Source organism: Rattus norvegicus, chromosome 6 (assembly GCF_036323735.1).
Source record: "Rattus norvegicus strain BN/NHsdMcwi chromosome 6, GRCr8, whole genome shotgun sequence".
Taxonomy (NCBI): Eukaryota; Metazoa; Chordata; class Mammalia; order Rodentia; family Muridae; genus Rattus; species Rattus norvegicus.
The window spans coordinates 39,131,314-39,203,402 of NC_086024.1; the positions used below are offsets into that span (position 1 = coordinate 39,131,314).

At 38.7% G+C, this 72,089-nt stretch overlaps 1 long non-coding RNA gene across 4 annotated transcripts; it reads right to left on the reverse strand.

Moving 5' to 3' along the window:
* Nucleotides 1–21,651: 21,651 nt before the first annotated feature.
* Nucleotides 21,652–38,976, reverse strand: LOC120103513 (uncharacterized). Of its 4 annotated transcripts, XR_005505799.2 has the most exons (7): nt 38,653–38,976; nt 36,562–36,635; nt 36,378–36,463; nt 35,432–35,814; nt 35,176–35,324; nt 33,948–34,043; nt 21,652–31,356 (listed from the first exon to the last, which is right to left on the reverse strand). It is a non-coding gene; the product is annotated as an uncharacterized LOC120103513 (long non-coding RNA). The 4 variants fall into 4 exon arrangements; XR_010052525.1 differs by having other exon boundaries at nt 35,176–35,814; XR_005505800.2 differs by lacking the exon at nt 36,378–36,463 and having other exon boundaries at nt 35,176–35,814; nt 36,536–36,635.
* Between the last annotated feature and the right edge of the window lie 33,113 nt (nt 38,977–72,089).

Here is a 72,089-nt window from a genome sequence, read left to right on the forward strand (position 1 = left end):
TCTGCCTGAGAATCTAATCAGCCCACAAGGAAGTTTAGCCAAAAGATGAAAGAGTTCTATCGACCAAATCTACTTATGACATTGTTTATCTTCTGAATCTAACCAGACAAAAGCCATACCATGCTTGAGTCATAAAACAAATATATTATTTCTCTCTCTTTTTCTCCTTTTTATTTTGCTTGAGTTATATTTCTGTCCCCTGAAAATCTGGTCTCAAGAACTAAAATTCTGGCCAGGTCATTGAGCTAGGGATTCAGCAAATTTAATAACAAGCAAACAATATAAAACACAAAGCCAGACACTTCTTCTTGGTCACTACCTGAATGATTTTAGCTCTTCAGTTTCTGACTCTTCCCACTACAAATTCTACAACTGTAACTTTAGGAGCATTGGTAGAGCTGGAAATGAGGTGTGCTGGTAGAACATTCTCCTACTGTGTTCAAGACTCAGTCAGATCTCAGAACAACAACATATACGATTAGCACTGCACAGTTGAGGCATCCTTAATTAATATTGTGCAACTCATTCACATGAGTGATCTTTATCAGAGTTCTGGCAAATTTTAATTACTCTCCTTAGAGATGAGGAAACTAATATCTGAGCAGTAGTCAAATCACAACAATATGCATTTAAATCTTTGCTGAATGATTCTGTAATTCCTACTACTGAAAATATACTGGCTTTTCTATAGGAATGGCTACCCCATCTTTTCCTGCTAAATGACAGAAAGGGCCTGATTCACACCGTTGCTGATCTCATAACACCTCTATATAATCTGTTCTGTCACTTCTCTATGATCGCTTGAATAAGAAATATGAATCCTTATCAAGAAATAAATTCACAGCATTTGGTTCATGAATCAAGATCTCTAGCACCTGTGTAAGCATAGGGTGAGTACATTTTTGTCTGTAACCCCAGATATTCAGAAAACAAGAATCATGAGATCTCAAAAGCTGGTTAGGTTAGCCAACTCAGTAAACTGTATTGTACTCAGAGTGACTACTTCATAATGTGTGAGCAAAAGTAATCAAGGAAGATGCTTACCAACAATCTCTGGCTTCCATACACATGTGTGCACATGAGAACACATATATACATTCATATTCTCTCTCTCTCACCAAAAATTAATGCAAGAAAATAATAAGAACAAGAATAGAGGGGAAGGAGCAAGAGTGTCCAAAGTCAATTCCAAAGCAATTCATTTTTGAGGAGAAATAATGAAGATGAAAAAATGATAGAGGGCAGTAGTCAATAGAGAAAGGAAAGCTAAATAGATTCATAAACAGAAGCAGAATTATTAGATAGAGAAAGAATAGGGGACGGTGGCTGGCCTTTGAAGCTGGTGTAGTTTTTCATGATTGATGACTTCCTAGAGTACAATATTATTTTTACACCTTGGGCTATTTGAAGACCTTTGTTTTTTTCAAATCTAACCAACCTTATTATGATTTGAAGTTACATGGTGGATACTGTATTCAGGCAAAGTAAAATAGTGACATAGATAAAGGTGTTGCCTTAGTGCTGACTGAAAGCTAATCAGAGGTGACGGTACTGGTTGTGGACCATTCCTTGAGCTCAGAAGGCACATGTTAGGAAAGGAATATTAATTCTTGGAGACAGGAAAGGTATTCAAGTAAGTGGTGCATGAATTGTTTTATACTTCCAAAATCTGTCTGCTGTTGTCTTATGTGATAAGAATTGTTTACAACAAGACTGGCCCAAGACTTAACCTGAAAATTATACGCCAGACTTGCTATAAAGTATAAATGAGCATTAAAATACTTTAATAAAACAGGTGTGGAGAGCTAGCCCATCAACAATTCAGAAATACTAGACATCTCTGTAAGACTCCCAAGTGCTTTCTTTCCATGGATTTCCTGGATGCACATCAAGCATGAGGCTGTGCCAAAAGAAAAAAATTGAAGCCACTCAGGGTCACATTTCGGAAGGACAGAGCAGACCTTTCCAAGGGGACACCACCTCCAGCTGGGATCAGTTCCTGGAGCTATTAACCTCAGCTGAATCATTTATATGCCAGGGGTTCTGTTCAAATTTCTATAACGGGAAAGCTATATCTATTGATGTTTATATCTTCCATTGCTTTCTTCTTTCCTCTTTCCCAGGAAGAGCTGATTAGAAATGTCCTTGTTCCCTTGGGGGAAACATTCTACAGTTGACACAGCACAGAGATGGTCTGGTTGAAATGTCGATTGATTATCTTGAGCCTATCTAATAGCGGAACAGGGTTTCGCTATTTAAATGCGCAATGCATTCTCCTGTGACAGTCTAGACCAGGCATGGTTGCCTGTTGTCATGGTATCAAATATACTAGAAAAAGGAAGGAAGGAATGTTCTATGATAGCCACAGTATTTACTTGTCAAACTAATGTTGCTAAATTCTTTGTGTAGCTTGAGCATCAAATTATATAAGATGAGCAAGAATAATTGAAGAAGTGCTGTATGATATATTATTCTTTGTCTTTTCACATGTACTTTTTTCAGCAAAATGTTTATGTATAATCCATTTTATGCCTTTCTCTTTATATATACATATTCTTTGAGTAGTTAAGTTCTTAAATATGTGCATTCTTAAATAAAACAGAAGGCGAAAAGTTTCATCAGTACTACCTTTTCTGAAACATTCGAGCTGAATCAAATTGAGTTGCAAACACACAGCTCTTAGTATGCATCTTTTATGCCATGGTTATTTTGATCCACACCTAAGTTTCAAAACTCAGAGAAAAAATAGTCCCATAAAAAACTTCAGCAATGTTGGGGATTTAGCTCAGTGGTATTGCCTAGGAAGTGCAAGGCCCTGGGTTCGGTCCCCAGCTCAAAAAAAAAAAAAAACCTTCAGCAACATCTGGTAGGAAGTAAGAGGCCCTATGGTGTCAGTATCTCTAAGGCTGGGTTAACTAGAAGTGGTACTCAACCACTGGTTCAGTATTTCATTCTTTCTACTGGTCATCATTGCCCTACTCAAAAAGTAACACAAGGAAGATTTGAATACACAAAAGATTCAAATCAGTGTATTGGGGGGAACTCTTTCAGACAAAGTGAACTAAAAGCCTTTAGTCCTGAATTTGATAAAACTGATGCATAAAGCATTTAAGAGAAAGAGAAACATTAAAAAAATGTTAGTAGGGGTGTTTGCCTCTTAGTTTCCCTCACCTTATACCTCTTTGGTTGCTCCATCATTAAGCTAATAAAGATAATGAACTGAAGAGACTAAATCATAAGTAGGTAGTCAGCTTATTAATAATTATGTCACAATAATACTATTTTATGTCCTGAGCTTTCTGGGTCATTTAAACCTCAAAATTATAATCCAATGTAGCAGTCATTATATATTTTATGTAAATTTTATCTAATTTTTACTATGTTAAAGTATAAAAAATGAAAACTGTTCACATACTCCCTGTGTCAATGCATATATGCCATAATAATGTATCAATGGTACATAAGAGAAAATTAAAAAGTAAAAACAAGAATGTGTTTCTGAAGCATACAGCATAAAGAGGGCAATAAATATGAATATTCTGCTGAGGTTCATTCATTTCTGAGTCAGCAAAATCCATCCCAGACTTGTCAAAGAAGATATGTCTGCTCAATAGTGCTGACCAACCAATTCATCCTCTCCACATCTCATTAGTGATGGTTAATGAACCGGAATGTCCCTTCTCAGCATCTTGGATCATTTCTTTTTGAAGCATATATCATCTGCATTTCATTATACATCTATCAGATGGCCAAGACTTTTTTCCCTGTTAATATTGTTGGTGACTTTAAAGTCACTCCAAAAAAGTCATTACGTTTTCTCTCCTCATTAAAAGACTAATCAAAGGAAAAATTGTTGGTTCTCCCTGATATTCTGTCACTTGCTTGCCTTTAATGATATTCAGCCGAGGAAATTCCACATAACTTTCCCCTCAAAGATTTTTCAGATGTGTCTATCTTGAGGTACTAATAACAATATGAATATTGAGCTGTACATCTACAAATGTGTGGGGCAGAGCCATGGTCTTTGGTTGGTGGTTCAGTCTCTGAGATCTTCAATGGTCCAGATTAGTTGATTCTCTTGATATTCCTGTAGAGTTTCTATCCTCTCTGGGGCCCTCAGTCCTTCCCACACCTCTTCCATAAGTGTTCCCAAGCTCCATCCATGTTTGGCTGTGGGTGTCTGCATCTGTTTCAACTAGAGCTTGGGCTATCTCTAAAGCTGTTGCCTGTCTTTGGAATATGTTCCCCTAATTCAGCTGCCTTCTCCCTCACTTGGAAAAGTGTGCTTGATGTGCCAGGGTAAGGGGATATCTGTGTGTGGGGGCAGGTACGGGGAAGTTCCACTCTCTCAGAGGAGAAGGGAGGGTATTTTAGAAGGACTGTGGAGGGAGATACTGGGAGGGACTGTAATTGGGATTTAAAATTAATAAAAATAATAATTGAGGATCTCAAAAAAGTTCCTTTTGAATTAAAAATAATAATAAAATAAATGAGTGCAAAAAGGAACTCTTGATTTTTATTATTTTATTTTATACATTTAAAAATACAAGACAACCTAACAAAACCCTCTACTATGACTCCAAGATTATTATTTCAGCCTCGGTTCAACTAACATTTCTCATTTACTGACTTTATGCTGGATGCTGTGCCAAAGACTAAAAATACAGTGGTGGTCAGCCCTGCATTATCCCTGCATCAGGGTTCCTATGGTCGAAGGGGAAACATGGATACAGTCTGAACACTATCTACATATATTAGCCATATTGATCTCGATAATATGGCAGTGAGTTTTCAAATAATAAGACACATTACTCAATGAATGTGTTAATATTTCAGATTGAATGGCCTTAGGCTCTCTCTATCCAGACTAATTCTGATAATGGCCATGTGAAATATTTCTATTGTCCTCCTTAGAACCTGAGACTCAGAAGGACATACAATTTGCTAATGGTTAAGGAGATAACTATGGTACTGATGTATCTTTCTACCGTGCTGCATAGTGCAAGCTTTCTATTGTACTTGCTTCTGGGATGTTTTCATAATACCTTATTTCCAATCTTTCTATGATTTGTCAATGTTAAATCATAAGCTAGGTGTATATTTAAAAATGAAGACTTCCATCTCTAGCAGTTTTAAGACCGCTCATTAAAGCCTCCTGACATGTTGAGTCATTTGGATAATTTTCAAAAGAACGTATCTTTATGAGTTGAGGTTGAATAGTGTGCAAGTAATAACCTCAGTGTGTGCTAAGAGTGAAAAACATCCTCATATACATCATGGAAATAAAAAGGCTGTGGTAACCACAATGGTCCGGTTTTAAAGCTCAGTTTTGTACTCTCTCAACCATCTCAGCCATGGGCCTTATATGTTCACTGTTCTTGGATATAGCTATATAGCTTATACGTCATATATACGAAGATGCAGTGGGAACTGAATTAGGTTAGGACTGTGTCATGCCTAAAACAATGCCTGGTGTAGTGGCCATCTAATAATGGTTCATCCCCTGAACTTGGCAGTTAGCAAAATAAAGAGAGTAATGAAGACAATTAACTTCAGAAGTAACACAGCAAGGTGGTAGAAGAAACACCTGTGAAAAATGGTCTATCTCTTACAGCCATGGACATACTGAGTACAAATTGGGCCAACATCCTTCATTAGACGGGATTAGATGGAGCCATTACATCATTCTCTCTTGCTGGGGAAATAAAAATCTGTTCTTCCTTTAAAAGTGATTGGATGGCATTGAAGGCAATGGAGAGAACAGCTAGGGTAGTATTAAAGGTGTCAGAGGTCCTTCCCTATGTCTGAAATCATGTTTCTACACTTCTCTATCTTGAGGCTGGACTTGGTCAGGGTATGGAATTAGGAGACTGTGTGTTTTAGCTGTCCAGCGGCTGGAAAGAGGCCATGTTGATCCCTTTAGCCCAGGACTGCTCTTTGTGCTACATCCTCTCTTGAAGGCAAGAGTAAGCTTCCTTAATAGACTGAAATACATATAACTGTGCATGATAAAAATTGCTTGAAATCTCGATGCCCCAGTGTAGGGGAATGCCAGGGTGGTGAAGTGGTAGGGAGTAGGTGTGAAGGAGAGCACCCTCATAGAAGCAGGGGAAGAGGGTTGGGATAAGTGGTTTGCAGAGGGAAAACAGGGAAAGGGGATAACATTTGAAATGTAAATAAATAAAATATCCAAAAATACTTGCTATCATCTGCAGGACACTGTATTGCCATGTTGCTAGATGCAAGCTGGGCATTATATTTAAAAACAAAAACTAAATTAATGTGAAAGCCAAACTAAAATTATTTTCCACATTCTCCTAGACGCTCCTTGTTCCCTGATCCTCAGTTTTACACAAGCCAGTGACATTTCAAGGGTATGAATTTGACAAGGACCTTTTGATGAACTAGACATGAATTGGCAGTGGTGGATGCATCAACCCTGCAGAGTATCATATTTTAGATAAGAAGATTAAGTCTCGGGATTTAAACAAATGCTTCAGCTGGAAAAGCTAATAGGTGGTAGAGGTGAATTTGGAGCCCAAGTCTGTTGAGCCTACAAGTGACCCAGGATCCCCCAACAATATAGAAGCAAAAACATTTAGTCAATCCTATTCACTGATATAAGAGTTAACTTTATCATTTGGGAGAGTAAGAAATGTCACACAATAGAGGGCCAGGTTAAACAGAAGCATAAAGCTGAGGCAGGAGCTCTTCCAATGTTATTACTAAGTGTTAAATACCAGAGTATTTGGCTCTTGTATTCACTCCAGTAGTAGCTGGGACTTTTCATGAGCACAACAACATAGAATTTATTTATACCTCTGATGGATTTCAAAAGCAAAACTGGAAGGTGAAAGTCTGTTTTCTCAACTAAAAATGGGGTTTTACATCCGTCTATTAGTTAAAAAAAAAGTGTATTTTCTCAAAAGAAAATCCTATGCAGACATGCTTGCTATGATAGAAGGAAGGTTAAAGAACAAAAGCAACAGCTTTAAATATTTGAATGATAAAAATAAAAATTAAAAATAGATTTACTTTCAATGAAGGATTTTTAATTGAATCCATAAACCATGTTTGATTTGTAAAGTGAGCAGGAATGTGTGTTAAGTATTAAAGATGTTTGACATGAAAACATGCATTTGATAAAAAATAGATGACTCACATGTGTATTTGCTTTTCTATTTGTTTTGTTGAACTCACGCTGCTGTTGGAAACACAAGCAAACTGTTCCAAGTTTACAAAATCAATAAGTAATAGCAACTTCTATCAATTTCAGAAGCCAAAAGAACATTTTCCCATATATTATCTGTCTAGGTACAATCAGTCTTTAGAACCAGTCAATAAATAATTTCTAGCTGTTACTTTGTATTTAGTTCCATGCCAGATATTGTAATTAATACCGAAGGGAATGCATGAGTTTGCCTATAGTTAAGCAGTGAAGACTCATATTAAGATTTGCTCCTGACATACAGTATATATGAGTAAGAGTCAAAAAAAGATAATCTATTTAAAAGGTTGGATACAAGACACACAGAAACCAAGCTGGAACTGAGCTGGAAGCTCCCTCCCTCTCTGCTGGCTAATTAATATTCACAGTGCTAAAAGATGCTGTTCAGGTTAATGGGGGAGATAATTCATCAACAAGCATATCCATCTGTGTGCTCTATATGCTACAATACCTCATTGCCTAGCACGTTCTACCCACTAGAACAATAGTGGCATCAGTGTTGTAGACTTCACCAGCCACTTCCTGATTGTATCTGAAGCTGGCTCTCAGAAGCTAGATCTAAAGGGGTAAAAAGTATATGCTGGCATGGTAGAACTGTTTGAAAGTATTTGAATAGGGAGGGCACAGGCTTTATGAAAAATATAATATTAATGTGGTAGCAAATGAAAAAGTGCTGATTATGTGAGAATTCAAGAGAAGTGAGGCTCTAGATTTGTCTACTCTTTTGACTCTGTGATACAATATTATCATGTGCAATACTTATGTTCATGCTTAAGAATTGCACAACTGAGTCACAAACACACAAACAAGCACATACACACATGCAGACCTGTGTGCATGCACAATAATGTCTAATACTTTTAAGTGATGGTACAATACTGTGTTGATCAACTATTCTTAGTTCTAGGCAAACAGACCAAAATATGGTCACACCTGGAACCTCAAATATCTAACAGTTTTCCTTTAAAATATATTTTATGCACTTTTTTTGTTGCTACAGGAACACTATCATAGACTGTGTACATTGAACTGAAAATAGGTTTCTTGCGAACTAGGACTTTGACATCCCCAAATCATGATGCTGCCATTACTCTGGTTCAAGAATAAGGGGCAATAGCCTTCTTGCTGGTAGTGTCTACTGTCCTGAGGTAGCATAGGTCATTGCATGAGACACAGGGAGCTCATGTGAGACCATGTCTAGCAATTATTATAGCAGATAGCAGATTACTCTTTAGCTCCCTAATGTACCTGTCCAGTCATTCCATAAGTAGGTAAGTTCATTCATGCGGCAGTATTAGTCAACTCTTAGCACCTGATAGTGGGAAATAAATTCCTGTGTGAGTTTTAGAAAGGACAAATTACATTCAAACCAGAGGCTTAGTTCTGCCTCCTTGAAAGTCATGCCCTTCTCACAGACAAAATGTAATTAATCCATAAAAACAAGTCCCAGAGCTCTAGAATTAATTCAAAAATACAAACTCTAAAGTCTCATCTGAAACTCAAGGCAAACTTCATATTCTGTGAGCATATATGGTTAAAAATCCAGGACTCATCTAAAGTGCATAGTGTCTACAAGAATTGGGACTTTTTGACTTCTGAGAGTTGGGGTAGGAACAACCAAGAGCAACATCAATGGCCTGTAATGTTTGGAAGATTCCAGAACAGCCCTGCCCAATGACTCAAAAGAGAGCTTCTACTGCTTGGTGTTGGAGATTTTTAGAGATGGTCTTTGACTCTTGGAGGGAGCATTGTCAGTGCAGATGAGAAAACTTCGTACACAGACTTATGCATACTAGAGGGTTTTTTCAGTAGAATAGTCATAATCTAATTATGACTTTCTCTGATATACTTACTGTTATTTTACCCTCCTTTCTCCTCATCCTGTATTTATCTCTGCTGTAGCTCTGTAACCACAGGCTGTTCCCATTTTTCCATTTTCTCAATCAGATAAATCTAGCATACAAGACGTATGTAAAGCACAGGACCACTGTAAAAGGAATACATGGCAAGTGTGGAGCAGAGACTGAAGGAAAGGTCAGCCAGAGACTGCCCCGCCTGGGAATGCATCCCATATACAGTCACCAAACCAAGACACAATCGCGGATGCCAAGAAGTGCTTGCTGACAAGCCTGTTATAGCTGTCTCTTGAGAGGCTCTGCCAGAGTCTGACAAATACAGAGGCGGATGCTCACAGCTAACCATTGGACTGAGCACAGGGTCTCCAATGGAAAAGTTAGAGAAATGACTGAAGGAGATGAAAGGGTTTATAACCCCATAGGAAGAACAGTGATATCAACCAACCAGACCCTCCAGAGCTTCCAGGGACTAAACCACCAACCGAAGAGTACACATGGAGGGATCCGTGGCTCCAGTCGCATGTAAAGCAGAGGATGGCATTGTCTGGCATTAATAGGAGGAGAGGCCCTTGGTCCTGTGAATGTTCGATTCCCCAGTGTAGAGGAAATTCAGGACAGTGAGGTGGGAGTGGGTGGTTGGGAGGGGGAACACCCTCATAGAAGCAGGGGGAGGGGGATAGGATAGGAGGGTTCTGGAAAGGAAACTGGATATTATTTGAAATGTAAATACATACAATATCCAAAAAATTTCTCTGAAGCAATTTAAAACTTATTATATAGACACTTAAATCTTTCTGGTATTTTCAGACATTTTCTCACATAACCTAAACTGGCCTTGAACTTACTGAGTAGCTAAGAATGACCCTGAACACCAAGGTCCTCTTGGCTTGGCCTCTCAAGTGCTACAGATATGACCTACCATGAAAATCTTAGACACTTAAGCCTCAAAATTCCACATTTAGAATCTCATGCAAACTGAGGTAGCAGTGAAGCTCCCTAATCATCAAGCAGATCCACACCTGTAGCTCTTCATGGCTCAGACTATATTTAAGTTTTCTTGGCTAATATTTAAGTTCTCTTGCCTTAGAATCTCCTGAATCTGGGATCTTTGGACTAGCTCTATTTCCCGTTGTTTTAGTATTGCTCCTGCCCATGGGGAAGAAAAGGCTAGAATAAAAATCTGAGTTATTTCTAGTTCATTTCTAAGCCACATGTACTTATGTGTGAGCACACACACAATCCATTCACACGTATATATTCCCAGATATACACCCATGAGGTAAAATATTTCTCCATGAAATCTCTGACATTTTCCCATAAACTTCTGGAAAATGTAGTTCTGAAAAAATAGTTTAACATTAAACTATTAAAATACATACTTGAACATTCCTGGTCCAATAGTTGGAGACCAAAAAAAAAAAGTTCGGAAAACTAAACTTTTTATTAAAGCTCTTGCATACAGCAAAGTTTAGGAGCAGCTGTTCTCTGGCTTCCTCAGTAAATAATGATTAGCCTTTGTGTGAGCAGACATTAGTGGTAAAATTCCTGCAAACATGGAGTTCTGTTGCTCTCTTCTGAATGCAACATGCAAGCCAATGCAGAAACCTTTGCAACAACTTCACTGTGGCTTCACTTAAGACCGATGAAGGAGGGCAGTTGGTATTCTGCAAGCATACATACATAGTTTTTATAATTATTCAAAAATCTCTACAATCATCTAGCTTCTCTCTCTTAATAAGTTTAACAGCTCAAATTAGTTTATAAAATTCCTTACTTGTATGACTAGCTAAAGCTTTATTGGTATTTATTCCATACATTCTCTCTCCCAAGGTAATTCTAGCACTCAAATGGGTTACCTCTCATTTGTGGATTCATGATTAGGAAACATTTAACTCCAGGCCTCTTCTCCCTCACATGCTTACAGAGCATCATCTCAAATGTTTCAAATACATGTCTAAAGTTTCACTCATTATTTCCTATTAGGTCTCCCTCTGCACATGTTCCTCTTCCCATTCTTTTTGTCCCTTTTCTTCTTCCCAATTCACATGTTCCATGGATTGGTGGTTTGTCTCATTGTTTCTAGGGAATTAACATTACTGAGAATGTAGTGGCACTATGGCATATGCTGAGATGCTGCAGTAAGTAAAAAGGAAACAGTGAAGTTGATACCAGCAGGCACTTCTTCTCTCTGCCTAATGTGACCCTCCATTCACATTCCTGCTACCCCAGTGGGAGTCACTCTCACCACCATAATTTCTGAGGCGTGAAGAACTGTACCAGCAAACCTTGAGCCAAAATAAACTCTTCCTCTATTAAACAGCTTTTTAAATGTATTTTGTCACAATAATGAATAATAACCAATGTAAACAAATATTAGTTTTCAAAAGACAAGATCTTTTGGCTTCTAGCCAGTGCTACTTGCTGAGTTCTGGTGGGGAGGGAGGCCAGTCCCTGGTAGGATGCTGCTTGAGCTACAAATGCTGTAAGAAGTTGCCATGGATATTTAAGCTGGACTCTGAATGGGCAGCAGCTGTCCACTAATGGGACTAGTGCGGGGAACATCCCACCACACACAGGTGAGGATGTATGCCCCAGCAGAATGGGAGGTTTTTCAAGTTGACAGATGGCTCAGCAGAAGCACCACAAATGCTTGCCACAGGCTTTTCACCCTGTAAGATTAATTAAAATACACTTTTGACAAATTCCATAGTGATAATTTAAGACAATTCATTTAATTTTTAACTTGCTTATATAGAATAACAGATGGCAAATTTAAAAGGCGACTAAATGTTTTTTGTGACGAAGTTTTGTGCTAAGTCTAAAGCACGTGGGCACTGAATGAACTTGTTCTTTCTTTATTCCTCATTCTTAACAAATATCAGGAATATATTACAGAATAAAACTAGTTCTATAATAGATGTTTCTCATGGTGTACTCTATATTAGTGTACCATCTTTAAGTAAGTCACTTCACTTTTTTCTGCCTTAATTCTCTCATTTGTGATGTGGGAAGCATCAACTGCAGTAATTTCTCTCTCTCTCTCTCTCTCTCTCTCTCTCTCTCTCTCTCTCACACACACACACACACACACACACACACGCGTGCACACACACACATGCACACACACACACTTCCTTTAAAGTGATCTTGATTATAATAGTAACATTTATTGAATAAGCTGTTCTCAGTGCTTAAACTCATCATCTCTATTAGTCTCCTTAGCATGCATCCATTTCACAGTGAAGTAAACTGAGGTAGCTATGTTAATCTTTGGCAAGAAATCTTTTTAAGCAGAGAGAGATGCTGTGCTTTAGACAAGTCCTCTTCCCACACTCTTATCCTTGCTAACTATATAAAACAAATGGGCATAGGGTCATCTCTTATTGGTGCTTTTGCTAATAGTCTTGTTCGATAGCACATTACTCTGGACTCAGAGCCAAGAACAGCAGAAGCAACATTCTAAGCTGCTGGGAATGGCTGTGCCTATCATTTATCCATGTATATATTTATATCATGAAGTTGACAGAAAAGGTACCTAACTGTTTGTAGGTATGCCTTTGCTTCATATGTGTGCCTTGTGCTCACGTAGGTCACAGGAGAGTGTTGGATCTGCTGAAATGGGAGTTAAAGTTGTAAGCCACAGTGTGGGTGCTAGGAACCACACCCAGATATTCTGCAGGAGTAACAAGTGGTCTTAACCACTGAGCAATCTCTGGACACTTTCTTTTCAATGGTCTTATTTAAACTTCGGTTTACCCTTACCAGGGGCTGGAGAGATGGTGGCTCAGCAGTTAAGAGCACTGGCTGCTCTTCCGGAGGCCCTGAGCTCAATTCCCATCACCCACACCACATGGTGGCTCACAACCATCTGTCATGGAATCTGTTCCTCTTTTGGTGTGCACAAAACCAGAACATTCATACACATAAAATAAATAAATAAAATTATAAACTTGGTTTATCTTTCCTTTAGAAGGTTTATGACAGTGCTTATTTATAAGACCTAACCAAACTTATCATGATTTGAGGGGAGAGTGATGGCTAAATTGTTGGAATGTTCCTGGGAGAATCCATGCACCATTTTTTAAAAAACCAGAGATAATAATTACAAAATGGAAGAACAGGCAGTTTGGGTGCAGATATGTTCTTTCTTCACCCTTTGCCCTAAGTCAGAGCTAAATAAGGATGCTCAGCCTCAACAAAAGCTGGCAAAAGGTGGGATGAAGTTTCAAATTTATAGATGTATTAAACTCAGCAATGCTGTTATCCTGTAATTAGACTGGGAAACCTCAATTTTTGCCATTCATTAATAGCTCTTGAACTCCAGGCATCATATACATCTGTCCTCTGTCCGATTTTCAGTATTATTTTCTCATTACAGTGCTCTAGAACAGTTGGGAAAAATCCTATGAAACATAGGTCTCACGACATCCAAGGGAAGTCTGAGTTAGATTATCACCTCCCTCTGGCATGTGCGTTAGCCCGCTGTGCATAATCCTGCCTGAACAACCACTACGGTATTTTATGTGCCTTTTAATTTATCTCCCTCTTTCAAAAAAGTCTTCAAGTTGCTCAGGGGCAGAGACTACATCTGACTTTTTCCTCTATCCATGTTTCCAAATTAATTAAGCCTGACACTAAAGGCTCCAAAAATGCTTGATATGTGAATGAACAGGAAATGTTCATCATATACAGAAAAGGAATGTTCACTGAACGTCTTCCAGTCAGTCCCTTCAGAGACCAGGATCTTTTTAACCAACACACAGTTGTAATGAAGTGCTTAACGGGTATCTTTCCTACCCTCCCTTACATTCCTATACCTTCTAACTTTTAGTGGAAAAACGGGCTGAATTGGTTATTTTTGATTTCTCTGATAAACACCCTGGCCAAAGCAACACAGGCACGAAAGCATTCACTTAGTGCAGTACATCAGAACTAAAGCAGGAACCTGGATGCAGGAATTGATGCAGAGGACATAGAAGTGTGCTGCCTACTACCCTGCTTACATGGCTTGTTTTCGAATGTAATACCAGACCATTGCCCAGGGATGGCACAACTCACCCAGGCTTGGGCCCTTCCATGTCGATCTTTAATCAATAAAATGCCCCATAGACTAGTCTGATGGAGGGAATTCATCGGCTGCCTCTCTCTCTTCCCAGGTGAACTCTAGCTCATATCAAGTTGACACAAGTCACCAGCCCATAGGAGGAAAGGCATGACCTCACTGCTGATGGGATGTGGAAAAGAAGGGTAGGAAAAATAAGGAGAGAATTGCCTGCTACTTTTGGGCTACTCAGGAGTTCAGTACAAAACACAGCAATGGAAAGATAATTGGTGTAGGAACAACCCAGCATTTCCTTGAGCATTTGCCTCTCAGGAGCTGGGGAAATGACCATCCTGATCCTAGGGATCCTGGGCCTCCCTAGGGTTCTAGAAATAACCTGACTTCAAGAGAAAGGCTCTTTATAAAGATGAAAAGCAGCACTTACCTAGGAAGCTCAAGGCCCTGGGTTTGGTCCCCAACTCCGAAAAAAAGAACCAAAAAAAAAAAAAAAGATGAAAAGCAACCCTAGTATAAAATGGAAATAGTAACTCAATTACTTCTAATTAATAGTAGTATGGTATTCCAGAAGAAACCGTCATCTGCAAACCAACTATAATATACCAAGAATATGCCAGATAACATAACCATCCCATCTTACTGAATTGTATCACAGTTCTCTAGAGCAATGGCTCTCAACTTCCTTAAGGTTGCAAACCTTTAATACAATTCTTCATGTTATGGTGACCCCCCAACAATAAAATTATTTCATCCTACTTATAGCTAATTTTGCTACTGTTAAAAATTGTATATAAATTTAATATTAGGATATCTGATATATGACTCCCAAAGGTGTTGTCACCCATAGGTTAAGAACCACTCTTCTAGCCAGATGTTATGACCTTACTGGACAAGTGAAGACATAAGCTTAGGAAGATTTGCTATTTGCTAAAATCTCACTACAAGCCCAAGGCTGTCTACTTCCAGTGCATGACACCCCCCTTTCTTCTTACAGCAAATGCTCTGCCAAGACATCTGTGAAAATGAACATCAAGACAGAAAGACATAATGACAAGAGCCTATAAGAAGCAACTGTGGTTAGAGTGAGCACTGTCATTGAATGGGGATTGAAACAACAGCCAAGGAATAAAAACTGTCCTGAGTTCATGGTTTCACATGAACATGGCTTTGTTCTTTCAGTTCCCTGCTGTAACATCCATGCCTGAGTAGATTTCAGACTAGGGCACAGGGAGAGATGATTTAACCCATTACCATGATCTCTGATGGATAAGGATAGTCAACAGAAAGCGAGGAAGCAATTTGACCAGTTTCTCATGCTAACACACCCACATTGGTTGAATTGCCATGAGTTTCTTGTTCCTGGAGTTTTATATGATCACAAATCTGACATGTTACATGGGTATACTGCACAGTTAGTACCATATGGCAAGATGTGTCATTTCTACTTGCTATTAGAATGGTCCACTAGTGTAGACCCAAAATAGTAACAGAGAAACCAAAAACATGAATGGGCAATTCATGTCCAAACCCCCAAATGTAGCCTACACTGTATGGGCTAGGTAGAGCAGGGGCATCTGGTCACTTCTTCAAATGATGCAGTGAAAGTGAAAACTGCTTACACTTTGGAAGCTAACATTTGATTATATCAGGTTGTGGTGGTTTGAATTAAAATGTCCCCATAGACTCATAGGGAGTGGCACTATTAGGATGTGTGGCCTTGTTAGAGAAGGTGTGGTCTTATTGGAAGGAGTCTGATACTGGTGGAGTGGGGCTGAACTTTGAAGTTTCAGAAGCTCAATCCAGGCCCAATGACTAGTGCTGAGACCTGAATTGTAATAGAGGTGGGTCACATTTCAATTCTGTTTCATCCTCAGAATCTTCTTTCTACCATATAAATGTGAGTGGTACCGGTGGCTGCCTGACTAAGTAAATATTTCTCCAGAAAAGCATATGTTTATTCTCCTCCATTTCATCCTCTGTTTACTTATTCATAGCCTATAAAAAGCTCTTAGCTGCAAACATTCAAGTTTCTTCATTACATTCTCCAAAGTGGGAGGTTGTTTTCCCTCTCATGTAGCACCTTTTTCAGTGTGTAAAAAAAATTCTAGAAAACACTTGTAGACGTTTGTCACCCAGGGCCAGTGAGACAGTTCAATGAGGAAAGAATTTGCAGTCATGTCTGAAAATCCAAGCTTCATTCTCAGGACCCACATGGGTGGAGGAAGAGAACCAACTACTATGATGTGTCCTCTGACCTCCACACACCTACTGTGTCATGAGCTCCCTCCTTCCATGCAAACATGCAAAGTGAATAGAGAGATGTTTTGAAAAATGAAAGGTACAAGAGAGTCTGGAATATTCCAACAGCAGCAGAATTATCCTACAGCCCTTGAAAACCTCAGACGTCAATGGTTTTCACAGAATCTTAGCAGAAATTGGCATCTGTATAAAAACTATTACCATGAAATCTATGAGCCAAATGGTCCAGTATCCCTACCCAGCTAGGGAAGAAGGAAAAGAGCCACCCTTCTCTACCTACTGACCAATTCTACGGATGCACTTTACTTGCATGACTTCTGTTTTCATTGTCTACCCCTATCTTCAACATTACCTGTTTACTCTGACTCCACTTATATTTCCTTCAAGATTGGTCCAGAGACCTGAAGTCTTACCATTCCACTCCTCTTCATCCTCCACTCACACTTCATCATCCCAAATTGATTATTGTGCCTCACTGACTATCACTGGCCATGCCTTCCTTTTCCTGACTCTTGTATCTTCTATAAATATATAACCTATGACACTCTACCACATCCATGAATTAATGATATGGCCAATTCTTTCACTTGAGGCATTTCTTTTGGTAGGCTATTGAAACATTCTTCAATTTGACCTCTCTGACACCCATTTTTCTTCTTCTAATCTTGCCTCATGTTGATCCTGACATTATCTTCCTTCTAAAATGAATTGAACACTAATGCCTTAATATTCCCTACAGTTAATCCTCAAACTTCCTAACATGACGCCTAGCACTCCTTTAAACCTCATCATAACCCTTCCACTGTTTACCTATTACCACTTCCACCTATAGTTCTATACCATTTTTTTTATTCTCTATACCTGCCTTACCCTGTTTTCTGTTGATATACTGTTGAAGACTCGGTAATTTATAGAGCAAGAGGGTTATTTCTGGTGATTTTATGGCTGGCATGTTTGGGAACATAATTTCTGACTCAAAACCAGTCCATAGAGAAGACTTTCCTGTTGGATCATGATACATCAGAAGGTCTTCTGAAACAGTAGGAGTTTAACTAACTTCTGTGGTTGTTTGAGTAAGATGCGCTTGGGCCTTTGAATGTTTGGATGTAAGTTGGTGGCACTCTCTAGGGAGGCTTAGGCCTTAATGGAGAAAGTCTGTCACTGACAGTGAGCTTTGAGAATTTAAAGATTCATAGCATTTCTAATTTGATCTCTATGTTTCACGTTTGCAATTCAAGATATGAATTGGACTCTCAGCTGATGCTTCAGTTGCTATGCCTGTCACAACTGCCTCTGCTCCACCATCATGGACTCCAATCTTCTAGGACTATAACCCAAAATAACTTTTATTCCATAAATTGCTTTGGTCATGGCATGTTACCACAGCAATAGAAAAGTCATTAATACCCTTTCACAAAAAAGCAATCTCTTAATAACCCATTAATCTATTAATCCATGACTATGCTAATCCATTCATAAGGGAAGAATCTTCATGATGAAATCGTCATTCCTGGAAGGTCTCACAAATCATAATTTGAGGATTAAGTTTAAAACACATGAAAGTTAGGGGACGCACAAGCCATAGCAGAATTTTTACAGACTGCTCTTTCTTCCACTGTCTTAGGCCCAACATTAACATCCCTTTCCATTTCATTTCATTTAGAAGCTGCATATAGCTTCCAAATTCGTAGGACATTATGTGACTACAGGAACTTTTGAGCTCTACAAAAGTTTGCTAGACAGCTATTTTATTACCTTTAAGCAACAGTTTTGACTTTTAAAAAGTGGACTTCAGTAACTAAAGTCGAGCTCTTTGAAAAATACATTTACTGAAAAAAATGTTGCTCAGCTTAGCAGATGACACATTGGGATCAAGTTCTTCTACTGGGAGAGAGGTACTTATTACTATTCAGTAAGTACTGTGTTAAAAAATGGAGCAAAGCATGGGAAGATAGAACTTCATTTAATATGTAGTATTTCAATTCAAATTAGGCTAATCTGCTTCCTTATTAGAAAGTGCAAGACAAGGATCCCTGAAAGAACTGAACCCAAGGGCTTCTGACTCTATGGGAAGAATATTTCTTGCTCCTGAGGTCCAAGAAGGATGTGTCCAGGGAGAGACCAGTTCCTATACCACAAGTTGCTCTGTTTTGTTGTTGTTGTTGTTTTGTTTTGTTTTTGTTTGTTTGTTTTAGTGACACTTACGAGTCATGGAGACTTGGGTGGCATTGACATTCACTGCTGAATAAAGTATGGCCAAGTTAGGTTGGAAAATTCCTAAGACTCTAGTGAAATTCCAACAAGTCACAATATTTAAAAATTCTTAGAGAAAGAAGAAAGTCCTTCAGTCCTTAAAATCAGAGAGAGGACATGCCAAATATTTAAAGACTATTAATCATACATAGTACCTAAAAGCCATATGAATGTTTATTCTCTCTATAGTTGTATTTATATCAAGCTTAAAATTCAGTTTTTATTATTCTAATTCTTGCTTGGAACATATGCCACTGCTCATAAAATATTTACTCAAAGGACATAGAGCACTCTTGGTGGATGAATAAATATTGAGATAAGAATCCAGTTATTCTAAGTAGCCCTCACCCAGAAGGTTACTTTTATTGGTACTGATTTTTATTTCTATGCTTCAGTATCTCCCAGGGAAGGTGACTGTCTAGGTTTATAATACTGATGAGTTCTTTCGGAAGAATGGAGGTCTGGGGGTTTTGAAGTCAGTTGCCACAGCCAAAAGGCTATGGTCAATATACAATATATGGTAATTATGTTGTATTGAGGTCACATTTCTTGTTATAGCATCACTGTTTAGCAGAATGACCCTTTACTGATGGACATGACAGAATTCCCAAGGAAAGGTTCTTTTCTAGGGTGCTTTAAATATCTGGCAGAAAAGGTCATTCTGGTTTGAGTTCTTCAGGATTCTTATCATTATTGATAAGATATTTATAGCAAAAATAACTTTGATCATTTTTCTTATTATTAACAAATATATTGGGGCTGAAGAGATGGTTCAGTGGTTAAGAGCACTGTCTGCTTTTGCAGAGGTCATGCCACTGCTGGTGGCTTACAATCATGTGTAATTGGATCCAATGCCCTCTTCTTGTGTGTCAGTGACAGGATGTTCATAAACATTAAATAAATACATCTTCTTAAAAAAAACAACTATATTAACTCTTGACTTTCATGGTGATGAATGAAGTTTAATTTCCTTTCCCAGAAGGGACAGGACTTAGTGTCTCATATCTAATATACAAAGTATAGAAAAGGACAAGCTATAGTGTACCTGCACTTACTGAAAAAAACAGGTAAATACCAATCTTTTTTTTTTTACATTTTATTTTTTTTTATTAACTTGAGTATTTCTTATATACATTTCAAGTGTTATTCCCTTTCCCGGTATCCGGGCAAACATCCCCCTCCCCCCTCCCCTTCCTTATGGGTGTTCCCCTCCCAACCCTCCCCCCATTGCCGCCCTCCCCCCACCAGTCTAGTTCACTGGGGGTTCAGTCTTAGCAGGACCCAGGGCTTCCCCTTCCACTGGTGCTCTTACTAGGATATTCATTGCTACCTATGAGGTCAGAGTCCAGGGTCAGTCCATGTATAGTCTTTAGGTAGTGGCTTAGTCCCTGGAAGCTCTGGTTGCTTGGCATTGTTGTACTTTTGGGGTCTCGAGCCCCTTCAAGCTCTTCCAGTTCTTTCTCTAATTCCTTCAACTGGGGTCCTATTCTCAGTTCAGTGGTTTGCTGCTGGCATTCGCCTCTGTATTTGCTGTATTCTGGCTGTGTCTCTCAGGAGAGATCTACATCCGGCTCCTGTCGGTCTGCACTTCTTTGCTTCATCCATCTTGTCTAATTGGGTGGCTGTATATGTATGGGCCACCTGTGGGGCAGGCTCTGAATGGGTGTTCCTTCAGTCTCTGTTTTAATCTTTGCCTCTCTCTTCCCTGCCAAGGGTATTCTTGTTCCCCTTTTAAAGAAGGAGTGAAGCATTCACATTTTGATCATCCGTCTTGAGTTTCATTTGTTCTAGGCATCTAGGGTAATTCAAGCATTTGGGCTAATAGCCACTTATCAATGAGTGCATACCATGTATGTCTTTCTGTGATTGGGTTAGCTCACTCAGGATGATATTTTCCAGTTCCAACCATTTGCCTACGAATTTCATAAAGCCGTTGTTTTTGATAGCTGAGTAATATTCCATTGTGTAGATGTACCACATTTTCTGTATCCATTCCTCTGTTGAAGGGCATCTGGGTTCTTTCCAGCTTCTGGCTATTATAAATAAGGCTGCAATGAACATAGTGGAGCACGTGTCTTTTTTATATGTTGGGGCATCTTTTGGGTATATGCCCAAGAGAGGTATAGCTGGATCCTCAGGCAGTTCAACGTCCAATTTTCTGAGGATCCTCCAGACTGATTTCCAGAATGGTTGTACCAGTATGCAATCCCACCAACAATGGAGGAGTGTTCCTCTTTCTCCACATCCTCGCCAGCATCTGTTGTCCCCTGAGTTTTTGATCTTAACCATTCTCACTGGTGTGAGGTGAAATCTCAGGGTTGTTTTGATTTGCAGGTAAATACCAATCTAACCCGGAGGTTGCAGTCACTATCCTGGCACTGGATCCTCATAAATTCTTCATTTAGCATACTACCAAGGCACGCCAAACCCTAGTCTCTTTATAATTTTTCTGTAAATCCAAACTTACTCCAAACTTAAAAGTCTAAATCAGTCTTGCTAGGTAATTAGGATTATTCTTCCAACTGTTGTTTGTTCAAGAAATTATTGGAAAATTACTGATAAAGATTGGAAAGAAATATTTGTAATAGATCTAACAGGAAAGTGTTACCTAAAACATACAAAGAACTTTAAAAAAAGCAAAAACAATTAGATTTCACAATAGGCAAAACAAATCCACACAGACATTTAACCAATGACTATATTGACATGCATATAACAAAGAAACATGTGAAAAGATGCTCAGGTACAAATTAGAGCAACACCAAGACAATACCTGGTACCTATATAAATGGCCTAAATTCAGAAAAATATCAAAAGAGATGTAGAATTCTCATTCATTGGTGGCAGGAGTGTATAGTGGTACACTTGTCATTGAAGGCAATTTAACATTTCCTTACAAAATTAAACATATTCTTATGATGTGATCCAGTAATCATGGCTTTTAATTTTTACCTAAATGAATGAGATCTGTAAGTATACCTGAAAACACACAAAACCACATTTTCGTTGTTTTATTCATAACATATAAAATGTGAAAAGATCCATCATATCAGACAATGAAAAATTACACAGCACTGAAACAAATGAGTTATCAAGCCACAAAAAATACAGTGAAACAACAAATTGATACTACTAAATGAAAGAAGCTAATCATAAATGGGTTACAGTCATCTGATTACAACTAACATTCTCCAACAAAAACACATGGACATTAAAAATGGTGGCCAATGATTAAGAGTGAAGGAAGGATGAATAGGCAGAGCATCAAGGACTTGGGGGACAGTGACCACTATTATATGACCGTGGTTGATATATATTGTATGCTTGTCCACAAGGAAACCCTAGTATGAACTATAAAGTTTAAATGCCAATTTGGTACTGTCGATTCCTCCATTCTACAATGTGTGGAATGTGAAGAAAATTGGGAGGCTTTGAAAGGGGGAAAAAGGAACTCCACATTATTTTGACTATATTTTGTCATAAACCAAATAGTTCTGTAAAAAAATTAAGTATAATTAAAAATAAAAATTTAAGTGCTGACTTGGTCCCTCTGAATCATTTGCTTATCCCCAAGTTCCACAGTGACTGCAACATGCCATACTATACATTGAAATTCTTCCTAGCATGCCTCTATCACCTTTGAATTTATATTCTGCACTAATGACCAAATAATCTAGCCAAGTCTAAACCCAATTCTTCCTCCTTCTTTTTTTTTAAGACTTTCCAGTCTTAATCTGATGGAATTTAATTTTGTTTATTTCCTTCACGGTAGGCTTCTCTTTGAATTTCCTGGATTCCTTGTTGTTAGGAAATTAAGGTGAATCTCAAGAGATCCTTGGTCAGTATTCAGCTAGTATTGTCTGTCAGCAGACCCAGCCAGGAATCACCTGACAAGGTGTCTCAATGGAGTTATTGTCCTTATCAGATTGGTCTGTGGGTGTATTTGTGTGTGGCTGTATTTATCAGTTTGATCCAGAAGAATGAGGCAGTCCTGGTTGGTAACTTCTCTAGACAGATGGTTCTGGACTATATAGGAGATCTAGCTACATAGGAACCTATCAGTGAGAGAACTAATACGTAACATCCTTTCATGATTTCTACTTCAAGTTCTTGCTGGAGTTTCTGTCCCTGATTCTCTCAATGATGGACTGTGACCTGGAAATATAAACCAAATAAATCACATCTTCCATAAATTGCTTGTGGTCCATGGCATTAGTTACAGCAATAGACAGAAAATTGGAATTGTTAGTTTGGACATCTATGTCTTAAAATTCTCTTCCATAATGAATGAACCCAGTGTCTAGGTCTAGTACCCATTCCAGCTGAGAAGACTTTGAATAATTCAAGTATTGCATAATCATGTTATTTGTATGCTCTGACAGCAGAATTTACAATGCCTCGTTTAATGAGAAATTGAACGGAATATGTGTTTGAAAAATTAATCCATTTTAATAATATATGGCCTTGAGATTGGCCATCCCTGGCAGGAGTTTAAACCTATAAACTAAGGGACCATGAATACCAATTACAGTAAAAAGTAATGAGATATGTATTATTTCCCTAAGAAAATTACTTTTAAAAATATGCATTCCAACATCCTTGAGATTAATTGCACAATTATGCAGTTTCAAAGTGTAATGAGTAAAACTCTAAGCTGTGGTAAGAATGAAGGGAACCCTCATATTTACTAAAAATCTCAAAAGCTTTAAACCTGAACACTTGGAAGGTTATTGAAGTTTAAAAAATATAGCTTTCCAATAAAAATATTGATCAATCTTCCATTTAACAAAACCCGGGGATTTGAGCTAATTTAATAGTTAGTTAAAGAATAATGGTTAGTACACTGTGAAACACACTGAGATGAAATAGACTGAATATTGAAAAACTAAAAAAAAAAAAAAAACCACAACGTTGTTCACCAAAGGGAGGCTAAATAAATAGATTAGAGAAGAAAACACGATGATGGAAATGCTTTTTCCTTGTCTTGTAAAAGTGCTGCTCTCAGCAGGCAGACATTAAGGTGAATAAATTGAGAAAGAAATTATAGGTGAGAAATTAGCTTTTAGGTTTTTGTTATTTTCCCACTCACAGCCTACATATGAGAAATTCTGGAACAAGAGTTGTAGAAGGCACAGGTCCTTGAGTAACACAAGAGAGTTATGGAATTCCATGAATACCCACCTAATTCCTGTATAAATGGTTCCAAAGAGCAACCACGGTTCATCTAAAATGAAGCTTCTCCTCCTACATTGGAGTCCATCTTAGGCAGCTCTGATGACTAGAATGTTGTCTTCTGTATTAAGCAGAATAAAGGTGCATCTGGTTCTTTTAAAACAACAGTCCTGTAACTATCTTGGCAGGAATGAGGATATTCCAATGAGACTTTTGTATAGTCCTATTGGCTATCAGACTAGTGGAATAATGAACCTTAAGATACTGGGATATCTACAGAAATCACTTGCTGGAAGGAGTAGAGACTGAAGTTCTTGGACCAACGAGAAGGAGGATTTAAATCCTGGAGTGAGATTCCATACATTTCTGATCTCTTGTTCGACAATGTTATTGGAGAGTCTCATGATGGGGATGTGTGGTACCATACTTTCATAAGGATTGGTTTCCTATGCATGCTTCTGGCCCCCTATTCAAAGCCAAACTTCAGGCTGGTGATGACTCAGGGCTTAAGAGCATTTACAGCTCTGGCAGAAGACCTGAGTTTAGTTGTAGCACCCATCTGGAGTAGGGGTCTGCAGTCTCCCGAATCTCTAATTCCAGAGGACATGACACCTTCTTCAAGGGCAATTGACTCATGCACATCCCCCACTACTCATACATATACCCATTTAATTAAACACAAAAATAAATCCTTAAAAGTCTAAGCCTCATGTTAGGATCCTGAAGAAAAACTTGTGGAGAAGAAGATTTTAATGAATTTTCTGCTTTTAGCTATTATATGTTTAATTGGCTACTGAAGTTGGTTTCTGAAGAGTGACCAGGTTCAGGCTTTAATTCTAACTTCGGTAATAGTCCTTCATATACCTTAAAGTACCAAAGAACAACACTTGGACTGAGTCCAGAACTATCGTCTGAAGACCATGCCCCTCTATCATCTCCTGCATTATGGTTTGTATTTTTCAGTTAAATAGCACTAGTAGATTGTTTCAACACAAAGTTCTGATGGAATTCAAGTTGTTAAAAAGTGGGTGGGTTTATTACTACATTTTTGGGAGTTATAATTAAGATCTGAATAGTCTCTTATGAATAGTTATTTTAGCTGCCAACACTGACTGAGAAGGTCACACCATGATAGTACCTGGAGGAGCATTCCCACCACACCCAGTTACCCAGTCCTTCAGTTCAGTCCTCCTGCCAATGAGGGGCAAGTGGAACTTTGATGCTGCTCTGGTTCCCATGGCACACAAAAACTACTTTTCATCATACACAATGTAGAAGGGAAGGAAATGGACAGCCACTGGATTTAGCTCAATTATCCACTGAAACTTTACAAACTTGACTGTTGCATTCTGCATTGGATTGTCCCACTCGCAGAGAAGTGTTGCTAACAATCCACTTAAAAGTTGATGGTCAACAAATAGACACAGCCCAAAATAAGTCTCAAGAATTATCACACAATAAAGTTGTACAATATGCAAAGGAATATATACACATACACACACAAACAGAATGTGGGTGTGCCACTAGGACTAAATGTGTCAATGTTTATGGATAGTTTATATACATATTTAAATAAATTCCTAAGGAAAAATAAATTATATTTGTGTTTGTTTCACTTTAATATTTTGGAAATATTGACAGCTTTACAATTAACTATATAGATATCTAAATATGCTACTATATGAATGTATAGATAAGCATACATGTGCATTTTGTGTATGTATTACATATCATTTCACTTCCATCAGGGGTGAATATTATGCTGAAATACCAACCCAGAATCAGAATGCTTATCCCCTGGCTTCCTAACATAAGAAGAAATGCTTTGTGATGGGTGAGCCATAATGACTTATTGTCCTCTTTCTCCAGCCTTGCAATCATCATCAATAAATAGGCCTTTGGACTTGTACTCCATCTGAGACTGGGCTCTATCTCCAGTAGTTTCCCTTCTTCCTGCAGCCACAGCAGACGTCTTGTATCTATATCCTCATTCTGATGGTTTATTTTGGTTGTCATCTTGACTTTACCTTGCATTAACTAAAATCCAGGTACTTGGGCACACACTTGTGAGGAGTTTTTCTTTGTTGGATTATTTGAGGTGAAAGACTCACTTTAAATCTGGATCATCTGAAGTTCGAATACCCACCCCAAATCTGGGCCACATCTTCTGGCCACATAAAAGTACATAGAAAAAGGAAGATTAATGGCCATTCAGAGCCTGCCTCACATGTGGTTCATACATATACAGCCACCAAACTAGATAAGATGGATGAAGCAAAGAAGTGCAGGCTGACAGGAACCAGATGTAGATCTCTCCTAGGAGACACAGCCAGAATACAGCAAATACATAGGCGAATGCCAGCAGCAAACCACTGAACTGAGAACAGGACCCCCGTTGAAGGAATCAGAGAAAGGACTAAAAGAGTTGAAGGGACTTGAGACCCCACATGAACAACAATGCCAACCAACCAGAGCTTCCAGGGACTAAGCCACTACCCAAAGACTATACATGGACTGACCCTGGGCTCCAACTGCATAGGTAGCAATGAATATCCTAGTAAGATCACCAGTGGAAGGGGAACCCCTTGGTCCTGCCAAGGCTGGACCCTCAGTGAACAGGATTGTTCGGGGGAAGGCAATAATGGGGGGGAGGATGGGGAGGGGAACACCCATACAGAAGGGGAGAGGGAGGGGTTAGGGGGATGTTGGTCTGGAAACCTGGAAAGGGAATAACATTTGAAATGTAAATAAGAAATACCCAATTTAATAAAGATGGAATAAAAATGAAAAAAAAAGAAAAAGAAAGAAAAAGGAAGATTTTGCTTTTCAACTGCTTGCCCCAAGTTCCCCTATCCTGATCCTGAGTCACTCCTTCCCTGGTGTAAGATCCTATCAGGATTCCAACACAGAATTAACTTGAAACTCACTAGGACTTTGCTGGTACTTCAGAACAAGATTGGGACCACTGAGACATTTAGTCCCATAGACTGAACAACCCCAATATCCTTGCGCTTTCTGTCAGGATACAGTTAGTGCTGAATTACTAATACCATATCCTGTAAGTCACTCTAATAAATAATAATTTCATTCATATATATGATACATTATTATATAATATACTTATAATCATATTATATAAGTATATAATATACTTATTCATATTGAAGAATGTTCTCTATCTTAGTAAAAATTCACTTCTCCTTAAGAATATTGATTTTATACTTGTCTTATAAAAATAGAATTTGATTTTGCCTGATGTAGCATATTAATATTAGCATTCCTGATTGCATGTCTATTTGTCTGCTATTCAAATTTTCCTTCACATCAGTGGTAATAATGTTCTACTTCCCTTACAAGTTAATGTCGTCAAATAAAATCTTTTACAGGTGTTCCCAGAAAACAAAAACCTTTTTAAAAATTGAAGTAATGCATCAATAGGGAAGATATCACATGTTAAATCTACATCACACACCAAACAATGGCTACATTTAATATAACACATACAGATGCAACATTTTGTATATTTCAAAACAATAGTAACGGAATTTTAATTTTATATGCATGCCAAATGCCATAATGGGCATGCTAGGATATGTGGAGTGGGATTAAACAAGACACTATCTTTGTTATAGAGACCACCAGAGCCCAGAGAGAGGAAAGAGGTATATATGGTGTTTGCAAGCATCAGGTAATAAATTTATGGTTAAAAAAATCAAGCAAACAAACTGCAGAACTTGAAGATAAGCTGAGAATTCAGAATCTACAATCCTGAGGCTTTCTTTAGATGCTATTTTTAGCATAGCATTTTTTTGTTTTGTTTTGGTACTCTAATTCATGTGATACAGTTTTATATGACCTACAATTTCTACAAAATTAATGATAGTAAACAATTCAGTTTCCGCATGGCTGTATAAAAAGGGGAAATTTCGAGGAGTATTTCCACATGCCAGTGGTCCTGCTAAGAGCTCATGTAGCCCCATGCTCTCAGGGATGTAAGAACATATTCCCTCATTGACTTCTCATCCATCTTGTACACTTCCCTTGATGTAAACCAAGGCAACAAACAGAAACATGGATGATTAAGAACATGAATAAAGCACTTCAGCCACAATTCACTAGTCTGAAGTCAAATATGCAATGGTTGTGAGGGCTGTGTCACACGAGCCAGTTCTACCAGCTGCTTGCCAAGTCTAGGATGCTCTGAAGAGGATCCAAGGCAGAGACTGGAAAATGAACTACCTATGCCATTCCTTGGCTTTTAATCTAAAATGTTCTGTGACAGTGACCAGTCAGCTCATTCCATGTGATCTGCCTTCCAGAAACAATAGAAAACACTCTTTCTGTAGTTGCAATGTATTTCTGAATGTTAACTGGGGCTGTGAATGAAAGAATTAAGCCCTCTAAAATCACTACTTTAAGACAGGAACAATGACTTTCCATATTTATGAGTCTATTTTGATGCCTAGAGGTGAAAGCAAATAAATTGACAATAACTTCAGACGTGGCTTCACTGCAAGGAAACAGTTGAGGCCTGTAAGGTTTCAACATCCATATGCTGGATCAGGTAGTGTCTCTATAGTTGGTCATCTTGGGAGGGCTGTGTTGCTCTTTAGTTCCTTAGAATCAGAATTAGTCTATATAACTTACATCAGCAATTGTGATGACTGCAGGTCAGTCCATTTGTGTGATGCCTTATGGCACATTTCCCCCTAAATGCTGGCGATGCAATGCTGCACTGCAGAGTAGGGTGTAAGGTGTGCAGAGCAAGGATTATCACTACAGAATAGCAGTGAGGCTTAATCCATTTTAGCAGACTGTGATGAAATAGTTTAGTGTCTTACAGTTAAAAGAAACAAAAAACAAAGCAATTCTGGGAGTTACTGGACATAAAAGAAACCATAACACCTATTGATTACAGTCTAGCAGGAAGGGCAGGAAGCTAACTGCGCCATAGAGTAGCTCTCTTATGGCCCCATTTGTCTGGGTCAGAACAGCGACATGCCTGACTGCAGCACAGTAGCATGAATTCAATTGAGACAAGGATTCCTCTGTCCAACTATCAAGCTAGTTTTCTTTCCACTCCCTCACAGTTGAAGTTCCATATGCCTTCAGCAGATAGCTGTGATACTTTTGGTGTGTACAGAAGTCAAGTTCTTTCATTGCTCAACAGGGTTACTTTAGTTCATGTAATTAGATAATTCAAAGGATGAGTCTTTGAAGGTAGCATCATTTTAGTTACAGAGTGTACAAACTATGCAATAATCTGGGCTTTTTTTTTTTCTATTGAACTGATAAGAATTCTTGGTTATCAGTTACAAACAAGGCTTGGGACTGGAGATATAGATCCAGTTGGTGGAGGGATTCTCTGCATTGACTTTGATCTTTGCCCCACATATATTGGGTGTGGTACCAAGTATCATAGTACTCTGGAGGTCAGCGTAAAAATAACTTCAAGGTCATCCTAAACCACAAGGACTGTTAGAAATCCAGTTAGTTTAGGCTATGTTACAGCCTTTAAATGATTTTCTATGAACAAGAAATTTTAGAGAAGAGCACATTGAGAGTGTAAGCTCATGCATGCCTCTTTGTGTGTATATATACATAATTACAGAAGTATAGTTGATAATAAGCTCCTATTCTCAGAAATGTCTTGCCTCCATTCCCTATAATATACATTTCTTTTGAATCTGGTCAAATTGCATGATTATTTTTGGCTATGCAGATGCAACCTTTTCCTTTTTATACATTTCCTCTTGTGTGGATAGAAAGGAAATGAGATTTGAAATCATAGCTGAAACTGAATCTGCTATTATTAACGTTACTTGAAAAAAGTTACTTTTAGCTTTCTCATTTGTAAACTTATAATCAATTGACAGTTTGTAAAATTAGAACACATGCTCACACACACACAAACACACACACACACACACACACGTACACTTCTATGAAAACACATTTACTACACAGATCTACTGGGAGAATTAAATGAGATCGTTCAATATATTGTTCATTAACTATAAGTCTTCTTAAACCTGCAGGGATGCACCAGCTTGGCTCGTTATAAGATATTGCTGCAGACAATCTTGCTGTAGTAGCTGCTGAATACCACCAGGTTAGTGTCCACATTATCATGGACTGAAACCGTTCAGTGTTCAACACCCTGCTTGCTCCTATGGCTTATACAATTATATCCAAATTCAAAACACAGGCTGAACTATTGCAATCAACACATGCAAGTATTTTTCCACAGCCAACACACATATTTAAGGACATCAAACCCAAATCCACATAAATTTACAAAAATAGAAGGATAGCTTAAGCAGTTATGAGTGTAAAGATCTTACAGAAGACCACTGTATTGTTAATGGTCTTATAATTGGAAAATATTTGTTTTTACTGACCTCTAAAGCCTTATGATATATCCTTGCCTAATATTTCAGGAAATATTATTTCAGTTTATGCTTCACGTGGTCACCTCTATGTCACAGCCTTATCCGTCATAGGGTAACCCTATCACCACCGGGCCCCATGTCTTAGATTGGTCTGTGCATGAGGAAAGTTGCCCGTCTCTGGATACCGCAGTGCTGTGTGACAGTAACTGTTAAATGACCTAGGGCGAACTCTACAAAAGATGCCAGCCAGAAAATGAGTTAGTGGGGAAATGATGATCACCCTATCGCGTGCGATGAGGAAACCTCAGCGATGTAGAAGGGCTGATCAAAGAATCATTGAGTCTCTCTCATCCCAGTGTAATGGATCCACAAATCCATGGGGTGTAAGAGCAGAGAACTCAGATGCCGACTAATTCATGAGCATAGATAACCAAATTCTAGGGGAGGCCCCTTGTTCAATGGCCACAAGTGCTTGAGTGATAACGACCTTTTCATGTTTTTGTTGAGATCTGAGTTTGCAAACCAACCATAGCATGAACACTAATCCACAGCATAGGGCTGCACCAAACAGAGCCACTCCTGATAAGTAGTGGGCACCTCATCTGGTTCTCCTCAGCTGTTATCACCAAGGGCCGTAGTCAAGCCGCTCCTATAATAAACTTTAGAATTCCCAATTGTTAGCAACTACTCCAGAAAGTTTACCCACTGTGCTTGTCTAACAATAGATTGGGGGAGGGTAACTCTAGACACTGCAGACACAATGGCTGTAGCAGTAATGGCTGCTACAATAGCAGCGAAAATGCCAAGGTCTTTCCCAGGACAGTTCAGGATCAGTCATTCTTCTCTGGAACAACCAGCAGGCAATGGAACCATGTCTGAGATCTGCACAACCAGGGCAGAGTTCCCCAGTCCACAGCAGCTTCACACAGATGGCATTCCTGTGAAGCTACAGACTGCAAGATGACAACACCAGTCAAGGCAGCAAGAGTCACCAGGGAAATGAGGGGGGATCTTCCATCTTCCTCAGGGCAGAGGAATGACTCCAGGGACCCGAACCACAAGAGCTGAATCTTCATGCAACCAGGATCAGCAAGTCTCAGCAACCACCTCTGGCAGCTGGCACACTCCTGTAGCATCCTGTAGAAAAAACACAAACATTTCCTCTTCCCCATATAAAATATCTGGACAGGATCATGTCAATATGTGGATCTTTCTGTTTCACCTAGGCAGAAGTATGCCTAGTTGTAGGGTGCCATAAACACTCAGAGTTCCTTGGCATCCAAATTTTAAAATTGAAATAAAAAGAGTATTATTAAATAATTGTATAGCATACATAGCATTCAGGGATATAACTCCCCCTTTTTATTTATTAAGATATAAACTGTCTAGTATCATTGTCTTCCCTCGTTAAGGGGTCCAGGCAGTCTAGTTTGAGTTCTTAAAACTTATAAAAGAACAGTACTTAGTGTTCTTAACCACTAAGCCATCTCTCTAGCACCTCACAAACTTTATTTACCTAAACATAAGCATTAATTAGAAATGTCAAATACTGTAAATATTGTCCAGATTTAGTCGTACTAGAAATCTCTGAGCTGGCAGGGCGAGGCTGGGAATTGAAAGTAAGCAAATGGAGTCTTCCTCTTTTCATATCAACTCCATTACCATTTTTAAAGCTAGGTATGAGTCTAAGGTTTAATTTAGTTGTCTGAGCCAGAGTACTGAAAGGACAGTTAGTTGTCAGACAATTTACACTGAAATCATCACTCACTGATTTCATGTAGAAAACTTGTCTCTAGTAAAGCATTAAGTAGAATAAACAAGTGATGAACCACCTATAAATGCAGTAAGCGATTTTTTATGGGTTGTATGCACAAATATATAGGAAGCATAAAAGCATGTAAAGAGTAAAATTATCAATTTTGTCTGAAAAATTTGTATATGTAATAGGCCAAATATCAGTATTTTGTAATAACCAATTAACTGTTGTTTGGAATAAGATATGTTTTATCAGATTTCTTTTTAAAATATTTCCATGACTCTAGCCTACAATTCTGTATTAACACAACTGAAGCTTTATCTCCAATGAGGATAACAAACAAAGACCTAAGTCCTCTGGTAAAGTGAGGTACTTAGCCAATTAACATATCTTTAGAAGCTTAAAATTAGTTTTAAATATTCTTTTTTTGGAGTAGTGTAACAGCTATTCTCCAAATATCAAAGCTCATTTTGAGAGTAAAGGTTTGTAGTAAAAATTTCTATATACACTTAAAGATTTAAAGTTCTAACTTCTGACATTGAAGAAGTGACAAAATTATATAATATAAGGCTATTAGCCATTTTTTGTAAAATTTTTAATGATATCACTTTATGGGCTCTCTAAAATTATAAGCAAGCTCACGAAATGAAAACTCATAATTGCCAGGATGTAAATAAATAACATAAAAACAATCTTCTAAATCTATCTTGAAATGGTAGTTGGAGTAAGCAAACTGGCTGTAATGTTCTCACAAGTTCCAAAACCTCATCAATCCTTTGTAAATCTTGTAACAATCTCTATCTGTTTGATTTTTTCTTAATTACAAATAAGTTTGAGTTAGTCAATATAACACTGGCAATCCTTAATCACAATCTTTAAGTTCTCCTTGTACCACCAGAGCACAGCCACAACTTTGGAAACTCACCTGAGTTCTGAGTATGTGACTAGGCAGCTGTTCTTGGGGCAGTGGAATTAGCATCAAAATACAGTAACTTCAGGGCAAACCACAACTTTGGAAAGCAAAACTCAACCTCCAACAAACTAGTCTCCAAAATCCAGTCTCCAAAACACTGAGTCTATCCTTCATGTTACAAAGTTTGACTGCCAATTCCTACATATGAACGCACAATAGTGTGGTCTCCAATACCTCAACAAAGAGACATTGTCCTAAAATCTTTTAGAAGCCTGGTTTCTAGAATAAGAATTCCATAAAAATATTATCTCAATTTAGAGCTGTTTCCCTAGATTGGCTCATGTCACATGTTGTCTAGAATGACTTTATCTAAATTACCAGCTTTATGTCAACTTTCTGTTACCAATATTATACCTTTTTAACCATATCCAATAACTTAAAAGCCAGTAGTCCATAACCAAGGCATGTAGAGCGTATTTCTACATTTAAAACCAATGAGAAACAAAATTGAAGTGGCTACACATGTCTTTAATATTTATACCAAGCACCATTTTTACTTTTCTAGCTATGATTTTAAGAGAAGCACCTTGTCACCTGCTAAGTCTAATAATAAGTCAGGGATTTTTCTAAGAGAAACAGCCATCAGCTCTTGTACCAAAGAAGTTGAGGAGCTGCTGGCGCCTTTAAGATCAGCTCGTACACACGCTCACCCCCGGGCAGCTTCTCCAGCTGACCTAGACTCCTGGCTACAGCTATAGGGCTCCAAGGACTGATTGAAACTGCTTTTTATTCATTTGTTCCTTTTTTGAAACGAGTTAAAACCAAATCAAGATGTGAACGACTGGCAGATAAAGTTTTTACCATTTTCTCTTTTGAACATGAAACATAAAACACTTAAGCAACAAGAAACAAAAACCACAGACATAAACTGACATACATAGACAGCTTGGTACACCAAGGACAGACAATAGACAAAGGGGAAAAACTAGATGGTGTCCAGCCAAAGGGGCCCAGATTCCAATAGGAGTCAGCAGAGAGGTAGGATTTCCCCTTTCTCACCACTTCCACGGTGACCATCTACTCGAGTGGAGTTAATATGGACGATGGATTGTCTCAATTCCTGGACTAGTCCATCAGCGTGTTGAAACCAAATTCCTGTAAGATACTGAGATATATTACGGGATATCTGAGCAGCACGACTGACATTCACAAATGGTATGGAAGTGAAACACAGTCCTGAATATTTCCACTCACAACCCAATTACATTAACTCCATCAAGCTGTGTATGGGCGTTGAGATGTCCTTGGGGGTAGGGGATAGGAAAAATGAAACCTGACTGGTCTCAGCTGAAAGTCCTTGAGACCAGGAATCTAAGTAGGCACACTCTGCAAAATACAGCTCTGAAGACAAACGTTTAGAATTGAGATATCTTTTGTTTGATTCTCCTGAATAAATTTTTTAGGCGGTCTACCTCTATCAAATCTGATCAGTATGACTCTGTGAAGTTTCCAGAGCCTAATCACACCTTTTACAAGCACAAACACAAAATTTTTCTCCCGAAATACTGTGTTCCTTTTATCTCCTTTTCTTTTCTTTTTTTCTTTCGAGACCTTTTCTCCCTCTGACATACTTTCTTGTTGTTCTGCAAGGACCCTCTGACCTGTCCTAACGGCTGTAATGGCTTCCCACACAAAGAAAAAAATAAACAAAATTAGCAGCCTTGCCCACAAAGGATCCATAACTTTCGGTTTCTTCACAGTGGCTCTCCACCTAGGCCCATATCTTTCTTCTTCATAGCGAGCTGCCTCATCTTCTAAATCTTCTTCCTCAGAGGGGCTAAGCTCGTCTGTTTCTGAACTATCAAGCCCCAAAGCCTCTAACTCTTCTACCAGATAAAGGCTTTTTTTCGGGGTTTTCTCCTTCCTCTGTTTCTCTCCCGGGGCGTTCTTTCCCCTATCTCTCGCTTCCTCGGATCTAAAGTCCTTGGAAGGGTCTGTTTTCTTATGTGCACCTTTTCTCTTTGAGCTCTTTAATCTTTCATCCCGATCTGTTTCTGACATGGTGTCCCGTAACTCCCCTAGCACTCTCTGTCCCGCTATCACTGTTGGGCAGCATTTCCCATATTCTAGGCACGACTTCTGACTGTGCCTAGCGGCAGCTGCAAAATCAAAAACCAAAAGAGAAAGAATAGGTGCTGCCAAAACAATAACAAAAGCTTCCGCTGCATCTTCTAATGGGGGAGAGAGACGAGAAAGATCAAGACCAAACATGCCTCTCAGAGCTTACCCTAGACACGGCAGTTCTGAATCCTCTCTGCGAGCGGAGGCTCTCCTTGATGCTGGCGATGGTGAGGCGTTTTTTCCCGGGTTTCAGCACCATATGTCCCGCGCTATCGTCCCGCCAGCAAGAACACGTGCGCGGACACCAGGATCCTTCTGTAGCAAAGCGTTTATTACATCTTGAAGAGGAGAGAGCCGGGGCCCAGAAAGGCGCTGTTTATAAAACCCTAGCACGGTATGCCCACACCTGATTGGTCGCTTACCCATGATTTCATAGGCATGCCCCAGAGTGGGCAAAGACCTGGCACGAACACACTCTTGTACATGCTCACACAGCTAGCTTCCTGAAAGGAAGTCAGGCTGGCATGGCAGAAGCCAGCACCATCTTGTAATGGCGAATGTTATCCCGGCTTTCCACGTGGGGCACAGTGGAAGCCAGTGCCATCTTGTGGTGGCGAATGTTATTGCGGCTTTCCACAGGTGGCCACATTATTGACAGTCAATATCAGCATCATTGACAGTCAAGATACATGCCTGCTAACAAGACAAATCAGTAGGTGCATGTGCTCTTTAATGGGATCAGTACAGCCAGTGTACAGCCTTGTCCTCTACCACAAGTAGTCCATACAGGAATGACCAGTCTCTGCTACAAAACAAAAACAAACAACAACAACAACAACAAACAAACAAAACAAACAAACAAAAAGAATCTGATAAAGAAGTCCATCTTCCTCTACCCTACCAACGTTTTGCTTTAAAACAATTCTAATGATAGTTAGAGATCACTGGTTAATTTAGAAGTTCAAAGTCATTATCTTCTAAGTCTGAAGCTTGTAGTAATGATCCAAAGGAGGTTTGCCTGCCCCTTACTTAGCAGAAAGATAGAGAATGCAAGGCACTGTGAATTTATGAGCACACAAAATTATACACCCATGAATAGAGCCCATGAGACAAGAGGAGTAAAATGTGAGTAGCTCTGATTTATAACTATATTTTGTCTATGAGCTTATGGTAACAGATGGTGAGAGGAAAAAGAAAATCAGTGTGCACATTCAGAGTCTGAAGGAGAAGCAGCATCAAATCCAGAAAGTCATGATGAGTAACTCATTTGAAATGTACTCATCTGTGTTTCTATGGGAGTGTGTTAAAAATGCTTTTCTCCCTCAGAGAAAGAAGTTAAATGGTCTTCAGTAGTGAGATCATTTATACCGTAGCTGGTGGCAATAGGAATCCCAGAAGTCAACCTCCATGCATCTCTTCAGCCAACTTTTGTCTGCCTCTTGTTTCTTATGGCCCTGAAGACATGTATAAATATTCATACATTACTAGCTATATTTTAATCTAAGATTAACTGATTTTTTTCTCACCATGGAGGAGACTTCACAGTACATACTTAGTGGCTCTTTGTAGACAGCAAATCCCACCTTTGACCGGAACTCTTCTCCAGGAAATGTTCCATCTGTAACACTGAAAAGCCAGTGCACAGTCCTGCAGAACTAAAAATTAACTGCATACGTTCCTAATTTTCTAATAAACTAGTATTTATCCTCATAATACACCACTGTCAAGTAATACAAAAAACAATTTAGAGAAATGAAGATATGTGTTTAAGCAGAATTCAGGAAAAAGAATTTAACAGACTGAGCACAAAGACACTGTAAATAAATAGAAGTTATGTATGCTAATGGGACATCCAGGCTGCACCATGGAGACACAGAGGGAGAGATAGTAAAGCTAATGCTCTCCACAAATTGAGTAAGAGCTCTTTATCTCTCTCTGTGTTACCTCTACAGCTCTCACTTTGTCTCTACCAAAGTCACTGCTAATCCTTGAAGATTGAATATCCAAATGAAGAAAGAGAAATAATCCTGAATTCCACAAGAAGCACATAACATATCAGGCTGTGTGATAGATTGTAGTCCATGTAGATGCCTAGGCTGAGCAGGGCCCAGAAAGCAAACCCAAATGACCTATAACCCGAGAGCTGATAGAGGAAAGTCCTAAGTTTCTTGAGGTTGGCTAGCAATGAGAATGCTTCCGGATGCTGAGCCCAGAACCTACCTCATGGATCTTCTCATTTGGGAGGCTGAAGTTAATGTGGGCAAACATCATGCCATACCATAAGAGGTAAGAAACAAGACAGTCACTGAAAAATATTTTCTTATTGTGCCAACAAGAGTCTGCTTTTAACATTTCTTTAATTTGCTTGGACAAATGTCCCATATTTCTTACTATATAGCTCATCACTTCTTATTAAAAGAAATGTAACCCAGCAACTCTCAACAGAAGTCCCAGGAGCCTAGGCACAAACAGGCTGTCTCATCCAAATAGGACAGCACAACCTTTCCCCTCTTGTTCCATGGTACAGCAGTCTCAGTAGCATGGTTGAAACACAATACATTCAGGGACTGCCAATACCAGACCTCTCCTCATTCTATTTCATGAGGAAGCCTGGTGTCACGTAGGAGCTAACAGAAGTCTTACATTGGTTCTCCTATTGCAGAATACTTTTCTGTGAGATCCTAGTCAAATCACTTTTTGTCTTAGAAGTTGCATTCTTTCCATGTTTGTAAAACTGAGCCAGTGAACTAAATCTAAATTATGTCTAACCATTTCCCCTGACCAGCTCCCTCAGGCCTCGCCAGACATTGACAGTACACCACAGCTGTTATGTTATTCAATTAGTCTCAGAGTATGCGGCTGAAACAGCCATAATAATATCCTTATCCTAAGACTGGGGTGAAAATGCAATTAGATAATTAACTCAAGTGCCTTCCTAGAATATAGCAACATCCAATTACTGACGCTTGGTTTTTAATGAGAAACAGAATAAAGCTTTTTTGTTAAAGGGGGAGGGGGTGAATCGAATCTTTGGAACAATAATGGAACAAAAAATACTTCAAATGACTAAAAGCCTAATGTTGAAGACAGAAGAATTTGACTATAAGGAAGACAGGTACAGAGAGATATCTGCAATGGGTGGGTATAGGGGTAAGGCTCTAGGCCAGTGGCTCTCAACCTTCCTAATGTTGCAACCCTTTTAATACAGTGTCTCATGTTGTGGTGATCCCCAGCTATAAAATTATTTCCACTGCTACTTCATAACAGTAATTTTGCTACTTTTATGAATCATAATATAAGTATATGACCTGCTAGGTACCTGACATTTGACACCTGTGAAAGGTCATTTGACCCCAAAGAGGTCATGACACAGGTTAAGAACTATGCTCTAGGGCATGACTGGAACCTTCAAAGAACATCTCATTACACAGACCAAGAGCTCCTAAATGAAGATTCTCAGAAAAATCATCAATGTCAGTAGGTTGAAAAGCAGCCTCCTACAGGATTCAGTTTCTAGACTCCCCAGAAAATATATTCTAGGATTGTTTATCCAATATACTTATATTTTAGAATGTACATAATTAATATTTATTAATACTTGTTATATCTTCTATAAGATGTTATACTCTGATTATTTACATACCCATCCATAGAAAAGTCCAAAATCCTCCTCGTTCTCCATGTTTCTAGTTCCAGCCTGGATAGCTCTGACCCATCTGATTTGCTGGGTGTAAAGGATGGGTCTAGATGAAGTCAAATAGCACAGCTGTGTTGGGAAAAAATAATTTCCCAGCGATGGAGCCAGAAGTCTGATTTTTCCCCAAAAAGTCTTATTTTCCCATCTCTGGCCCCCAAACTAAACTAACCAAAGCACATACAGAACTCAATGCTCTGCTTTGGTAAAAATAGAAGTAAACGTCACAATGATCATATGTAATTAGCTTTCCTGAGTTTGCAATTTTCGTAGTGTGCTAAAAATATTATTGCTATCATCAACAAAACTCAATTTCTGCAACATTCTTATTGTTAGTTTCCCAAACATATGGTCTGCCTCATCTTATTTGTGACCTCAACCAAAGAAATAAAGGCCACAGGATATGTGTACATACTTAGGAGATTTTTGACATTTTATACACTGTCTCCTGCACAGTCATGCTGGAAATAAAATGTCTTCCAAATAAACCAAGAAAGTCCAGTCTTTTTGACCTCTTGAGGAATTGCATTCTGTATGCTTTCTAAATGCAAAAGAGAAGAAAAATGAATGTTTCTTTAGCATCCATGGTGGTATTTTCTCAAATATAGCACATAGGTTTTCTGTTTTATATTTTTATGTTTCCAAGAAAGAGAAGCATCATTCAAGTCAATCTCTCCACATAAAGTGCCGCCTCCTCCATCCCCTGGGCCAATGAACTGCTAGATTTTTAAAAATGACCTATTATAGAATACAGGATAAGTGAATTACAGCAAAAAGGAAAGCATATGCTATTTTGTTTAGCCTTTTAAAGCAGAAATGTGTACCCTTAATGTACTGAAGCAGAAACTGAGATAATTTGCTTCTTTTCCTTGTGCAAAATGATTTGCCCAAGGTATATAACCTATGCATGGACATAAACACTTGAAACCTACTTATGTCTTCTTCCTGTTATAGTTGCAGTATATGATAATATAGGAAGGGAACAGATTATTTCCAGTAATACTGCACTGGGAACCTTATCTTCTGGATGTAAGGCCTTGTTCTCCAGAATAGTTCATTGCTTTCTCTCTCTATCGCCAAAATTAATGAAAATGGTTATAGCATGTTTTAAAAGTTGTATCAGTCCTTTTTTGGGGTTAAGCTACAGTTTTAATGGTTGGTAATTGTATCATCATTTTTTTAACCCATGAGTGGAGTGAGAGATAAAGGAAAGCTAGAAATCTTCAAATGTGAGTGCTGCCCTGATTCTGAGAAGCCCTGGGATAATGTCTTGGGACAGGAATTCAGAGTTTCCTGGTAAGGAAGTGAGTGTGATTACCACACAGTCTTCCAGGCACTGAGAAGATGGAACTGTGTCTGAATGGTCTGTGCTTCTCAAACTCTGTAGAAATTTCCCTGTGAGCAGTTTCTCCTTCCAGTCAACTCTTGTTCCCTAAAACTAACAAAACCCATGAACATTCAACAAAAAGCAAACTTAATTCCTGCTGGTGTCGCTTCAAAGCATGGTGTCTATTAATAGGCTCCATTAATTAAGTAATCTTAGAAATTAAATATCAGTTATCCACAGTCAGGGTCTGTGGACTAAAATCACTTAAAATCGCAGATCTCACTTTCTTTTTCCTCACTGTAGGATGTGGGTTGATTTCCAGTTTGTGAACCAGTTTGTAAGATATCTCTAGAGAACAGATTTTAGTTAGGAGGGTGGGAATACCTTCTCCTTGAAAGCATTAGAATGTAGCTAAAACATTTGAAAACAACAAAAGGGTATTGCATTTAGTGCCAATTATTCAATAAATAGTTATCTAATTGATAGAAATGCATATACATTATCCATGCACTGACAAATTGCCACTTGAGAATATTAGAAAACTTTGTCAGCTTTAATGTTCATAAGTTAATCTAAAGAGGAGGAAATATTCGTGTAACTCCTCTAATTAATCTTTGTAAGCCATAGACACATACTGTTGGCGACAGGGAGACTAAAGATAGCAACTCTGAACAAAACACACAATAGTTTTCCAGGAAGAAAAAAACCTGTTTGTTCTAAATGATACCCAGAGATCAGGTTTGAAGACTTGGAGAAAGAGGTTATAATAGTGACTCACTCTATGAGAAAATCATTCCTGTCCTGTGATACAGATATAGAACATTGAGCTCCTGGAATAAGTTAACTAAGGGGGGAAAGGGAGCGGAATGGTAAGAGCAGACAGCAAGAAGCGCAAAGACAGTGTATGTGCAGCACAACTATCTGTGTCACCTGCTGTCACTGCTGTCTGCAGCAAAGGGACACATACACACAGATTGAGGGAGGAGCAGGGAAAGATGCCCCTTTTCTCCTGGAGATAGCCTATGTATCAGCTCACTGCTGGGTGAGTCTGGAGGCTGAGTAAATGGAATTATAGAGATCCGTCAGCACGGCCAGATGTGTAGCCACAGTGGGCATGTCCACTCGGGCCATCCTGGATATGCATACTCAATATTCAGCAGTCGTGAACACTATTGCTGACCTAGGACTGAGTGTGCGACGTACAATACTCTGAAACCAGACGCCCACACATATGGACATTAATCAACATTACAGTCATCAGACTTGTTGGTGACACTCAACATGCCTTTGGCTTAGCTGAATAAAAATCATAACAGATCTATGTTTACACAAGAGGTCAGAGACTTTTTGTGCGTGTGTGAACAGGCTTTCTTTCACAGGAAATTAAGATTAATAAAAAATTATAGATAGAATTGAAGGTACTTAATCTCTTTTATGTAAGTATAATTAATTTTAAAACTTAATTCAAACATATTTCATATATGTATTATAACCTATATTTCTACATATGTTTATATAAATATTTCAGTTATAAAAATAAAAGCAAAATCATTATTCCATGAGATGGTAAATAAACACTGAAAATGAAAATTAAATGAATTTTTAAAATTAGTCCATCTCCATCTGCATTCTAAAGCTAAGACTCTGCCACAGCCCTCAATATCCAAACCCCACCCAGAGAGAGCTGGTCTCCCAGGGAGGCAGGTGAAACCACCACTTTCGCTCCAATAACTGTCCAAATAGGGACCCATCAGGAGCAGGCAGGGCACAGGAACTGCAGAGCAGCCAGGGACAAGATTCTTTCCATCTCCTTCAGCGCCCAGAAGCTAACCCTGTGACACAGTTCTCCACACCCAAATCCCACTCAGAGAGAACTAGTCTCCCAGGAGTGCTGATGAACCTACTCTTACAGGTCTTTGCACCCCATAACTGCCTGGAGAGAGCTGGTCTCCCAGAAGTGCTAAAACACCTGAGATGATAGGCTCACAGGCCCTCAGGAGAGACAAACTCTGGAGACAGCAAGACCAGTGAATACCAGAGATAACCAAATGGTAAGAGGCAAGGACAAGAACCTAAGCAACAGAAACCAAGTTTTCTTGGCATCGTCAGAACCCAGTTCTTCCACCACAGCATGTCCTGGATATCCCAAAACACTGGAAAAGCAAGATTTGGATTTAAAATCACATTTCATGATGATGATAGAGGTCTTTAAGAAGAACATAATCAACTCCCTTAAAGAAATACAGGTAAACAGGTAGACATCCTTAAAGAGGAAACAAAAAAAATACCTTAAAGAAATACAGGAAAACACAACCAAACAGGTGAAGGAATTGAACAAAACCATCCAGGATGTAAAGATGGGGATTAGAAACAATAAAGAAATCACAAACAGAGACAACCTGGAGATAGAAAATCAAGGAACAAGATCAGGAGTCATAGATGCAAGCATCACCAACAGAATACAAGAGATAGAAGAATCTCAAGGGCAGAAAATACCATAAAAAACCATTGACACAATAATCACAGAAAATGCAAAATTCAAAAAGTTCCTAACCAAAAACATCCCAGAAATTTAGGACACAATGAGAAGACCAAATCTAAGGATAATAGGTATAGAGGAGAACAAAGATTCCCCACTTAAAGTTCCAATAAATATCTTCAACAAGATCATAGAAAAAAACTTCCCTAACCTAAAGAAAAATATGCCCATGAACGTACAATAAGCCTACAGAACTCCAAATAGTTTGGACCAGAAAAGAAATTATGTGCCCATTACATAATAATCAAACCATCAAATACACAAAACAAAGAAAGAATATTAAAAAACAGTAAGGGGGAAAGGTCAAGTAACATATAAAGGCAGACTTAGCAGAATTAAACCAGACTTCTCACCAGAGACTATAAAAGCCAGAAGATCCTGGGCAGATGTCATACAGACTGTAAGAGAACACAAATGCCAGCCCAGGCTACTATATCCAGCAAAACTCTCATTTAACATAGATGGAGAAACTAAGATATTTTATGACAAAACAAAATTTACACAATATCTTTCCGCAAATCTAGACCTACAAACAATATTAGGTAGAAAACTCCAATAGAAGGAGGGAAACTATACCCTAGAAAAAGAAAGAAAGTAATATTCTTTCCAAAAACAAAAGAGAAGATAGCTACACAAACTTAACTCCAACTCTTAACAACAACAACAACAACAACAACAACAACAAAAACAGAAAACAGGAAGCAACAATTACTTTTCCTTAATATCTCTTAACATCAATGGACTCAATTCCTCAATAAAAAAGACATAGACTAACAGACTGAATATGGAAAGAGGACCCAACATTTTTGCTGCATACAGGAAACATACTTCAGTGACAAATACCAACACTACTTCAGAATAAAAGGCTGGAAAAAAATTTCCAAGCAAATAGTCCCAAGAAACAAGCTGGAGTAGTCAATCTAATAGTGAATAAAATCTTCTTTCAACCAAAAGTTATCTGAGGAATGCCGAATGGCGGAGAAACACCTAAAGAAATGTTCAACATCTTTAGTCATAAGGGAAATGCAAATCAAAACAACCCTGAGATTTCACCTCACACCAGTGAGAATGGCTAAGATCAAAAACTCAGGGGACAACAGATGCTGGCGAGGATGTGGAGAAAGAGGAACACTCCTCCATTGTTGGTGGGATTGCAAACTGGTACAACCATTCTGGAAATCAGTCTGGAGGATCCTCAGAAAATTGGACATTGAACTGCCTGAGGATCCAGCTATACCTCTCTTGGGCATATACCCAAAAGATGCCCCAACATATAAAAAAGACACATGCTCCACTATGTTCATTGCAGCTTTATTTATAATAGCCAGAAGCTGGAAAGAACCCAGATGCCCTTCAACAGAGGAATGGATACAGAAAATGTGGTACATCTACACAATGGAATATTACTCAGCTATCAAAAACAACGACTTTATGAAATTCGTAGGCAAATGGTTGGAACTGGACAATATCATCCTGAGTGAGCTAACCCAAACACAGAAAGACATACATGGTATGCACTCACTGATAAGTGGCTATTAGCCCAAATGCTTGAATTACCCTAGATGCCTAGAACAAATGAAACTCAAGACAGATGATCAAAATGTGAATGCTTCACTCCTTCTTTAAAAGGGGAACAAGAATACCCTTGGCAGGGAATAGAGAGGCAAAGATTAAAACAGACACAGAAGGAACACCATTCAGAGCCTGCCCCACATGTGGCCCATACATATACAGCCATCCAATTAGACAAGATGAATGCAGCAAAGAAGTGCAGGCCGACAGGAGCCGGATGTATATCGCTCCTGAGAGACACAGCCAGAATACAGCAAATACAGGGGCGAATGCCAGCAGCAAACCACTGAACTGAGAACGGGACCCCTGTTGAAGGAATCAGAGAAAGAACTGGAAGAGCTTGAAGGGGCTCGAGACCCCATATGTACAACAATGCCAAGCAACCAGAGCTTCCAGGGACTAAGCCACTACCTAAAGACTATACAGGGACTGACCCTGGACTCTGACCTCATAGGTAGCAATGAATATCCTAGTAAGATCACCAGTGGAAGGGGAAGCCCTTGGTCCTGCTAAGACTGAACCCCCAGTGAACGTGATTGTTGGGGGGAGGGCAATAATGGGGGGAGGGTGGGGAGGGGAACACCCATAAAGTAGGGGAGGGGGAGGGATTAGGGGGATGTTTGCCTGGAAACCGGGAAAGGGAATAACACTCGAAATGTAAATAAGAAACACTCAAGTTAATAAAAAAAAAAAAGATTAGCAAAGAAAAAAAAAAGTAAGGAAGGACACTTCATACTCATCAAAGGAAAAATCTACAAGATTAACTCTCAATTCTGAATATCAATGCTACAAGTGCAAGGGCCACTACATTCATAAAAGTAACTTTACTACAGCTCAAAGCATAAATCCCACCATAAACAATAATAGTGGGAGACTTCAAAACCTCACTCTCATCAATGGACAAATCATGGAAACAGAAACTAAACAGAGACACAGTGAAAGTAACAGAAGTTATGAACCAAAATGTATTTAACACAGATCTATAGAACCTTTCATCCTAAAACAAAAGGATATACCTTCTCTGCACCTCACGGTACCTTCTCCAAAATTCACCATATATTCGGTTACAAAACAGGCCTAAACAGACAAAAGAAGATTGAAATAATCCCATACATCCTATCAGATCATCCTGGACTAAGGTTGGTCTCCAATAACAACAAAAGCAACAGAAAGCCCACATACAGATGGAAATTGAACAACACTCTAGTTAATAATAACTTGGTTAATTAAGATACAAAAGATAAATTAAAGACTTTTTAGAATTTAATAAAAATGAAGGCTCAACATGCCCAAACTTATGAGACACAACAAAAGCAGTGCTAAGAGGAAAACTTATAGATCTGAGCACCTCCAAAAAGAAACTGGAGAGAGCATAGACTAGGTGCTTGACAGCATAATGTAAAGGTCTAGAACCAAACGAAGCAAATATCCCCAAGTGGAGTACATGGAAGGCAATAATCAAATTCAGGGCTGAAACCAACCAAGGAGAAACAAAAAGAACTATATAAAGAATCAACAAAACCAGGAGCTGGTTCTTTGAGAAAATCAACAAGAGAGATAACCCTTAGACAGACTAACCAGAGGACACAGAGACAGTATCCAAATTAATAAAATCAGAAAGGAAAAGCGAGGCATAACAAACAGAAACTGAGGAAATTCAAATAAATCATCAAGTTCCACTACAAAAGCCTATTATTCAACAAAACTGGAAAATCTGGAAATGGACAATTTTCTAGATATATACAAGGTGCCATAGTGAAATCAGGATCAGATAAACCATCTAAACTGTCTCATAAAGAAATAGAAACAGTCATTAAAAGTCTCCCAATCAAAAAGAGCCCAGGACCAGATGTGTTTAGTGCAGAATTCTTTCAGACCTTCATAGAAAACCTAATACCCATACACTCCAAACAATTCCACAAGATATAAACAGAAGGTGCACTACCCAATTCATTATATGAAGCCACAATTATGCTTATATCTAAGCCACACAAAGACTCAACGAAGAAATAGAATGTCAGGCCAATTTCCCTCATGAATATCAATGCCAAAATACTTAACATTCTTGCAAACTGAATCCAAGAACACATCAAAATGATCATCCATCATAATCAATCAAGTAGGTTTCATCGCAGGGATGCAAGGATGGTATAGTATATGTAAATCCATCATGGTAATCCATTATATTAAAAAAACTCAAAGTAAAAACCTACATGACCATTTCATTAGATGCTGAGAAAGCATTTGAATAATTCAATACCACTTCATGTTATAAGTCTTGGAAAGATCAGAAATCAAGACCCATACCTAAACATAGTAAAAAGCAATATTCAGCAAAGCAGTAGCCAACATCAAACTAAATGGATTGAAACTTGAAGTTAGTGAAAGGGCACCTTTCAAAGTAGTAGCAAATAATATAAATTACCTTGGTGTGACTCTAACCAAGCAAGTGAAAGATCTGTATGACAAGAACTTCAAGTCTCTGAAGAAAGAAATTGAAGAAGATCATAGAAGATGGAAAGATCTCTCATGCTCATGGATTGGAAGGATTAATATAGTAAAAATGGTCATCTTGCCAAAAGCAATCTACAGATTTCATGCAATCCCCATCAAAATTCCAAGTCAATTCATCACAGAAACAATTTGCAAATTCATTTGAAATAACAAACAAAAAAAACCCAAAGATAATGAAAACTATCCTCAACGACAAAAGAACATCCCTAACATTGAAGACCCAGAAATGAACACACACATGTATACTCACTTGATCTTTGACAAAGGAGCTAAAACCATCCAATGGAAAAAAAGACAGCATTTTCAACAAATGGTGCTGGTTCAACTGGAGGTCAGCATGTAGAAGAATGCAGATTGATCCGTTCAAAGCTCAAGTCCAAGTGGATCAAGGACCTCCACATAAAACTAGATACACTGCATAGCACACTATTCCCTTTCACTTACAGGTAATAAGAAAATAGCAACTTTAACAAAAATGAATTTTTGACCAAAAGAATATATGAAACATATTTAGTGGGGAAAGCCAACACTTTTAAGGAAATTAATTGATCATCAGATTAATAATTAGCATATCTCTACTAAGAAAATGAAAATGATCACAGTGTTAAAATATCCAAGTAGAGAAAAATCTTTCTAGTCTGAAGGAAGCCTGGATATAGATTAATGTTTTTATAAAATTTTAATTTACCTTTACGGTATTGGAAGACAAGGAAAGTGGGAAACCAGATTTCTAAACCAATTTGTTTCACATGAGAGATGTGCACAGGATGATGGCAATTAGAGCTATTTCCTTACAAATTTCAGGGTCAGAATTTGTTAGAATAAAAAGGCTACAAGGTCATTTTAAGAGACAGCAGCTTTTCCTACAACCCCAGGTGACTGTCACTAAAACCATAAGCTTGGTAGATACCTGCATAGGCACTCAAAAACAGCTGTAATCACTAAGGCCTCCCATATGTAAGAATGACTGGCAGATTGCACTTCCCACAGATGGCTTCCCCATTACCTCCAACCTGACATAGACTTCTAGAATCATCCAACTGTTTAATCAATACAGGGAGTCTAATACCCATCTCTTTCAATCATGGCATGCAAAAGGCTTACCTCTAACCAAATAATCAATATTGCAAGAATTACGCTGAATGACAAGGTAGGTTCTATCCTTGCTGAATATGACAGACACCTACCTCTGTGAAAGAAGTTCAATCGAACAGAGTTGATCCCTTTCAAGAGGCCCAAATCAAGTCATACAGACAAGCAATGGGTCACACAGACAATTAAGGAAAAATTCTGAGATCACCCAAATGGAGTGAATTGTCTACTCAGTCTGGGCACTTTCCAGTCGTCAGACTGGATCTGCCACAGTCATGATGCCCCAGCCAAAGCCCACAGAAACCTGTCCCAGAGATACCAGAGAGACAACAAAATGATTGCTCTGACTTCAGGTTCTAAGCTTGGAGTCTATCATTTTTTTTTGCCCAGCAAATACTAATAAAAATCATAACTAAAATTTGAATGTAAGAAAAGAGTGGGTCGAAGTCCCACACCCGCGGATCCTGGCCCGCAGCAGCTCTCTGCTCCCAGACCCGGTGAGAGAGAGTCCCAACCGCCTGGTCAGGTGGGCACTCCTGAGGCTGCAGAGCGGAAGAGACCACCAACACTGCTCACCCCTGCCCACATCCCTGGCCCAAGAGGAAAGTGTATAAGGCCTCTGGGCTCCCGTGGGGGAGGGCCCAGGAGCGGCAGGACCCCTGCCAGAGACACCGCCGGAACCTGAAAGAAACAGACCTGATAAACAGTTCTCTGCACCCAAATCCCGTGGGAGGGAGAGCTAAACCTTCAGAGAGGCAGACAAGCCTGGGAAACCAGAAGAGACTGCTCCCTGCACACACATCTCAGACGCCAGAGGAAAAAGCCAAAGACCATCTGGAACCCTGGTGCACTGAAGCTCCCGGAAAAGGCGGCACAGGTCTTCCTGGTTGCTGCCGCTGCAGAGAGCCCCTGGGCAGCACCCCACGAGCGAACCTGAGCCTCGGGACCACAGGTAAGACCAAATTTTCCGCTGCAAGAAAGCTGCCTGGTGAACTCAAGACACAGGCCCACAGGAACAGCTGAAGACCTGTAGAGAGGAAAAACTACACGCCCGAAAGCAGAACACTCTGTCCCCAGAACTGACTGAAAGAGAGGAAAACAGGTCTACAGCACTCCTGACACACAGGCTTATAGGACAGTCTAGCCACTGTCAGAAATAGCAGAACAAAGTAACACTAGAGATAATCTGATGGCGAGAGGCAAGCGCAGGAACACAAGCAACAGAAACCAAGACTACATGCCATCATCGGAGCCAAATTCTCCCACCAAAACAAACATGGAATATCCAAACACACCAGAAAAGCAAGATCTAGTTTCAAAATCATATTTGATCATGATGCTGGAGGACTTCAAGAAAGACAAGAACACACTTAGGGAAACACAGGAAAACATTAATAAACAAGTAGAAGCCTACAGAGAGGAATCGCAAAAATCCCTGAAAGAATTCCAGGAAAACACAATCAAACAGTTGAAGGAATTAAAAATGGAAATAGAAGCAATCAAGAAAGAACACATGGAAACAACCCTGGATATAGAAAACCAAAAGAAGAGACAAGGAGCTGTAGATACAAGCTTCACCAACAGAATACAAGAGATGGACGAGAGAATCTCAGGAGCAGAAGATTCCATAGAAATCATTGACTCAACTGTCAAAGATAATGTAAAGCGGAAAAAGCTACTGGTCCAAAACATACAGGAAATCCAGGACTGAATGAGAAGATCAAACCTAAGGATAATAGGTATAGAAGAGAGTGAAGACTCCCAGCTCAAAGGACCAGTAAATATCTTCAACAAAATCATAGAAGAAAACTTCCTAACCTAAAAAAAGAGATACCCATAGACATACAAGAAGCCTACAGAACTCCAAATAGATTGGACCAGAAAAGAAACACCTCCCGTCACATAATAGTGAAAACACCAAACGCACAAAATAAAGAAAGAATATTAAAAGCAGTAAGGGAAAAAGGTCAAGTAACATATAAAGGGAGACCTATCAGAATCACACCAGACTTCTCGCCAGAAACTATGAAGGCCAGAAGATCCTGGACTGATGTCATACAGACCCTAAGAGAACACAAATGCCAGCCCAGGTTACTGTATCCAGCAAAACTCTCAATTAACATTGATGGAGAAACCAAGATATTCATGACAAAAACAAATTTACACAATATCTTTCTACAAATCCAGCACTACAAAGGATAATAAATGGTAAAGCCCAACATAAGGAGGCAAGCTATACCCTAGAAGAAGCAAGAAACAAATCGTCTTGGCAACAAAACAAAGAGAATGAAAGCACACAAACATAACCTCACATCCAAATATGAATATAAAGGGAAACAATAATCACTATTCCTTAATATCTCTCAATATCAATGGCCTCAACTCCCCAATAAAAAGACATAGATTAACAAACTGGATACGCAACGAGGACCCTGCATTCTGCTGCCTACAGGAAACACACCTCAGAGACAAAGACAGACACTACCTCAGAGTGAAAGGCTGGAAAACAACTTTCCAAGCAAATGGTCAGAAGAAGCAAGCTGGAGTCGCCATTCTAATATCAAATAAAATCAATTTCCAACTAAAAGTCATCAAAAAAGATAAGGAAGGACACTTCATATTCATCAAAGGAAAAATCCACCAAGATGAACTCTCAATCCTAAATATCTATGCCCCAAATACAAGGACACCTACATACATAAAAGAAACCTTACTAAAGCTCAAAACACACATTGCACCTCACACAATAATAGTGGGAGATTTCAACACCCCACTCTCATCAATGGACAGATCATGGAAACAGAAATTAAACAGTGATGTCGACAGACTAAGAGAAGTCATGAGCCAAATGGACTTAACGGATATTTATAGAACATTCTATCCTAAAGCAAAAGGATATACCTTCTTCTCAGCTCCTCATGGTACTTTCTCCAAAATTGACCATATAATTGGTCAAAAAACGGGCCTCAACAGGTACAGAAAGATAGAAATAATCCCATGCGTGCTATCGGACCACCACGGCCTAAAACTGGTCTTCAATAACAATAAGGGAAGAATGCTCACATATACGTGGAAATTGAACAATGCTCTACTCAATGATAACCTGGTCAAGGAAGAAATAAAGAAAGAAATTAAAAACTTTTTAGAATTTAATGAAAATGAAGATACAACATACTCAAACTTATGGGACACAATGAAAGCTGTGCTAAGAGGAAAACTCATAGCACTGAGTGCCTGCAGAAAGAAACAGGAAAGAGCATATGTCAGCAGCGTGACAGCACACCTAAAAGCTCTAGAACAAAAAGAAGCAAATACACCCAGGAGGAGTAGAAGGCAGGAAATAATCAAACTCAGAGCTGAAATCAACCAAGTAGAAACAAAAAGGACCATAGAAAGAATCAACAGAACCAAAAGTTGGTTCTTTGAGAAAATCAACAAGATAGATAAACCCTTAGCCAGACTAACGAGAGGACACAGAGAGTGCGTCCAAATTAACAAAATCAGAAATGAAAAGGGAGACATAACTACAGATTCAGAGGAAATTCAAAAAATCATCAGATCTTACTATAAAAACCTATATTCAACAAAATTTGAAAATCTTCAGGAAATGGACAATTTCCTAGACAGATACCAGGTATCGAAGTTAAATCAGGAACAGATAAACCAGTTAAACAACCCCATAACTCCTATGGAAATAGAAGCAGTCATTAAAGGTCTCCCAACCAAAAAGAGCCCAGGTCCAGACGGGTTTAGTGCAGAATTCTATCAAACCTTCATAGAAGACCTCATACCAATATTATCCAAACTATTCCACAAAATTGAAACAGATGGAGCCCTACCGAATTCCTTCTACGAAGCCACAATTACCCTTATACCTAAACCACACAAAGACACAACAAAGAAAGAGAACTTCAGACCAATTTCCCTTATGAATATCGATGCAAAAATACTCAATAAAATTCTGGCAAACCGAATTCAAGAGCACATCAAAACAATCATCCACCATGATCAAGTAGGCTTCATCCCAGGCATGCAGGGATGGTTTAATATACGGAAAACCATCAACGTGATCCATTATATAAACAAACTGAAAGAACAGAACCACATGATCATTTCATTAGATGCTGAGAAAGCATTTGACAAAATTCAACACCCCTTCATGATAAAAGTCCTGGAAAGAATAGGAATTCAAGGCCCATACCTAAACATAGTAAAAGCCATATACAGCAAACCAGTTGCTAACATTAAACTAAATGGAGAGAAACTTGAAGCAATCCCACTAAAATCAGGGACTAGACAAGGCTGCCCACTCTCTCCCTACTTATTCAATATAGTTCTTGAAGTTCTAGCCAGAGCAATCAGACAACAAAAGGAGATCAAAGGGATACAGATCGGAAAAGAAGAGGTCAAAATATCACTATTTGCAGATGACATGATAGTATATTTAAGTGATCCCAAAAGTTCCACCAGAGAACTACTAAAGCTGATAAACAACTTCAGCAAAGTGGCTGGGTATAAAATTAACTCAAATAAATCAGTTGCCTTCCTCTATACATAAGAGAAACAAGCCGAGAAAGAAATTAGGGAAACGACACCCTTCATAATACACCCAAATAATATAAAGTACCTCGGTGTGACTTTAACCAAGCAAGTAAAAGATCTGTACAATAAGAACTTCAAGACACTGAGGAAAGAAATTGAAGAAGACCTCAGAAGATGGAAAGATCTCCCATGCTCATGGATTGGCAGGATTAATATAGTAAAAATGGCCATTTTACCAAAAGCAATCTACATATTCAATGCAATCCCCATCAAAATACCAATCCAATTCTTCAAAGAGTTAGACAGAACAATTTGCAAATTCATCTGGAATAACAAAAAACCCAGGATAGCTAAAGCTATCCTCAACAATAAAAGGACTTCAGGGGGAATCACTATCCCTGAACTCAAGCAGTATTACAGAGCAATAGTGATAAAAACTGCATGGTATTGGTACAGAGACAGACAGATAGACCAATGGAATAGAATTGAAGACCCAGAAATGAACCCACACACCTATGGTCACTTGATTTTTGACAAAGGAGCCAAAACCATCCAATGGAAAAAAGATAGCATTTTCAGCAAATGGTGCTGGTTCAACTGGAGGGCAACATGTAGAAGAATGCAGATCGATCCATGCTTATCACCCTGTACAAAGCTTAAATCCAAGTGGATCAAGGACCTCCACATCAAACCAGACACACTCAAACTAATAGAAGAAAAACTAGGGAAGCATCTGGAACACATGGGCACTGGAAAAAATTTCCTGAACAAAACACCAATGGCTTATGCTCTAAGATCAAGAATCGACAAATGGGATCTCATAAAACTGCAAAGCTTCTGTAAGGCAAAGGACACTGTGGTTAGGACAAAACGGCAACCAACAGATTGGGAAAAGATCTTTACCAATCCTACAACAGATAGAGGCCTTATATCCAAAATATACAAAGAACTCAAGAAGTTAGACCGCAGGGAAACAAATAACCCTATTAAAAAATGGGGTTCAGAGCTAAACAAAGAATTCACAGCTGAGGAATGCCGAATGGCTGAGAAACACCTAAAGAAATGTTCAACATCTTTAGTCATAAGGGAAATGCAAATCAAAACAACCCTGAGATTTCACCTCACACCAGTGTGATTGGCTAAGATCAAAAACTCAGGTGACAGCAGATATCGGCGAGGATGTGGAGAAAGAGGAACACTCCTCCATTGTTGGTGGGGTTGCAGACTGGTAAAACCATTCTGGAAATCAGTCTGGAGGTTCCTCAGAAAATTGGACATTGAACTGCCTGAGGATCCAGCTATACCTCTCTTGGGCATATACCCAAAAGATGCCTCAACATATAAAAGAGACACGTGCTCCACTATGTTCATTGCAGCTTTATTTATAATAGCCAGAAAATGGAAAGAACCCAGATGCCCTTCAACAGAGGAATGGATACAGAAAATGTGGTACATCTACACAATGGAATATTACTCAGCTATCAAAAACAACGACGTTATGAAATTCGTAGGCAAATGGTTGGAACTGGAAAATATCATCCTGAGTGAGCTAACCCAATCACAGAAAGACATACATGGTATGCACTCATTGATAAGTGGCTATTAGCCCAAATGCTTGAATTACCCTAGATCCCTAGAACAAACGAAACTCAAGACAGATGATCAAAATGTGAATGCTTCACTCCTTCTTTAAATGAGGAAAAAGAATACCCTTGGCAGGGAAGGGAGAGGCAAAGATTAAAACAGAGACTGAAGGAACACCCATTCAGAGCCTACCCCACATGTGGCCTATACATATACAGCCACCCAAATAGACAAGATGGATGAAGCAAAGAAGTGCAGACCGACAGGAGCCGGATGTAGATCGCTCCTGAGAGACACAGCCAGAATACAGCAAATACAGAGGCGAATGCCAGCAGCAAACCACTGAACTGAGAATAGGTCCCCTGTTGAAGGAATCAGAGAAAGAACTGGAAGAGCTTGAAGGGGCTCGAGACCCCAAAAGTACAACAATGCCAAGCAATCAGAGCTTCCAGAGACTAAGCCACTACCTAAAGACTATACATGGACTGACCCTGGACTCTGACCCCATAGGTAGCAATGAATATCCTAGTAAGAGCACCAGTGGAAGGGGAAGCCCTGGGTCCTGCTAAGACTGAACCCCCAGTGAACTAGTCTATGGGGGGAGGGCGGCAATGGGGGGAGGGTTGGGAGGGGAACACCCATAAGGAAGGGGAGGGGGAGGGGGATGTTTGCCCGGAAACCGGGAAAGGGAATAACACTCGAAATGTATATAAGAAATACTCAAGTCAATAAAAAAAAATTAAAAAAAAAAGAGTGGTTCGAGGGGATGGGACACACCCACATCTATTGTCCAGCATTGTTTGTCTGTGATCCCAACTCCCACTGCTCATCGATCTGAAGAGCATGGCACTAGAGTCCAAGATGCACTCTCATTCTAAAGAAAACTTGATCAGCTTGGGGCTACCAAGGACTCTGGAAGTGCTCTTGGAAAACCAGCCATGGTCTATGCTTTCATTATGGGGATGTGCTTTTTGAATTTCAACTGCCTAGTGATGGGTAAGAAAGGCTGAAAATGAATTATAAGCTGCTTACATATTCTCTGTATTCAGTTCACAAAAGCTAAGGAACCAGAGACAATGACTAAAATCACACTTCCAGATGCCCAGAAGGGTCTGTGAAGATATCTTGCATGAAATGCATGCATGATGTAATGTGTACTTCAATATTACAGCCAAGTCAATGTTAGATTAAAGGAGAGTCTCTTCCTCAATCCTAAGAAAACCACACCTCAAATCTGAGAAGGCTCCGAGTTCACTACAGTCATTAATAGAATAACAACCAATGAATTGGGGTAAGGAAATATGCTCCCTATACAACCCAAACATTACCCAAATAGCTGTACCCTTTTGCTGTTTGTTTAGTGATATAGTTTTATTGCTCATCTTATGCAGAGTCGAAGAAACCACCAAGCAGAAAAGTGAGTGCATAATACAACATGGAACCGTGTCATAAAACACACTTTACACAGTCTTCCTATTTGACGGCATTCTAGTGCTCTAACCAAATTGCCCATAACTTGCAATTTCTTTGCTTCACAATGGGGAGTAAACCTTTATTAAAAAGTAATTCATTAATTGGATCTATAAAGCCCATTTAAAAATTTCACAAAGTTCTACGACAATTCTGTAGCATGCCTAAACTCATTGACATCATTGAATTTCTTTTATTTTGAGCACTCCTAGGAACTGGGACTACACTAGGCACCATTGATTTTCCATCTGATAAATTATGTCAGAGACAGAAAACTTTGCGGAGACAGGATCAGGAAACCTCAAACCTGGTACAGAGTTCACTCCTAGGATACAATTCACAGTCGGCTCTTGTAACAGCTTCTTACTAGAAAGCCAGAGCAATTGTAATTATCCAGCCAGCTACAGACCAAAACTTCACTTTGCCCATATTCTCACTGTGAACTTGTCATCTTCTGGTTCCTATTATCGTACCCCATGCCTCTTCAGACACTGTGTCCTCAACTAGTGGTCACGGACAATTCAAATTCTACAGGCTGTGGTTTTGGACTTGGGAGCTGCTTTGGGGTAGTGAAGTAGATCTACTTGATAGAGTAATGTGACAAAAGATATTCTTTTTTTTTTTATTAACTTGAGTATTTCTTATATACATTTCAAGTGTTATTCCCTTTCCCGGTTTCCGGGCAAACATCCCCCTCCCCCCTCCCCTTCCTTATGGGTGTTCCCCTCCCAACCCTCCCCCCATTGCCGCCCTCCCCCCCATAGTCTAGTTCACTGGGGGTTCAGTCTTAGCAGGACCCAGGGCTTCCCCTTCCACTGGTGCTCTTACTAGGATATTCATTGCTACCTATGGGGTCAGAGTCCAGGGTCAGTCCATGTATAGTCTTTAGGTAGTGGCTTAGTCCCTGGAAGCTCTGGTTGCTTGGCATTGTTGTACTTTTGGGGTCTCGAGCCCCTTCAAGCTCTTCTAGTTCTTTCTCTGATTCCTTCAACGGGGGTCCTATTCTCAGTTCAGTGGTTTGCTGCTGGCATTCGCCTCTGTATTTGCTGTATTCTGGCTGTGTCTCTCAGGAGCGATCTACATCCGGCTCCTGTCGGTCTGCACTTCTTTGCTTCATCCATCTTGTCTAATTGGGTGGCTGTATATGTATATGTATATGTGGTTGTATATGGGTGGCAGGCTCTGAATGGGTGTTCCTTCAGTCTCTGTTTTAATCTTTGCCTCTCCCTTCCCTGCCAAGGGTATTCTTTTTCCTCATTTAAAGAAGGAGTGAAGCATTCACATTTTGATCATCCGTCTTGAGTTTCGTTTGTTCTAGGGATCTAGGGTAATTCAAGCATTTGGGCTAATAGCCACTTATCAATGAGTGCATACCATGTATATCTTTCTGTGATTGGGTTAGCTCACTCAGGATGATATTTTCCAGTTCCAACCATTTGCCTACGAATTTCATAAAGTCGTTGTTTTTGATAGCTGAGTAATATTCCATTGTGTAGATGTACCACATTTTCTGTATCCATTCCTCTGTTGAAGGGCATCTGGGTTCTTTCCAGTTTCTGGCTATTATAAATAAGGCTGCGATGAACATAGTGGAGCACGTGTCTCTTTTATATGTTGAGGCATCTTTTGGGTATATGCCCAAGAGAGGTATAGCTGGATCCTCAGGCAGTTCAATGTCCAATTTTCTGAGGAACCTCCAGACTGATTTCCAGAATGGTTTTACCAGTCTGCAATCCCACCAACAATGGAGGAGTGTTCCTCTTTCTCCGCATCCTCGCCAGCATCTGCTGTCACCTGAGTTTTTGATCTTAGCCATTCTCACTGGTGTGAGGTGAAATCTCAGGGTTGTTTTGAGACAAAAGGTATTCTTAAAGATAAATACAAAAGGAAATGCTACTGGGATTCAACATTTCAAGATAATGTAATTCAAATTCAGTTAGAAATTGAAAAATACATAAAATAGTCCTTGAAATGTACAAGTAGTTACTTTCAAAATAAAGTTACATTTTTTTTTGGCTGGACTAGAACTACACAGCTCCATTTTTTAGCCTCCTTTCTCACAATATCTTCTGTCTTAGAAGGCTAACTTTTCCAGTATAGAACAGTTAGTGCATGAATGTATGAATATATAAATACCTTTCATACACAAATGGTTGACTTAATGATACTTCTTTACATCCGCTGTTCTTAAAAACAAACATAAATCCAGCAAATGCTTGCAAACTTCCCTGTTAGGTAAATTTGCTTGAATGCTGTTCATTATATTGTGCATCCCCTAGTCACCACTACTCACACACATTCCCGTCCTTCTTGAGGCCCGCCTAGCTTTATCTAGACCGGAAACCTAACACTAGAGTACCAAAATGAAACCCAGATGGTGGATAATCCTCTCTTTAAAACAATGAGAAGTTCTAAGAATGCATATTTATTTTCAAAATATGCCTTGCCTGAAAGACAGCTCGCCATGCTGAAGAGTTGAGTATTTAAGTTTATGCGATAAAAAGAAAGGGATTTGCATTTGTGACTTATTTGGAGATAAAGAGATGAACCATAGCAGGAGTCATGTTCCGCAGGCAACAAGATCATGAGAAGAATTTCAGTTGTCAGTGTGAGAAGGTAAAGAGGACACATTCCTATTGGGAATTGGGAAGAGAGAGTCCTTCCACTCCTTTACCCTAGGCTTATACCTCTCACTGCTATGAATCAGCACAGTATGGCTCGAGTGCCCAGGATGCTAGTCTTAGAACAGAGCATTTTTTATGGAGAAAGCTTGGTTAGAATGGGACTACAGAGGTTTGAACAGTGCTTAAGTAAACCAGTCTTGGCTATTTGCTTTGTGAACTCTTGCCACAGATGAAGAAAACAAGACTGAAAAGAAATCTATTTTGAAGCTACACATTCACCATATTCAGTCCTCCAAAGTTACCAAACCAGAGTTAAAGCCAAAACACAATCCCAGAAACTCAGCAGGGTCAGTAAGGATGGCTAGCATGAAATACATGCATATTATCATAGATATGCAATATCTCAGGTCAGTATAAGAGTAAAGTCTATCTTCAAAAGTCCAAAAGTGGACTTCTGTTTGTTTGTTTGTTTGTTTGTTTGTTTGTTTGTTGAGATAAGGTCTCTTGTAGCCCTCAACTTGCTATGTAGCGGTGACTGACCTTGAACTCACAGAGTTTGTTCCAACTCTATGTCCCAGAATGCTGATATTGAAAGAATGCATCATCACTTGTCTTTCAGTCTATCTAATTTCTACACTCCAAATTTGTGTTCAAATTAAGATGTGCAAATTTGTCTTAAAAACTCATTTCCAAAGATTTTACTGGAAGACCAGGAATGATGGCAAACACCTTTAATCCTAGCACTCTTAGTGGCAGAGGCAGACTGATCTCTGTGAGGTCAAGCTCAGTTAAAGCTTCTGATGAGATTGTGTCTCAAAACACAAAACAAAGAGGTCACAGGAGTTAAACAAAGAGAAGAGTCAATTATAACTCAAATCGCAATCAGCACGAGTAATCTTCAAAACTCTCCAGACAGATGGCACACACTGAGCTCTTCAGTCTGAATAAAGCAATTTCTATCTTTGTTTTTTCTCATTTTACTTATTGCTGTTCCTTTATGATCATGTCTAATCCCAAGGAAGAAAAAAATATCCTTCTATGTCATTAATCATCTTTAAGTTTCCAATAAAATGTGTCAGAAGATAGAGCCCAATGTGATAGCATATTTTTGTTTCTTTCTAACAGGATACAAAATAGAAAAATCAGTAAGATCCCTTTAAGAAGGTAATGATGCTTATCAGGCCTGGATCCCAGCTACCTGTAAAGCTCAGATGGTAGACTTCTAAATTCAAGGTCCACCAGGTCTTAACCCAGTTTTTTTGGAATTTGACAAGTTCTACACTCTATACCCTGATAAGATATTCTGCCAAATAATTGTGAAATGTTTAGCCTAGTTTCAATGTAACCAAAATTCCTCTGGAAATCCCCAACTCTTTAAAATCCATCGAGTATTTCAGTGGATTTTTGGGGGGCTTGGGGGTATATAAACCCCACTGTTATTTTATCAAACCACCTTAGGGAGATAACCCATTCTGACAGAAAATAAAGCTTGCATAATTTGATCAAAGAATTTGGTTAACAGTCTTTGCTCTCATTTGCTGGAATTAAACATCATCGAATCCATTTATCTGAATGTTTCCTCACACAATGTCTGCTATGGATCAGGCTCTGTGGAAGTGATGGGAATGGAGAGTCATGGAAAGCTAGTGTCCTCATGCTACTGGTCCATTGTCTAGGAAAAGAAGGTGAGCATGGGGTAGTGAGGTAGGTCTGTTAAACAGATCTGTCAGATAGCTGAGTAAGGAAAAACCCTTCTCTGCGATATTGCATATTTCCCATCTAAGAAACATAGTGAACGTAATTCCACTCTCTACTCTTGGCCTAATGCTGTACAAAGCTGAAACACATGGACCTGTTCTCATAAGGCTCCTTTTAACAAAGAAGGCTCACACATTAACCTCTTGCTGTTGATAGTCACATCTCCTTGCAGACTGCAACGCAACTCCACTGTGAGATGAGGTTTAGGGCATGAAAAAAATCCCCCAGGGAAGGACACAGCCAGCAGAGCTATTCATGTGTCCTGGAGGTAAAACCATTGGTCAGGACATAGATTCAGCCAGCACTGTAGATGTCATCGATGGATCTAACTCTTCACAGTTCTAACTCAATAAACTTAGAAGATTAAGAAATAGAAATTCCCAAAACATCCAAGGCTTCCCAATAGAGGTTAAAATGAAGTGAAATATCAAGAAATTTTGAGAACTGAATATTTTCAAAGTTCTTTTATGGAGGCAGTTAAGTCAGGTTTGGAGCATACCACCTTGGAGGCAAAAAATCTTGGCAAGAGTGAAAAAACTAAGCTGCCCAGGATGTCTCTCAAGGCTGGGTAATTGTGGATCACTAAATAGGGCTTTGTGTTTGATCAGACATGGCTTAAAACTGTTAGGAGGTTATCCTCTATACATGGAGAATGCCAAGAGAAATATAGCATCTCTTAAACCAAGAAGCATGGGCACAGACCTTCCTCTCTCAGAGATCAAACAAAACCAAAGATGTATTATCAACCTATAGTTTCAAAACTCTGTCACATCAGAAAAAGAGAAAAATAAATAAATTAAGAGAAAAATCACTTGTTTTTTTTTTTAGCTCAGCATAATAGCAAAGCTAGATGAACATGAGTGTCAAAATATAATTTCGGAGTTAGAAATAGAACTTTCATAATATTTCAGAATAAAACATGTCACTTAGCTAGTAGAGGATCTGGCCAGATAAATCTGGCTTATGAGAGAATTCAAAAATACATACAGATGAATATGGATGCATGCGGATGATAAAAGCAAATATCAGGATGAAGGTTGCTGGGCTAGAAACATGAGTCATGTTCACAGAGCACTGAGGCTTCAGCATATGCTTTTATCTTTTCTGATGAGCAGAAACATTTGATCTCTGCAGGACAAAATTCCACAATTAAATGTATAATCTCTTGTGCTAATATCTTCTAGAGCAGTGTTTCTCAACCTATGGATCCTGACTCCATTGGGGGACACATATCAAATAATCTGAATATAAGATATTTGTAATACAATTAATAATAGTGGCAAAATTGTAGTTATGAACTAGCAACAAAATAATTTTATAGTTAAAGGTCTACCTAACACAACTAAAGGGACAATAGTAAAGGCATTAGGATGGCTGAGAACCCTATCCTAGGTAACTTAAAAGATTATAACCATGGAGTACTAAATGGTCTTGTATGCCATGACTTTGAAAAGACAAGTGTCAACTTTTTTTTTACTCATTTCCAAATTTGGGGGCAATTTTTCTTAACTCTGGTGGTGAACAGTAATTTGAAAACTTGATGTTTCACCATAGGCATGCCCCCTGATGTGTTAGCCTAATTGATTTATCAACAATAATTTAGTAAAGGACAGTACAGTAAATCGAAGGTGATGGCCCAGGTGTCACTACTCAGTGGGTTTTGTGATGAATTGTAGTCAGTTCTAGAAAGCAGTTCTCTCTGTAACTCAGCACAGGGATTAATACAACTAGTACAAATGGAGCAATGTGTTTGGTATGAACACAATCCTTCATCTGCATGAAGTTTTGCTGCACTTGGTGCAAATGTTGTGGACGTATAAGCAGGATAGTTAGTTTGCTTTGTGAGCTGGCTAAAAGATACACTCTTGTATGTACTTACTGGTTGCAACATTAGGCCTAATAAAACATTTCTTTGGGGGAAAAAATAAAAAGGCTTTTGTTGTTATGCATTTTTTCCTCCAAGACAACCCTAAAAGGCCTGAAGCTTTATTCTCACACTTTCATCTGATTAATCTGTAGATGGGAGTGAATTCCTCTTTCTTCAATATTCCCCAGATCTTGGGTATTTCGAAATAGAGTCTCACTCTGTAGCCTAGATTGGATTAAACTAAACTATGTAACCCAGACCAGTCTCAAACTCCTAACAGTATTTTCACCTCAGTCTGACAAATGATAGGATTTCAAGGCAGAGCCACCATGATCAAATACTTCACAACTTTTCTAACGTGCCTGGCCTATAAGGAAGTAGATCTTTTTGACCAGCAAAGCTGGAGGTTTTTTCAGCCATAGACCAGGTACCAGAACAGGACTCCAGAGGGACGTTTTGTATGCCAGTTCCATTCAGGAAGTATATTATAATTCTATAATGGTGAAATTATCATAACTAATGAATTAGGTATATTTGCAAAAATGATCATCAAGAATATTCTTTATTACACAATAATTTCTTTTTTGAATCTTTAGAAACAACCCTTTTATCAGAAAATAAAACAGGGAATTTTGGATAGACAGGTCAAACAAAATATCGTATTTTGAAATTTTTATTGGTGTTGTCTACTAAGAGGAGAGTTAACAATAAATCAAAAAGAGAAGTAAAAGGCTTCCTCACATTTTCATAATACACCAGAGCATTAAGAACAAAGGCAGGGACTCTCCAGGATGAATGACCACAATTAGTTTGCATTTATCAGTTCATTTAGTTCTATGTAATTAATTTTTGCTTAGCTAGATTTTTTGCCTGCAGTCTTTTCTCATACATTCATGTGGGTTTTTATTTTTTGCTACAAATAACCCTATAAATAGGTGTCCCCTGATGTTCTGCATCATTGTCTAAGCAATGTCAGCATAGAGCTTATCTCTGTGTCAATCAATCCCTTCAAGTAGAGTTGAAAGTACCTGACCTAGGTCTGGAGAGCAAGCATGAGGACCTCAGTTTGAAGATCTGGTGCACATTTAAAGGGACCTTGGAGCTGCAGAAATAGCTTAGCAGTTAAGAGCACTTACTTCTTCTCCAGACAACCAGATGTTGACTCCCAAAAGCACATGTAAGGTTTACCAACTGTCTGTAACTCCAGCTTTGGATCTGATGCCCTTTCCTGAATTCTTCAGACTCCTGAACACACAGGACACTCACTTACACCAATACACACATACCTACAACCAATAAAGTAAGATAAGTTGGGCAGTGGTGTGACCATGGGTACGCGTAACCCCAGTATTGGAACCATAGCTGGGGAGATTTCAGAAGATGTGGAACTTACGACCAAGTGACCTAGCCCCACAATAAGGGCCTAATGAGACACTCTGTCACAAGGGGAAATATTGGAGTGTGGTGTGGTAGAGGAAGAAAATTCCTGCCATCCTTCTCTGAACTCCAGGCCTGCGGGCCAGCACACACGGGTGCACAGACGTACATACATCACCCCGCAGCCGCACATATGGGACACAGTTACTTCCACACAGCTCTGAAAATGACCCCATGGGAGTTCCAGTTTCTACTCTGTAGCTTGAATCAAAGCCTCAGAAAAACATGAGAGGAAAGTAAACCCCAACTAACAAAATCACAAGGGAATAAATTTAAATTTTCTGCCCACACATATTACATAGCTGTTCCACTAAGGATGACTACTACTTAATCTCAAGTCTTTTGTTATTAAAAAAATATTTGGATTCATTGATTAATCACTATCACCTTTAACTCCATCTTGAAACTGGAAACTCGATTAATAACATCTAATTACACAAGAGAATCCAGTACTAACATACTGAGGGGGCAATCTTGCCTTTTCATTTGCCATGCCCCTGTGGCACTGCCATGATATTAAACAATTTCTAATAGGTAAGCATAACAAATGCCTATGGTAAACTAAATATTTGCATTGTCAGCAATTTTATTGGAAACCCAAAATGTAGCTAAGTTGTAAGACAGCTGGAATATTTTCTTCCTGGATTTAGTGGCTGACCTTAAAAAAATGACGTCAAAACTATTATCAGAAAAGAGTCGTGACTGCTCACATTTTTTTGATCACTTGTGATTTTATTATTGGGTCACATAAAATTTTATCAACAAGAGAGAGACAGACAAAAGAAGATAGCCCATCCCATGGAATGTAATTTTGCCTTAAAGTAGAATGAAGTACTATTTTCCATACTACAACATGAATGTATTTTAAAAAGGTATGCTAAGTGAAAGAAGCCTGTTATAAAAGGTGACACATTTCATTTACATAAACTGTCTGAAAGAGGTAAATCCATACACAGTTGGGAGGCTGGACGAAGCACAATGAGGAATGGCTGCTGCTGAGCATAGAGATAAGATACTTCTGGGAAAGCACTCTGGTAGATCATGCCTCCAAATGAGTGAAAGCTAACTGATCACACACCTAAAAGGGGCAAACCTGGTGGGATGTGAGTTATATGTCACAAGCCATTATGCTCTACTTAACATGCATTCAATAAATATATTGTGATGGTTTGAATTAGATGTTCCTGCTCTCTTGGGAATGTAAATTCTTAGACCTCAGCCAGGTTTTGGGAGTGGCCTTGCCAGAGAAAGGAAGAGGAAGTAGGGTAGACTCTAAAAGTCTAAAGAGTCACACCATTTCTGTTTCACTCTCTCTCTGCTTCTTGTTTGTAGTTAAGAATATGTGCTCTCTGCCTGACAATTCCAACCACCATGACTGCTGTCATCCTCCACTATTCAACAGGACTCTACACCTGTGAAAGTATAAGCCCAAATCAACTCTTTCTTCTATTAAGTTGCCCTGATCATGGTGTTTTATCACAGCAATAGAAAAGTAACTAGCACATATATTTTTCTATTGTTTATTTCTCTATCCAATCAATAGATCCAATGATAACAGAGTTAAATTATGTTTGGTCAAGAATCTTTAAATGCTATGGAATAAGAATCATCATTTTCCATTGATTAGTAGGATAAGTTTACATGGGTTCACCTTTATTTTCAATGGCTGCTGGTATATGTATGATGTGTTTGCATTTATTATATTTGATTATAATTATTTTATATGAATATACATATATTTCATGAACTATGTTCTATATCCAAAGTTCTGTGGTCCTAGTATGAAAGAAAAAGTAACAGAATAATTAGGCATGACTTTCACTTCCCCAGCTATAAAATGACATTATTTAGATTCATTTATACTCCTCTTATTTCAAAATGGTTTATTTAATTATATTTTAGAAACTTTCAAGACTGTTCTATTATTTTAAAATATCATGTTACCAGTAAAATATTTTAGTTAATGTTAATGCAGCTAATCAGAACAACTACCAAGAAAAATAATAACTATGTAGAAAATCTTAAAATCATAAAATCATAAAATCGTAAATAAATCAATAAATCATAAATAAAAGGCAAAGTCATTCAAATAAATATAAACTGTTTTAAGTCTAGCTAAATCCCAACCCTACTCTGAAAACAAAATACATCAGATAGTATTAAAAAAATACAATGTTCATAGGAGACATACACATAGGAACAAATTCACAGTGTGCTCATAGGAGACATATTACTCATAAAATAAAACTAATACACAAATTCGGTGAGTAAATCAAATATAAATGAGACATTACTTGTAAGAAAGAAGTGTCAACTGAATTTATGATACCAAAAATAGAACAGAGAGAATACATTAGCTCTAATTAATGGGTTCAGTCACAACAAAAGTCTCATTTGTAAAATCCCATGTGAGAAATAGCAGAGATTTGAAAAACATAAAAAAGTTTTTAAGAAGGTTAAGAATAACAAAATAATATACATATTGAGCAAGAATTTTATATATTACTCAGAGTCGATGTGTAGTCATTGGTAATTTGAAGAACCAAATAAGAGTTAATCAATAGGGCTTCCTGATTTACAAATGCTGTGCTTTGCAAAATATATGCTTTCTTTTCAAGTGTCCATGATATATTTATAAAAATTGATTGAAGAATAACTGAAAATAAAGGATCTTAATAAAATCTGCGAGATACCAAAAAGGATATCTACCTATGACCTCAAAATTTTAAATTAAGTATTTAGGACTATAAAAGTATTCATATGAAGCAAACTAGTCAAATGAAAAAAATATATATATAATTGTTTGTATAAGACTATGCCCTGGTTTAAGTTACTTGATACTTTGTAAAACAATGTGTTTTTTTCAAACTGCCTTGGTCTAGAGACTTCATTTTATAAATAGCTTTTGACTCTTTTTCAAGGTAGAAGATAAGCATTTGCCTGAGTTGATCCACAAGAACATTATCTCATTTTTTAATGGTTATTTTATTTATTTACATTTCAAATGTTATTCTCCCTTCCCAGTTTCCCCTTCACAAGCTCCCTCCTCCTCCTCCATCTCCCTGCTATGAAGGTGCTCCTCCACCCGCAACCCACTCCAGCCTCAGAGCTCTAGCATTCCCCTACGCTGCATTATAGCCTCCATAGGACCATAGCTCTCCCTTCTCATTGATGCTAGATAAGGCCATCTGCTACATATGCAGCGGGAGCCATGGGTCCCTCCATGTGTAATCTTTGGTTGGTGTTTTAGTCCCTGGAAGCTTTGGATGATCTGGTTGGTTGATTTTTATTGCTCTTCCTATGGGTTGCAAACACCTTCCATTCCTTCAGTCCTTCCCCTAACTCCTCTTGCCATTACTGTCTTTGTGGCACAGAATAATACAGAAAAAGTAGCACAGACTATGACCAAAAAGAGTGCCACACCACAAATTTATCAAGGTAAACTGAAAGTATGATGCTACATGGACTTATTAAATCTCTACCAGAAAGACTAAGCCCCAAAACTTACCACAAACATCAGAACAAAGAAATGCTGTAATATTCTCATGCTCTCCCCACAACACACACATACATGCTTTGGATTCCTGTGAAAAAGTAAACATCTACCACTCTGATGGCAATGGCCACCCACTGAACTGTTATTTGACATCCAGTATGTTCATAAAGAATTAACAGATAGAGAATTCCTGTCTCAAGGGCTGCCTGATCCCCATTGGTGGCATGGCCTACTCAGCTGCCCATCCTTTCACCAATCTGTACCTATCAGCTACCTATCCACCTATTCCAACTCTGAACTCTGCCCTATCTTTCACAGCCTAGCTGGGGTCAATCTACATCCTTCCTCTCAAGTGGACTCCACAACATGAGCAGCTTCTTTTCCAGTTGGTTTGGGTTTGTCTTTATATCAATACAGACCCATCTATATGTTTATCTGCCTACAACTGAAACCTCTTAAAACTTGATACAGCATACTCACCTATGTTTCTGAAATGGCTCAATCACACCAGAAATAATATGATAGTAAGTATTATAGAAAAAAATAACAGGATATTGATTCTCTAAATTTCTGGGCTACAGCAAGAGTTGCATACTGAGCTAAACTTATCAGAAAGACTGAGAGGGAGAGCAGTGGGTAGGATAAAGGAATGCAAAAGAGAAAAAGGAGAATAGAAGAGGCTTATGTTAAATATAAGAAGTCATAATCATTATCTTGGACCTTAAGTTAAATAAGTAAATGACATCATATGCAAAACATAAATTTAAAATACAAATAATTTATAATTAATAATCTAGCACAGCAATTTAAATTAATAATACAAAAGAGGCCCGAAAACTTTCTTCTTCCTAAGGAAAAAAAAACAAGTTGAAATATAGCTTGCACTAATCTAATTCAAGAAAAAAATTCTGAGTTAAATAAAACTTGGTAAAATGTCACAGAGCAAAAAGTGGAACCTCAACCAGGAGATGACTGCGCTCAACTCAGTCACAGACTGCTTATGGAGACCATCCCTGATGCATCTTTTTTACTCTGCACATAGGACTGCAAAGCCTGTTTTGGAGAAGGCTCCCCCTTTTTCTGGAACATTAAAGCAGAAATTTTTACCAAATGTGTTTTTAGCAACGAAGATTGATTCCTGGCTTTTACCAATATACTTTGCAACTGAGAAGCATTTTGATTGCTGTGGTTATCAATACTGTGGAGTCCTTAGGAAGATCCAGGGCCAAGTATTTTGCTTCATTTGTCTTTGAGAAGATAGATTGTGATAAATAATGGATGTGATCTTTCTTTTCTTTTCTCTCTCCTTTCTTTTTTTGTACAATATATCTTTGATATTTACCAAAGAAGGGCTTTTCATAAAATAAATTCATTCAAAAGCAAAGTATTCATCCACCGTAGGCAGGAAGTTTTTGGACTGCACACTGGCTCTGTAAACAAGGTCCAATAGAAAGTCCACTGTTCCTATTTTCATTCTGTTGTGCCTGGGCAAACTAAAACTCAGTCTAATGCTTACAAAGGAAGCACCAAGACTATACCACATCAGCCTGAGCTGATGGAAAACAACAGGGAAAAGAGGCTAGGCCTCTAAGTCTTGCTAATATCCTTAACAGCTGTCCCATCCTGTCATACACCCTCTTAGAAGACCAGTACCAGATTCAACTTGTGAATGACACCCTAAGCAAAAGACCAGACTCAACTTACACAACCCTCCAAGCCCTCCCAAACCATTCCAAACACAGGTACCTAATATTGTGAAAAATCAAAGCAGATGGATTCTTTTTATAAACGACACCAGAAATTCATAAATCTCTTAATGAGAAATAGCAAAATTTTAATCAACAGCATGAAAATGAAACTTGAAAAAAGTTCTTACCGTCACTTGAAATAGATTTGCTCTAGCACTTCATACGAGGAACACATATCCCAGTGGTTACTTCTATCATTTGTCGTCATTTAAGCAACTCAACACTGTCTGTCTCTAAAGTTTGTTCTGTTTGGTTGGTTGGTTGAGTTGATGGGGTTGTGTTGTTTGGGGTTTTCACTGTATTTAAAATTTTTGAATTTATTAATATTTTTGACACTTTCACACACACGCACACACACACACAAGCATGCTCATGTGTGCACACATACATATATAATTTTGATCACATTCGTGCCCATTTTTCTACCTTATCCTTCCCTCATTCCCATTGAACACTTTTTTCTTCTCAAGCCCTGCTCTGTTTAGTTTTATTCTTTTGTTTTGATAAAAAAATTCTGGAAAAAGTTTTATTTTATCTTCTATTTCCATCATTGAGGAAAATCAGGGCAGGAACTCAAGGTAGGAATCTGAGGGAGGAAATGCTTGCTATGTTGTGCAGCATTACCGCTGAGCAAGGAACTTACTCATATCCAAGGAAGTACAGCATTATGCCTCCTTCTTAGACTTCTATTTAGGCAGCTTCACTATAGAGCCCAGTACTGCTTGCCCAAGCAATGGTACTGTTCAATATTGTCTTAGTCACCCTACATCAATTAACCATCAAGGCAAGCTGGTACAGATGGACCCAAAGGCCAACAGATCTGGGCAATCCCTCCAGTTGTGACTTCCTTCTCAGGTAACTCTAGACTGTCAGTAGATGGTTAAGAAAGCTAGGAGAGCCTTCTACTTTTTTTTTTAGGAGCCATTGAGTTTCATTAGGGTTGCCTACTGGACATCAATGTGTGATTATTTACTGGAGCATTAGCAATTTACCAAATGCTATAATGCTGAAAAAAAGTGACTTCTCCTTCCCAGGAGAAGTTAATGGGGTAGAGCATAATAAAACCTTCCCCCATCATGAGAGAATATTGACAACCCAATTTTGTGGGTCTTGCGCAGGCAATCACAACTTCTCTGGTTTGTGAGTGCAGTGGACATGGCATGCCCATAGGAAGCATTTCTCAGAATTTCTCCCCATCTACTAGAATCTTAATGTTTTCCGGCTCATGTTCTACCATGTTCTCTGAGACTTTGAGCGAGTGATATAGATTCTCACTTAGCGATGACATTCAATGATCACTTACTCATAGCACTTTGATCATTTATAGGTCCACGCATTAACTCTTGTTCACTGCAATCTGGCCAAGGCTGAGCACAGTGTCAATCTTAGGTGTAAAAAATGAATATTTGCAAGACAAGTTGAAAGCATGTTCATGTAGCAAAACAACAGTGGTTGGTCCCCCCTACACATACCATTTAAGCTATGGATCATATTTATAGTACCATGAATACTTTATTCTAATCTCAAATCCAATCAGAAAGCTACTGGGTACTCATATAAAAGTCATGCCACTACTGTATCTATGATGACTGGTTTTTCTGTAACATCACAAACTGAGATATCTGGAAAGAGAAAAACCTTTTCAAAAGGTTTTTCTGAAAGGGCCCTATCAGACTGACCTATAGGCAACTCTGTATGGCATTTTTCTGATGAATAATTTATATACGTGGTCCAAGCCCAGCTGCAGTGGTTGTTCCCCTGGACTGATGGTCTTGTATTTTATAACAAAGCAGGCTGAGCAATGTTTTTGAGTTCCTGCCTTGGCTTCTCTTAGCTATTGACTGTGACTAGGACATGCATGCCAAATAAACCTTTTCCTCCACAAGCTGACTTTGGTCATAGTATTTATTCCAGCAACAGAAAACAGAGTAAGATAGCAACAATAGGTGTATCTTGCCTGGTGGGTCAGTGTAGTAGTATACAAAGTCCACCTCTGGGCAAGAGTTCTGATTACTTTTCTCTCCCAGCAGTCTTCGTAACTCCTTCCCACATTAGGAAACCTAGCCAACATTGAGGTAGCTTATAGGTCACTTCCTGACTGATTTCTCTATGTCCTACAACTAAAGTATGTGGTATCTTCAACAAAAATGTATTGATAGATAGTTCTGGTAAAGAAGCAAGAGTACTGGCAACAGTTTGTTTGACTTTTTTAGTCTCTTTTATCAACATTCAGTTGAGATCAGAAATTAGAAACATTCAGTCCCAAGGAGTTCTGCATTTGGCAACTTGCATTATTTTTAATTTCTAAGAATGGTAAGCCTGATTCTAAAGTTGGCCGATTTTTAGACTTTGGTTTCAATGAGAGGAACATCATTAATGTCACACCAGCATCTACTACAGAGATGATGTCAGTCAGTCAGTCATTCCTGCTTTGCCTAATATAAGAATCACTGCCCATGTGAACCTGTATGGATTTCAATTTGGACTAACCCAAACTTTCAAATCAAAATTCAGTTCCTTTATTCACCATGCTTCAAATGCTTAGTAGCAGATATCAAACATTTCCAGCATGAAAGAAAATCCCATTGGCACTATGATTCAAAGGCAGAAAGGACTACCTGTGTTGTCTAGGCCCCCAACTCTTTTGTGATCCCTGAAGCTTACCACTTCATCTGACATCCAGAACCACAAAGATAATTATAAAGCCAACATCAAGAAGAACCTATAAGGGACCAACATTTTCACCAAAAATTATTTACTATTATTTTATCTAATTTGTCCTTACAATATGTTTTTTTATAAAACTAAATGTTTTTTTACTTGAAAAAAATTATTGCATAAAAATTGGGTGTATCCATCCAGTGACTATCTCACCTGGGGATCCATCCCAAATGCAGCAACCAAACCCAGTCACTACTGCTGATGCCAAGAAATGCTTGCTGACAGAAGCCTGATATAGCTGCCTCCTGAGAGGGTCTGCCAGAGCCTGACAAATACAGAGATGGCTGCTCGTAGCTAACCATCAGACTAAGCATGGAGATACCGATGGAGGAGTTAGAGAAAGGACTGAAGGAGCTGAAGGGGTTTGCAACCCCATAAGAAGAACAACAATATCAACCAACCAGACCCCCCCTCCCAGAACTCCCAGAGACTAAACCACCAATCAAAGAGTACACATGGAGAGAGCCATGGCTCCAGCTGCATATGTGGCAGAGGATGACATTGTCTGGCATCAATAGGAGAAGCCATTGGTCCTGCGAAGGCTCATTTCTGCAGTGTGGAAGAATGCCAGGGTGTTGAGGTGGAAGTGAGTAGGTGGGAGTGGGAGCATTTTCATAGAAGCAGGGGGAGGGGCATGTGAGGGGGGGATAACATATGAAATGTAAATACATAAAATATCCAATAAAAAGAGAAAAATTATGTGTCTCTACACAGTATCATATGCTGCCTAAATAAATGTATCCATGTGTTATGGTGCTGAAATCAAAGAAATTAACATATCTATCAATCCAAGAAATATTTACCATACATAGCTTTATTAAGAAAACATTCAAATTATTGTCTTAGTTTAGTGAGGTTTTTGGGTTTGTTTGGTTGGTTGGTTTTAGGTTTTTGGTTTTTGCTCATTTGTGTTTTGCTTTTTCTTGATTTTTGAAACAGGATCTCATGCAGTTGGCCTCTGATTTATGAAGCCAAGGACGATCCTGAACTCCTTGTCTTTCTACATCTTTCCAAGTGCTAGGATTACAGGCATTTACTACTGTTTCTATCCATAGTGCTTACTTATCATCAATACTTTCTATACTGTGCAAAAGA